The 63,437-nt window shown below is 46.9% G+C and overlaps 1 protein-coding gene across 1 annotated transcript; it reads left to right on the top strand.

Annotated features, from left to right (window-relative positions):
* The first annotated feature begins 5,322 nt into the window (after positions 1 to 5,322).
* Positions 5,323 to 47,179, top strand: PARP1 (poly (ADP-ribose) polymerase 1). Its single transcript, XM_011948961.1, has 22 exons — positions 5,323 to 5,513; positions 15,512 to 15,627; positions 17,162 to 17,376; positions 19,041 to 19,140; positions 21,363 to 21,479; positions 22,129 to 22,305; positions 24,613 to 24,760; positions 26,580 to 26,720; positions 27,645 to 27,887; positions 28,169 to 28,237; positions 28,530 to 28,662; positions 30,765 to 30,960; positions 33,714 to 33,842; positions 37,447 to 37,530; positions 39,634 to 39,756; positions 40,356 to 40,484; positions 41,875 to 41,973; positions 42,752 to 42,904; positions 43,835 to 43,962; positions 44,746 to 44,807; positions 45,794 to 45,908; positions 46,332 to 47,179. Exons 1-22 carry the CDS (start codon positions 5,354 to 5,356, stop codon positions 46,411 to 46,413), a joined length of 2,919 nt encoding a protein of 972 aa, XP_011804351.1. The 5' UTR covers positions 5,323 to 5,353; the 3' UTR covers positions 46,414 to 47,179.
* The last annotated feature ends 16,258 nt before the right edge of the window (positions 47,180 to 63,437 follow it).

Raw genomic sequence — 63,437 nt, 5'->3', positions numbered from 1 at the left:
CTGGGCCCTCGGAGCGGCGCTTGGGGCCTGTGGGGCCGTGGCCGCCCCTCCTCCCCCGAGCGGCCCGGCCGACCCTTCCGGAAGGTTTTGCTGATGTTGCAGGAAAAGCCCGGGAAATACAGTCTGCAGCTGGTGCTGCCTTTCGCTTTGTGTAAACGAGAAGCCGCTTCTCTCCTCCTTTCTTGGTGGTGGTGTTTTATTATTGCGGTTAGCCTCAGGGGTTGGGGGTGGGGGGAATTGTACATGGTCTCTTTAAGCTAATCTGATTTTGACCTATCTTGTTCTGGAAGATTTTTGTCCTACGTGGATGGTGGCGACTGGCATGTGGGGATTTTTTTTTTTTAACCTATTTTTGGCCGTCATTTCAGCACGTCATTTTAACGCTCACCCTCGTTTTTCATTTTAATTAGGCAAAACTATGCAGAGAGGTGTCATTTCTGTACAGTGCATTCACTTTGAGCCTAATCTGTGCTTTAAAATAACATTTTCCCCAAATTTTCCAGGTTCACAGACGCGTTCTTGGTGCATTTGCAGCTGTCTGGTTTGAGTAAGAGTGGCTCCAGGGGGGTTTCTCTTGTGGGCTTTTTGATAGATTGAGGATCGATCCCCTTCTGAGGTTTCCTGAGGCTTCTGTGAGGTGGTGGGCTTGAAGGCCCCTGTCATTTCCCAGGGGCTCCTGCCTCCAGCTTCCAGTTTGCTGATGTCAGCCTTTGTATTAATAATTCTGGTTCTCACCTGCCCTGTTCCTCCTCGCTTCCAACATATTACCCAAGCTTAGTGCTCATGGTCAAGATAGCTTGATTTTCCTCCCTACCATGAGCTGTAATGTGTTTTAGGAATGACCAGATAGCCCTCAGTGGATTTTCAGGACTTAAAGAGCACAAGGGAGGGCGACATTTACCGAGTGGATACCCAAGTGCCAGGTGTACTTCCGTTATCTTATTTCACAATATGCCTGTCATCTCCGTGTCCTCGGGGCATACATAAGTCAGTACGTGGCACACAGTGCTTATTTGGTAGGCATTTGTTAAGTTCTAAGCACTCTGTTAGGTTTTAAGGACACAGAATCCACCTTTGGGAATTTCCAGTTTGGTTAAACGGGAATTGACTGGTAAACATTGCCATACAGAGGGGATGGATGCCACCTGATGGAACTGTGCTCTAGGCATTGTGTGCCTAGGAGTCCGAGATGACCCAGCTTAGGGTGGAAGGTTGATTAGGAGTCGTTAATTCACAGAAGTGGAGCAGAAAGATGAGGATAGGGAAGTAGACAGGGCCTACAATTTGAAGAGCCGTGTTTCCCACTAAGGAACCTAGAACTTACCTTAAATACATAAGGCAGCCTGTTCTTACGAAGTTCTCACTCCTGGTGCAGGAGCTCTTAACCCCAGGGTCGGTGGGATGGTAGATAGAACGCAAGAGGTCCATGGGTTTAGATAAGAAAAAATTGATGTCTCCATCTCCACTAACCTATAGATAAAATTCATTATTTCCTCTAATCATAAATGTCAGCAGCAAAGCAAAGGCATATTAGCAGTCCCTATGATTTTTTTCACCCGTGGTAATTACAGATATTTTCACTTTACAGTTGGGAGTTTCTCAAAATATAATTTACTCTCATTGCTACAAAAATCACAGTTGTTAGAGGCAATACTAGATCTTGTTATTTAATACTTTAAAGCTCATGGGTTACTGTACGCAAATTACCTTTCAAATATTTTGATAATTATTTCAATATGTTTCCTTTTCGAACTTTTTGGTTTGTTTTGTTTTTTGAGATGGTGTCTGACTATGTTGCCCAAGCTGGTCTCAAACTCCTGAGCTCAGGTGATCCACCTACCTCAGCCCTGTAAAGTGGTAGGATTACAGGCATGAGCCACCACGACTGACCATTTGCGAGCCTTTTTATTATGCATTTTTAAATGTTATTCCAAGAAAGGGACATCCACGGGCCGTAACAGGTGGGCAGAGTACCATGTTCTAGAGGAAAGACAGAAAACCCAAGTTCAGACAGTGTGTTGAGGCTAGAACAGCACCGCTGTGGAGGAAGTTAGAGGAGGCTTAGCTGTGGGGGAGGCAGGATGGGGGAAGCTGAACCTGATCAAGTTTAATATTCTGGGGCCAGGCTTGGTGGCACACGCTTGTAATCTCAGCACTTTAGGAGGCTTGGGTGGGCAGATCACTTAAGCTCAGCAGTTCAAGACCAGCCTGGACAACATGGTGAAACCTCGTCTCTACAAAAAAATGCAATGATTAGCGGGGTGTGGTGGTTCATGCCTTTTAAGTCCCAGCTACTCTGGAGGCTGAAGCTGGAAGATTGCTTGAGCCTGGGAGGTGGAGGTTGCAGCGAGCCGAGATAGTGCCACTGCACTCTAGCCTGGGCGACAGACCCAGACCCTGTCTGAAAAAAAAAAATAGTAATAACAACATTCTGGGCTTTCCTTTGGCATACTTGATAGTGAAAGAAACTCTTTATTATTAAAAGTAACTGATTTTTCTGTAATTGTGATTGAGGGTAGATTCAGAGTTTTAATTCAGAATTTAAAGTTGGTCTGGTAGGCTGAGCTGGTGAAGACCGAAAGGAAAGAAGCCTTTTCACTTGCTTGAATTTAAATACCTTCTTTTGCATTTATATGGGAGTATTGTTCTCTGAGTATCTGATACCTGATACTTTAGCCCTCATGCCTGGGGCATCTTGGGAGGGATGAGCTGAGCCCTCCAGCTTTTTGGTGGGAGGAGGATGGCGATTGACCTTTGAGTTGCTCTGTCCTGGGAGGGTTTGAGCACTTGGAGGCATGCAGTGAGGTCAGTTCATTCTCTCTTTGGCATAGGTGGACAGGTAGCATGGCCTGTTCTGCACAGAAGGGAACCCAGTTCACCAGCTGCTGGTTGGGTGAGGACCCTAGTATGTTAGGTGCTCAGAAAGATTCTGCGCCTTTCCTGAGCTATGCAGCTAACAAATGGAGTCGATAGTCTCGTGACCTTGATCTGATGTCTTTCTGCCACATCATTCTCAGTCCTAAGTTTTAGGGCAAAGCGTTGCTTTGGTCAAGGATTCTTCTGCCCAGGCCCTTTGTCCTCTAAGCTTGTGCTGTGATTGCACCATTGGGCAGCACCTCTAGGGTATCCAGCACTGTGCTGGTGGTTGGGGGAGACAGCACCCAGACCAAAGGGCAGCAGGTCTGGGGCCCCTGGCACAGCCAGGAAGAAGTGCCATAGCCATTACCTGTGCCCTTTTATACAAGGGTAACCAGAACATTATACAGGAAGGGTAGACAAGGGGTAGACAAGCAGGCAGAGCCAGGACGAGGCCACTGCAAATGTTCCATGATAGCCAGATGCTTAGGATCTGTATCAGCAGCCTAGTTGAGATCTGGTGGAATGTTTGAGAGCTGGAACATGAGTCTGCTCTCAGAAATGCCATTTGTTGTCTCTTCTGCAGCAGGAATTACCCCATCCTTCCCTTTTGTTTTTTTTCTATCTGACTTGAAGCCCTAAGCAAACACTGCGTGCCTTCTGTGACAGATGTTGCTAGAGAATAGCAAGATAGGCATCTTGCCCCTTATGAAACAATCACCAAATGCATAGTTCTTAGTGAGGAAGGGGAGCTGTGGAAGGGGCCCTGGGGAACCTGAGGGAATGCTCTGAACAGGGCGGGGAGCATTCCAGACCCAGGGGAAAGCTGATGTTGAGGAGTCCTTGCGCTGCCATAGTCTTAGCTGTTCATTTTAATACATCACATCCAGAAAGAGGCCACTCGCAGTGGAGAGAGGGAGTGGGGCACCTTATCATTGCTTTTCCAGAGTATTTTCCCTGTCCCCACAACTCCATCCTAAAAATTCAGCACATTTACTTTTAATGCTGTTTTAATACTCTTATTGCATCTGTGTGACATTTAGCTTTATGTTCTGTAAAAGCAGATGTTTGGGACTTCCTTGCTTTAGTCAGATGACAGTTGGTGTATTTTTAAGTAGCTCTTCCTGCCGGGCAGTGGAGTGTGGTGGGAGGAACCATGGTGTCAAATCATTCATTTGCTGCCTCTGTGACTCCCAACCCCCCAGGCAAGGATTTCCAGCCCTGCTGTCTCCATCTGTGAATGAAAGGGCTGGTTCCCACCCAGAGGCAGATTGTGGGATTACACAGGATGGTTTATGAAAAGCTCAGGGACCCACACTACAGGCTGTGTCTTCCCCTTCTTCCCAGTCGCTGTCACCGTCCACTCTGTAAAGCCAGGACTGGGTGCAGTGGCTCATGCCTGTAATCCCAGCACTTCGGGAAGCCAAGGTGGGCGGGTCACGAGGTCAGAAGTTCGAGACCAGCCTGGCCAACATGGTGAAACCCCATTGCTACTAACAATACAAAAATTAGCCAGGCGTAGGTGGCATGTGCCTGTACTTCCCAGCTACTCAGGAGGCTGAGGCAGGAGAATGGCATGAACCCGGGAGGCGGAGCTTTCAGTGAGCCGAGATCCCACCACTACACTCCAGCCTGGGCGACAGAGCAAGACTCAGTCTCAAAAAAAAAGCCAGACAGTGCTGGAGGCCTGGGAGCAGAACCTGGCCTTGTCACAATGAAAGGCCTAGTGGGAAGCAAACCACCTGCAGAGGAGAACTGTGTTCCCTGTGGCCAGACTTCCCAGGTCCTGCACCTGGGAAACTGCCCCCGCGAAGGCCACTGAGCAGCTGACTCCAGCTCCAGGCATGCTGTCCCGAACCGAACCATCCACTGTCACGGTTGCCTCACAGACCTCCATTCATTCCACTCACATCTGTGTGGCTGCTGCGAACTTGACAGTTTTTTTCTGACACACTTTTTCTGCTTTACTCATTATCTGGGTCTTGTTCCTCGTTATTCTCAACTGCAGAGGCACTTAAAGAGCCCTTTTCTGGGGCACACAGGCCCTTTGAGTCCAGGCGTGCCTGGAGCAGTTGTCTGGCCATTCCCAGCAGATGCTACAGGATTGTGACTCTGCACAGGTGTCTTCTGTGCGTTTCAGTAGACCATGAGGCAGCTCACCACTAAATGTAGTGGTGTGTGGTCAAAAGGGACGTGGGGCAGAGCTCAGTGGTAAAAGGCTACCTTTCCCGTGGCTGTGTTTGGTGTCCTAAGAGAATGAGCTCAAGAACAGTGGGCTACAGTCCTCTGAGCCTTGGGGAAGATTGTGAGAAGGATGCTGCAGCTCTTCATGTGAGAGTGGAGGCTGTCCTCCTTTCACAGATAGAACGAAGGTTTCATGTGCTGTCCCACGGCTGGGACTGGGACTGGGGTTGAGGTCAAGTCAGCATCTAGTGGTTCTAAGCCAAAAGTTAACTGCTCACTTACCTCCCTCTGTTTGTCCTCCTTCTAGTCTCCCATGTTTGATGGAAAAGTCCCACACTGGTACCACTTTTCCTGCTTCTGGAAGGTGGGCCACTCCATCCGGCACCCTGACGTGGAGGTGGATGGGTTCTCTGAGCTTCGGTGGGATGACCAGCAGAAAGTCAAGAAGACAGCGGAAGCTGGAGGAGTGACGGGTGTGTACAAATGGGCAGCATGGGCATTCAGCCCCCACCCTGAAGCTCCCAGGGGTCCTCTTCTCAGAGAGCAAAGCAAACCTCCCCCAGCTTGCCTTCTCCCACATGTGCAGATCAAGCGTATGGTGCCCATGTTATTTCAGCAACACCTCCTGGACTCAGCATCATCTGTTGCATGATATTTGGTGTTTTATTTTTCCAGATGCTTGGAATGTAGCCTTTAAAGTTGTTTTGTTTTTAATAGACTTTATTTTTGTTCATGGCAAAAGTAAGCAAAGAACAAAAAGTTTCCAATACCCGCTCCCCCTCCTACCACACAGGCTCTTCCTTGTCAACATCTCCCACCAGAGTAGTACATTTGCTATAATTGAGGAACCTACATTGACACATCATTATTGCCCAGAGTCCAGAAACTCCTGATGCTGTACATTCTGTGGGTTTGGACAGTTATTGATGACATGCATCTGCCGTTACAGTATCATACAGAGTAATTTCAGACCTGCACCCTTCTGCAGCCCCTTAAGATTAAGGAAGAATAGCTCATCTCAGAGAGGGGAATGAGGTAGGAGGCGGGGCTCAGGCACCAAACCAAACCGAGGACTAACTAAAGCAGGGACAGAGACAAAGCAGCTTTCCATAAAACACCCACCAGTGTGCCATATCAGTTTACCATTGCCATGGCAATACCCAGAAGTTACCACCCCTTTCTGTGACAACAGTCTGATGACCTAAAAGTTACTACCCCATTTCTTAACATGTCTGCATAATCTGCCCCTTAATTTGCATATAATTAAAAGTGGGTGTAAATATGACCTCAGAACTGCCTTTGAGCTGCTGCCCTCAGCACACTGCCTGTGGGCTGGCCCTGCTCTGCAGGAGCAATCACAGAGCCATAACACTGCTGCTGCAATAAAGCTGCTTTCTTCTACCACCAGCTTGCTCTTAAATTCTGTCCAGAGCGAAGCCAAGGACCCTCCCAGGCTAAGCCCCAATTTAGGGCTGGCCTGCTCTGCATCAGTTTCACCACTCTAAAAATCCCCTATTTATCTCTCCTAATTCCTGGCAACCACTGCTCTTTTTACTGTCTCCACAGTTTTCTCCTTTTATGTCTTCTCCCATGTCTTGGTACAGGTCATGTCAGGTGACATAGAGAGCAGAGCATAAAGCAAAGCTATTAAAAGCTTTATTAGGAGATGTAATCCTAGGGCAGCAAGAGAGAGGAAGGAAGGGGAGGCAGGAGGGCAAGCACAGTGCCATATGTTGTCAAGCTGGCCACGGCTTCATGAGAAACAGCCAATGGCTTGGTCATGCAGGATGCCCTCACACAAGTCCTTTGCCACCAAGCTTCAGAAAAGCCCCTCGGAGCAGGAGGAAGGGAGCGGCATTATCCATTGGTTCTGTCTCTTGTTTCTTACTGGTTTTTGCTCGCCTGAGGTGCGTTCTCTGCACTTCCAGATTGTGCTACTGGCTTCTGCACAGTTACGCTCTGCAGCCAGAGCTGCCTCTAGATCTGGAAGTGGTGGGAGCACTCAGAGTCCCTGGTTTTGAAAGAGTTGGCCCGTTGGTGACAGTGCTGTGTTTGTTACTGTGGTGGTCACTACAGGGTAGGTATGCCAGGGTGTGGCCCTTAACCCTGAGGTAGTGACAGTGCTAGGGAAAACGCTATAGCACCAGCAGCCACTGTCAAGTAGCCCAGCCTGGGGATACAGATGAACTACGTCCAGTACGTGTAATTTTATAGTTCCTTGTTTCTTTTAACATCTAAGTGTTTACTCTATTTGGAAGTTATCCCAGTGTGTGCTGATGTGGTGTGAGGCATGACTCCAGTTTTATTTTTTTCCAAATGATGATCTAGTTTCCCTACTTTGTTTTTTTGTTGTTGTTGTTTGTTTTTGTTTGTTTTTGAGACGGAGTCTCTGTTGCCCAGGCTGGAGTGCTATGGCATGGTCTTGTCTCACTGCAACCTCCACCTCCCAGGTTCAAGCGATTCTCCTGCCTCAGCCTCCTGAGTAGCGTGGTGCCTGCCACCATGCCCAGCTAATTTTTTGTACTTTTTGTAGAGATGGGGGTTTCACCATGTTGGCCAGGCTGGTCTTGAACTCCTGACCTTGTGATCCGCCCGTCTTGGCCTCCCAAAGTGCTGGGATTACAGGCGTGAGCCACCACTCCCGACCCCTACTTTGTTTATTGACTTATTCATCTCCCCCATTGATTACAGAGGTGTCTTGTATCATGTACAAAATTTCTGTATTTTGGGGTCCTTTTAGAAATTTCTGTTCCATATCTGTTTAACCTTTTTTTATATAGAGACTTTTTTTTTTTTTTTTGAGACGGAGTCTTGCTCTGTCGCCCAGGCTGGGGTGCAGTGGTGCGATCTCAGCTCACTGCAAGCTCTGCCTCCCAAGTTCACACCATTCTCCTGTATATAGACTTTTTTCTTACAGCAGTTTTAGGTCCACAGCAAAATTGAGCAGAGTACAGAGTTTCCATATAGTCCTCCCCACCCCACACATACACAGACTTGTCCACAATCAACAACGCCACCAGAGTGGTCCATGGTTATAACTGACGAGCTACATTGACACATCGTTATCCCTCGAGGTCTGTACTTTACATGAGGCTCACTCTTGGTGTTATACATCCTTTCAGTTTTAACAAATGTACTTTGACATGCATGTACCTTTATGGTAGCCTTCAGAGTCCTTTCACTGCCTGGGAAATCCTCTGTGCTTTGCCTAGTCATTCCTCCCTCCCCTCTAACCTCTAGTAACCACTGATCTTTTTGCTTTCTCTGTCGTTTTTCCTTTTCCAGAATATAATATAGTTGGAATCATACAGAAGGTAGCCTTTTCAGATTGGCTTCTCTCACTAGTAATGTGCTCTTAAGATTCCTCCGTGTCGGGCCGGGCACGGTGGCTCATACTTGTAATCCCAGCACTTTGGGAGGCTGAGGCGGGTAGATTACCAGGTCAGGAGTTTGAGACCAGCCTGGCCAATATGGTGAAACCCTGTCTCTATTAAAAATACAAAAATTAGCCGGGCGTGGTAGTGTGCGCCTGTAGTCCCAGCTACTCGGGAGGCTGAGACAGGAGAATTGCTTGACCCGGGAGGCAGAGGTTGCAGTGAGCCAGGATGGCGCCACTGCACTCCAGCCTGGCAACAGAGCTAGACTCTATCTCGAAAAAAAGATTACTCCATGTCTTGTCGTTTTATTACCGAATAATATTCCATTGTCTGGATTACCAGTTTGTTTACAGAGCTAGACTCTATCTGGAAAAAAAGATTACTCCATGTCTTGTCGTTTTATTACCGAATAATATTCCATTGTCTGGATTACCAGTTTGTTTATTCATTGACCTGCTGAAGGACATCTTGGTTGCTTCCAAATTTTGGCAATTATGAACAAAACTGCTAGAAACATCCATGTGCAGGTTTTTCTGGCGACATAAGTTTCAACTCCTTTGGGTAACCAAGGAGTACAATTGCTGGATCATGTGGTGAGAGTATATTTAGTTTTGTAAGAAGCTGCCAAGCTGTCTTCCAAAAAGCTGAATCATTTTGCATTCCACCAGCAATGGATGAGAATTCGTATCATCGTACATCTTTGCCAGCATTTGGTGTTGTCAGTGTTTCGGATTTTGGCCGTTCTAATAAATGTATAGTATTTTATTATTGTTTTAATTTTTATTTCCCTAATACTGTGATTATCTTGAACATCTTCTCATATATTTACCATCTGTATATCTTTGGTGAAATGTCTTTTGCCTGCCCCCGCCCCCACTTTTTTTTCTTTAAGAGTGTCTTGCTTTGTCGCCCAGGCTAGAGTGCAGTGGTGTGATCACAGTTCACTGCAACCTTGACCTCTGTCTCCCACCTCAGTCTCTTGAATAGCTGGGGCTTCAGGTGCGCATCACCATGCCTGGCTAATTTTTAAAAACTTTTTTTGTAGAGACAGGGCCTCACCTTGTTTCCCAGACTGGTCTCAGACTCCTGGTTTTGCCCTTTTTAAAATCAGATTGTTTGTTTTCTTACTGTTGATTCCTAAGAGTTCTTGGTATATTTTGGATAACAGCTCTTTATCTTATGTCTTTTGAAAATATTTTTTCTCAGTATGTGGCTGGTCTTCCGCAGAGCAGAAGTTTTTAATTTTATGAAGTCTAGTTAATCAGTTACTTCTTTAGTGGATTGGGCTTTTGGTGTTGTTTGTAAAAAGTCATCACCAGACCCGAAGTCATCTAGATTTTCTTCTAGAAGTTTAACAGTTTTGTGTCTTACATTTAGGTCTGTGATCCATTTTGAGTTACATTTTGTGAAGGGTGTAAGGTCTGTGTCTAGATTCCTTTTTTTTTTTTTTTTTCCACATGTGGATGTCCAGTTGTTACAGCTCCGCTTGTTGAAAAGACTATTTCTCCCATTTTTGCCGTTACTTTTTTGTCACAGATCAGTGGACTGTGCTTGTGTGGCTCTGTTTCTGGGCTCCCTGTTCTGTCCCACTGATCTACTTAGCCTTTTGCCAGTACCACACTGTGTTGACTGCTGGGGCTTCATAGTAACTCTTTAGGTTAGGTAGTGTCAGCCCTCCAACCTTGTTACTGTCATTACTGTCATGGCAGGAGGCAAAGGAGAAGCCGGCAGTTCACATGGCCGGAGCAGGAGGAAGAGAGTGAGAGGGGAGGTGCTACACGTTTTTAAACAACCAGATCTCAGGAGAACTCACAAGTATCATGACACAGCACCAAGGCAGAAATCTGTCCCGTGATCCAGTCACCTCCCACCAGGCCCCACCTCCAACATTCGAGATTATAATTTGATAGGAGATTTGCGTGGGGACACAGATCCATACCGTATCGCTGTCTGTCCTTCTTGCAGCTGGTCCTTGTAGCTGTTGGTATGTCTGACCAGCTGCTTGCTGCAAATAGATTAGTAACGGCTCAGAATTGGGAGTTTTAAAAAGTAAATAAATTTGAAAGGAGGGGTTCAGAGGGTGAGTATCCCAGTTTTAGCAGAGGGTAGGTCTCATTCTGTTGCCTAGGCTGGAATGTACTGGCAGTCTCTAACTCCTGGGCTGAAGCAGTCCTCCCACTTCAGCCTCTGAAGAAGCTAGGACTACAGATGCCCAATTAATTTTTTAATTTTTTTTTTTTTTTTTAAATAGAGATAGAGTCTCACCATGTTGCCCAAGGAATCTTGCTATGTTCCCCAGGCTGGTCTCAAACTCCTGGCTTCAAACAATCCCACCTCTGCCTCCCAAAGCTCAGGGATTACAGGCATGAGCAAATACACCTGGCTGACATTTTTCTTGTTCTGTGGCTGTTTTCTCTTTTGTGTTCAGGATAGGGAAAGTTGTAGGTTTAGGGGCATAGATGTGTTATATCTAGTTATAATTTAAATATACCTAAGTACATAGATACATAGATAGATCATCTCTGTCACCCAGGCTGGAGTGCTGTGGTGCCATCTTGGCTCACTGCAACCTCTGCCTCCTGGGTTGCTGGGATTACAGGTGTGTGCCACCACACCTGGCTGGGTATTTTTAGTAGAGATGGAGTTTCGCTGTATTGGCCAGGCTGACCAAAGTATAATTTTATAATATGAGAAGGCATAATAATTTTACTGAAAATGTGTCTTTTTGTGAAACTATCATAACCATACAGTTAGGATACTACCTACTGATTGTCCAGGGACTTTTCATCCAGAGAGCCTAACTTACTATTTTTAAATATATGAAAAGTTTAATTTATCCTAAATCCTCTAATTCACAAATGACTTATTAACATGTGGGATATCTCTTTAGAAAATACTAATTTGCTTGTGAGTGTGTGTGATTTTCTTTCCTGCAGAATTGAGATCCTACCCTAAGTATCACTTTCCTTAGTTGATTTTTTTTTTTTTTTTTTTTTTTGGTGGCAAAATAGGCATAACATAAAATTTACCCTAACTTTTTTTTTTTTTTTTTAAGACAGGGTCTTGCTCTGTCGCCCAAGCTGGAGTACAGTGGTGCAATCATGGCTCACTACATCCCCTGTCTCCCGAGTTCAGGCAATTCTCCTGCCTCAGCCTCCCAAGTAACTGGGATTACCGGTGTGCGCCACCACGTCTGACTAATTTTTATATTTTTGGTAGAGACAGGGTTTCACTATGTTGGCCAGGCTGGTCTTGAACTCCTGACCTCAGGTGATCCGCCCGCCTCGGCCTCCCAAAGTGCTGGGATCATAAGCATGAGCCACTGTGCCTGACCTGTCTTAACCATTTTTAAGTGTAGAGTTCAGTGGCATGAAGTAGATTCACATTGTTAGGCAAATATTACCATCATCCAGCTCTAGAACTTTTTCATCTTCCCAAACTGAAACTCCCAATCCATTAAGCAGTAACTGCGTGTTCTCCCTGCCCCTGGGAACCACTGTTTCTTCTGTCTCTGTGAAGCTAAAACTCTAGCACCTCATGTGCATGGAGTTAGGCAGTTATTTGTCCTTTTGTGTCTGGCTTACTTCACTCAGCATAGTTCTTCTAGGTTCATCCATGTTGCAGCATGTGTCTAAATTTCCTGCTTTTTAAAGACATAATAAACATTAATTGCATGAATATACCATATTTCATTTACCCATTCGTATGTCTGTGGACATTTAGGCGGTTTCTGCGCTTTGTTTTTTGGTTGTTTTTTTTTGAGACAGAGTCTCACTCTATTGCCCAGGCTGGAGTGCAGTGGCCTGATCTCGGCTCACTGCAGCCTCCGCCTCCCAGGTTCAGGTAAATCTCCTGCTTCAGCCTCCCGAGTAGCTGGGATTGCAGGCATGCACCACCACATCCACCTAATTTTTTTATATTTTTTTGGTAGAGACAAGGTTTCACCACATGGGCCAGGCTGGGATTACAGGCGTGAGCCACTGCGCCCGGCCAGGTTTCTGCATTTTGGCTATTATGAATGGTATTCATAATATTCATAATGATAATGAATATTAGTGCTATAATGAACATCGGTATACAAATATATGTTAGAGACCTTGCTTTCACTTCTCTGCTGTATATACCCAGAAGTGAAATGACTGAATCATGGTAATTCCATGTGTCATTTTTTGAGGAGCCTCCATCCTGTTTTCTACAACAGCTCCTCCATTTCCACCAGCAAGACAAGGGGATTCCAATTTGTCCTCATTCTTATGAACACTTTTTTTTTCAGTATAGCCATGCTAATGTGTGTGAAGTGTAGTATCTCACTGTGGTTTTTTGATTTTCATTTCCCTGACGACTAGTGATGTTGACCTGTTAGTACTTTTACAACTTGATATTTACTCTTTTCATGTTAAAAGTTACAGATTAAAGTGCATAGTAGTCATTTAGTGAGGTCTTGCTAAATTTCATGCAGTATTCCAAGTACTTGACATATTAATTTAATTGTGTCCTTGCAATAGGTCTTTGTCAGTTTTACAGGTGAGGACGTTCAGTCACAGAGAAGTTAGGTAACTGACTCAAGGTTGTGCTGGTAGAAAACTCCTGAGCCAGGATTCAAATCCAGTCTGTCTTGCTTTTTTTCTTTTTTTTTTGAGACACGGTCTTGCTCTGTCACCCAGGCTGGAGTGCAGTGGAATGATCACAGCCACACTCCAGCCTTGGCCTCCTGGGCTTAAGCAATCCTCCAGCCTGCTGAGCAGCTGGGACTCCAGGTGTGAGCTACCGTACCCAGCCCTGTCTTGCTTTTGAGACTAGAATTTTAAGCTTTTAGTTATATTACACATAGAGCTGCTGCAAACTTCTTGTACATCCCAGGCACCTGTACAGTTATTTCTTTAATTCTAAGATGTGCAGTTACTGTTCAAAGGGATGAACAATTTTAAGGCTTTCTATGTATGTGCCAAATTGCCTTCCAGAAAGGTTGCTTCAGTTGCACATGCTATACCAGCAGTATATAATATACCCATTTCTCTACTAACATACCATTTCTAAGTGTTTCCTTTTTTTGGAGACAGGGTCTCACTCTGTCACCCAAGGCTAGAGTGGAGTTGCACGATCCTAGCTCACTGTAACCTTGAACTCCTAGGCTGAAGCAATCTTCTTACTTTAGCTTCCTAAGTAGCTAGGAGTACAGGCATGCGCCACCATGCTGGGATTTGCTTTGGGGGCTGTTTTGTTTGTTTGTTTGTTTCTTCCTTAAATGGAGGAAGTCTCTATGTTGCCCAGGCTGGTCTTGAACTCCTGGGCTCAAGTGATCCTCCTGCCTCATCCTCACAAAGTGCTGGGATTACAGGTGTGAGGCACCATGCCTGGCCTTGTCTTTTTCTTAAGGAAATGTAAAAGATACTGATTCTTTGTCATAACATTTTACAAATATTTTTCCAAGTTTGACATTTTCTTTTAGTTTTGTCTGTTGTATTTTTTTGCCTCATTAAAGTTTCATCTTTCACTGTTTGTATAGTCATGTCTGTCTTCTCATTTGTGATATGTCTTTGGTATTATATCTGGAATTTTTAAAATGATTTACAGTAGTTACATGCACAGATCTTACGTATACAGTTTAGTGAGTTTTGACAAATGCTTATACACATCTGGCATATACCCCATTGAGTTATAGACATTTCTGTTCCCCTGGGAAGTTCCCTTGTACTTTTGCTAGTCATTTTTCCCTGACTCAGGTAACCACTGTTCTGATTTCTATCCCCATATATTAATTTTGCCTGATTTAGAATTTCAGGAAGAAAAGGAATTGTATACCCTCTTACACGCTTTCTTCACTCAGTGCACTGCCTATGAGATTCATCCAGGTCATCTTGTGTGTCATTAGTTCTTTTTATTTCTGGGGAGTAGTCCTTTGTTTGGGTATATCCATTTGTTTATCCATTTTACTGTTGGTGACTTTGAGGTTGTTGCCAGTTTGGGGCTATTACAAATACAGCTGCTAGGAATTCAATAGGCATCTCACTGGATCCATGGATCAAATTGCAGATAATTGACATCTTAACAGTCCATGAACATGATGCATTTCTTCATTTGTTTAGGTCTTCTTTGACTTCAGCAGTCTTATAGCTTTTAGTGTAGAGATCTTGCACGTCTTTTGTTAAATTTATCTAAGTGTTTTATGTATTTTAACACTGTTTAAATAACAATGCACTTGCCTTTCCAGTATGTTTATTGCTAGCATTAGACATCTTTGTATGTTTGTATATTGACAGTGTGCCCTGCGTATTTGCTAAATTCACTTAATTTAGTAGATTTTAAAATAGATTTCTCAAGATATCTCTTAGGAATATCAAATAGAATCATTTACAAGGAGACATGGTTTTACTTACTCTTTTCCAAACTTACACCTTTTGTTTTTTTTTTTATTTCCTTAATGCGCTTACTACAACCTCCAATATAATATGGAATAGAAGTGATAGGAAGATAGCTTCATCTTATTCCTGGTCTTAGGCCTCTTACTACCTGATTCAGCTTGGGAATTTATTTTTATAATAAGAAAATAATCTAGTTTTTGTCCCAAATGTCTAGCCAGTGATCCCCACAACTCTTTATTGAATAATTCAACCTTTTCCCACTAATTTGAAATGATACCTTTACCACATATTTAATTCTTACATATACTTGTGTCTGGCTTGTATCAAAATATTTCCTTTAATTCCACACTTTGGTAAATAAAAGTATAATGGAAATTAGGAGGCTTAGTGAGACGTCAGTATGCTTCCAAGGCTTTTAAGGTAAACACCTAATAAGTGCTTTCTAAAGTGTGGGAGGGGCCTCCAGAGGAAGGGGAGGAGATGGAATGTCATACAGCTGATCACCCCCTAATGTGCTGCTCTTTCAAGGAGAAGGGTCATTTATCTCCAGAAAAGAAGCTCTATTAGCTGACCACGGTTGTTACAGACAGATGAGATGGACCAATCGTAGTCTCCCAAGGCATAAGGTATCCTAGTGGAAGGATCCTGGGGAGGTAGAAGAGGACAGGGGGCTCCTCTAAGCTGCATTTTGGAGCTGTTGAGATGAGCATTGCCCTCTGTTTGATTCTGCAGGCAAAGGCCAGGATGGAATTGGTAGCAAGGCAGAGAAGATGCTAGGTGACTTTGCAGCAGAGTACGCCAAGTCCAACAGAAGCACATGCAAGGGGTGTATGGAGAAGATAGAAAAGGTAAGGTCTTGGGGGCTCAGATCCCTGAACTTTATGAATTGCTTGCATTGATGTCATTGTCTATCTCAAGAGAAGAGAAGAAATGGGGGCTTTAGGGTGCTAGCTCAACACAAGTGATTAAAAATAAACTGAAGACGTTAGTGTTGACCAGATATGACAGTTACTTCCAGACAGATCTGGTCCAGTTCTCTTGTATGTATGCATCTGCTCTTGGAAAGCATTAACAAAAGGGGTGTCTTTTGGATCCAACAGTGGCTGGGGGAAAGACTGTCTGTGGTTTATGGTAGAATTAAGTGTAAGGAATGTGTTTACCCTGGTATGAGCCTCCATCCTTTTTCTGTTTAATCAGAGGATCTTCATTAACCAGGCTTTCCCACTAGTTCTAGTCCTTGAAGGCTGATAGCCAGTCAGACAAAATGGACGGAGACACAGGTAGAAGGGAAGGCTTGTGCCCCACAGCCTTCTCACCCTTCTCTAATGTAACATGCACGTATTAATTGATTCATTCGAGGTATTAATTGAAAGTTTCTGCCTCCTGGAGGTGTTGTACAGAAAATTGAGGTGAGCCAATGGGTATTTAGAAAATGAAAACATGGAATTTTTGTATCTTCTCCAGCTACCTTCAACCACCAAAAATTTAAGGCAAACATTAAGATCCTCTTTGCCTCAAGGGGAATGCCAGGTGGTGTGTGCTGCTGGGTTGCTGGCTTTATGTATTGTCAGGAGCCCCTCCTGCTGCATTCTCTGGGTTGAGCCTCCCAGGCCAGGAACTCTCCTGGGAATATCAGGCCTGGGGACTGGGGACCTGCGCAGGCTGGCAGGACTGAATTCTTGCCTGTGGGGTTATTACTCCTTAGAGGGTGTCATCTGTAAAGAGACTAAGGAGGCCATAGGAGGGTGGGAATGGACAGAAAATTCCTGCTAATACAAAAGTGCTGCATTGGGGGGCTGGGCGCAGCGGTGCGGTAGGCTGAGGCAGGAGTATTGCTTGAGTCCAGGAGTTCTGGACCAGCCCAGGCAACATAGTGAGATCTCATCTCTACAAAAAAATTAGCCAGGCAAGGCTGAGGTAGGAGGGTCACTTAAGCCTGGGAGGCAGAAGTTGCAGTGAGTTGAGATCAAGTCACTGCACTCCAGCCTGGGCAAAAAAAAAAAAAAAAAAATGCTGCATTGGAAGCCCACGCAGGTGTGCAAGGCTCTAGCTCTGCCCAGCACACCATACCATGTGTTTTTATGCCTGCCCCAGGTCAACAGAAACATCTTAAGGGGAATGTTAGCAATTCTTCACATGTCCAGACAGGTAGATAGGTCGCCAGCCATTTGAAATTTAAGGAACCCTGAGTTTTGAGGGTAACACACAATCCTTGATGACCTGAGAGAGCTAAACCTCTCAAAAGCCCATGAGTCCTCAAGTTGGCGGGCAGGCCTTGACTTGTTCCTGCAGCCCCTCACTGCTTGGAGCGCAGGCTGCCCGTATCATGTTCGCCGTCCTTCCTCGTCACTCCCTTGGTACCATATACGGTTTTTCCTGCAGGGCCAGGTGCGCCTGTCCAAGAAGATGCTGGACCCGGAGAAGCCACAGCTAGGCATGATTGACCGCTGGTACCACCCACACTGCTTTGTCAAGAACAGGGAGGAGCTGGGTTTCCGGCCCGAGTACAGTGCGAGTCAGCTCAAGGGCTTCAGCCTCCTTGCTGCAGAGGATAAAGAAGCCCTGAAGAAGCAGCTCCCAGGAGTCAAGAGCGAAGGGTGGGTGGAGCGCTGTGGGGTTGCCCTGGGGGTTCAGTGAGGGGCTTGACGGAGGCCCGAAGGCTCTACAGGTTCCATACCACTCCTCTGTTTCCCTTCACTGACTGTCGGTAAGCCACGGAGATGCAAACTGAGGAACAGTGACAGCAGAGATCTGGGGGCAAAGGACAGGGTAGGGAAGGACAGCCAGGGGTTCCCATGTCCTCTGCCGAGAGCCCTCTGCCCTGTGAGACCTGCTTCCTGGTGGTCTATTCCCCTTCCAACATATGATCTCCATGGGCAGGCTAACTACACTTTTCCGCGACAGCCCTTTAGATACTTAAAAGACCACCCTCCTTCCCTGGGTGAAGATTTGTTTTGCCTGGGTTGATCACTTAACAATGCTGGGAGAATTGTGACCATTTTTAGTTAGGGGATGGGCAGTGGATAATTTTCCTGGCTTAGAGTTCAGGATGATAAGGGTTTTGCATGTTGTTAAAATTTAGAATGGGAAGGACCATCAGTGACTATCTTGAATACATGGACACCTCTTGCTGTCCGCAGTTTACCCTCTGCTTGTCTCTCAGCCTCTGTCTGGAGAATTGCTTGTTAACAGGCAAACCAGGGGTGGTGTGGTAGAGCCTGGTATGCACCCTGTTCCTTGGACGGTGACTGGGCAACCATCAAGCAGCTATCACACATTATCTCAGTTCGTAATGCCTGTCCATTGCAGCAACACATGGGGCTCTAGAATGTGCAAGAAAATTGAAAAATCAGGCCGTGGGTCAAAAAGCCCACAGGGCATTGCAGCACGTGATATAGGTGTTGGAGTCCATCAGCTCCCAGTAAGCCATGATAACTGCCAGAATGTGTTGAGCACATTTCGTATGCCAGACACTGTATCGAGCCCTATATTTGGACTGTTTGATTTGCCCGTCACCAGAGTTCTGTGAGGCAGATGGTATTCTTTTCCCTATTTTATGGCTGAGGAAAGTGAAAGGGTTTGTGCTCAGGTCTGTGAGATAGCTGAGACTGAGACCACTGTGGCTGTCCTGCCCCTGTGTTTTAGGGGCAGGTGATAGCCTCAGAGCCATGTTTGCTGAGCAAGCTGGGGCAGGCTAGTTAGCACTGCTTTGACTGCCGCTTCTTGTCTGGGCTTTATGTGGCAGTACGGCCCCACCTCTGTGAGCAGCCTCTTTCCCTTGCTTTGTGTTTTAGCTCGAAAGGCCTAGCCCCCGGGCTTGTGCTTTGTCTTTCTGCAATCCCTGCCCCCTAGCCATGGGCTTACCTCTAGCCTAATCCCTGCTAGAACCTTCCAGGCCAGGAGATACATAGGTGTTTTTTTTGTTTGTTTTTGTTTTTGTTTTTACCTCAGATGGGGCCTGAGCCCTGGATTCTTGTAATGGGTTGTTCTAAGTCCCTGGAACAACCCTAGCGCCTCTCCCTGGCTGGGAGAGTATGTTCTGAAATGGATGGTGTCTTCTGCCATCTTGGTTGCAAATACTCCCTGAGTAGACAGTGATCGCCTAAGGGCACTGAGTGGGGCAGGGGTTAGGGAGTGACAAGTGTGAGTAGGCCCTACAGGGAGTTGATAGAATGACATTAAGATACTGTATCACCGCAAGTCACTAGGTGTCAGATTTTTAATGGCTCTGGCTCTCTCTCATATCCTGTGTCTCCTTCAGAAAGAGAAAAGGCGATGAGGTGGATGGAGTAGATGAAGTGACCAAGAAGAAACCTAAAAAAGAAAAAGACAAAGATAGTAAGCTTGAAAAAGCTCTAAAGGTGAGTTCTCAGCTCTGTGTCTCCTTTCAACATGCTGCTGTCTGGATTCTCTTTCTCTTTCTGGGAAGACAGTTCAAGGACTTGTGTCCCACTTACTAAGAACTTCAGCAAATTGATGGCTGTCATTAAATAGCATGACTTTTTCCCCAGATTATTTTCCCTCCTCCCAAGGAAACCATTTTTATTTGAAAGAGAACCCACATTAGGCTATAGGTGTCCAACCTGCAGCCAGGCTTGAGCGAAGGCTGAGTGCTCTGTTCCCACTCACCAGCCTCTTACTGGGATGCCAGAGATTCATGCTTTGGCCAAATTATGCACTACTGTACACCCTGCACCTTTGTGGTCACTTGCAAACATTGGAAACTGAATACTTAATTAAAGGATGCCAAAGATTCTTAGCATAGACAAATGGCTTGAAGAGATCAAGTGTCTCTACATTTTTTAAATGAAGATCTCTCATTTTTAAAAAGGAACAGATGACTGATAATGACAGGAGAAAACTATCCGTTAAATCAGTGGTCCTTGACCAGAAAGATTCATCCCTGTGTTGATTATGGATGTGTTGAAGCAAAGCAAAAATTATTAATCAGAAAATGCTGGGTGTTTGGGAAATTGGGGGAGAGCAGTTGGTCTCTCCTTGAGCACATGATTTCCATGAACCATCTGCTTGTGTATCTTGTATGAGTATTCAGTTTTTACTAGTAGTATTAAAACTAAAAGCAATTTCTGATATAGTTCTAGTTGCTAAGTAAGAGTCACACATTTTGTTCAATTGTCTTACGGTAAAAAAGCATCTGTCATGCACCAAAACTGGCTGCAGGAGAACCGTGGTGCCACTTCACATTGGCCATTCAGTGAGATTAGTGTCCTTCTCTCTTCCCCATTGATATCAGAGATGTATAGAGAGTCAGAAAATTAAAATGCCCCTCAGAGTTCCCACCGTGGCACATGTGTGTCTGCGGGCTCTCTACCCTTGGTCATCTAGGTGACATTGTTGTACTTCTTCCATTTAACCCTGTGCCACTAGACCTTTTCCTCATCCTCCCACATCTCCATTCCTGGTGTCCCGGTGTATGCTGTGTGCAACGGAGAGGAGATGTCGAGAGAGCCCTTAAAAATGAAGCTGGGAAACGGAGCAGACGTGTGTGCCTGCAGCTTCACCAGGGGAGTTAAAATCCTCCTTTGGTACTAATAGCAACCCTATAGGATATGATAGGGCTGGTGTTTTTGTCTCCATTTTACAGAGGTGGGATCTGAGCAGAGATGGTGAATAACTTGCCCATTTTCCTGGGGAAGGAGGAGACTCACCTCAGACTTTAAAATGGAGAGGCTGATAGCTTCCTCAGCAAGCTTGATTGTTGTGAGAATAAATGTGATGAGGCCGGACACAGTGGCTCGCGCCTGTAATCCCAGCAGTTCGGGAGGCTAAGGCAGGCGGATCACTTGAGGCCAGGAGTTTGAGACTAGCCTGGCCAACATGGTGAAACACCAGTTCTATTAAAAATGCAAAAATTAGCTGGGTGTGGTGTTGCACACCTGTAATCCCAGCTACTCAGGACGCTGAGGTAGGAGAATTGCTTGAACCCAGAAGGTGGAGGTTGCAGTCAGCTGAGATCTCACCACTGCACTCCAGCCTGGGTGACAGAGTGAGACTCCATCTCAAAGAAAAAGAGTAAGTGAGATGACACGTAAATGCGTCCAACCAAGAGTAGGCACTTTAATAAAGATTAAAACTTCCATTTTCAGAAGAGTTTAAATACATTCCTCCGTGATGCTGAATATAATATACCATCAAGGAAATTAGTTTTTGTGAATCATTCCTACTCTAAGATTGGTGGAGAACAGCCATACCCTGCCTCCTCTAGTTGCTGATAAACGTGGGCCCTGGGCTCAGCCTAGCACTTCCAGGCTCTTACCTTGTGTCTCTGGGGATTGGTTTCTGAGAGTTGGTTCCAGGAGCCTTGGTGCAATCTCTCCCAAACCCTTAGGGCTTCCTGCTCACCTTCCACAGTATTCTCTGAGAGACCACACAACAGGCGTAATTTGGTGTCCACAGGAGCATGACCAGGAGTCAAATCCTGTGCTGATCACCCAGGTTTGGAGTGGCAGCTCGCTGGTGCACCAGGGTATAACTGGAGGCTCAGCATGACCAGGGCTCCTCCTCCAGTTGAATTCTTCCTTTGAAAAGAGCTGGCCTCTCAGCCACTGGGTCTTGTCCATAGGCTCAGAACGACCTGATCTGGAACATCAAGGACGAGCTAAAGAAAGTGTGTTCGACTAATGACCTGAAGGAGCTACTCATCTTCAACAAGCAGCAAGTGCCTTCTGGGGAGTCGGCGGTGAGCTGCCTTTGTGTTAAGTGGGACACGTATGTGAGGCTGACCCCGTCGTTGTGGAGTGACTGTCCCAATGGAGTGTGGGAGGCCCTCCGTGTGAACACCTGCTGGTATTAATTGCACGGAGTATAAATTGTGGTTGTGTTGCACGGTCATCACCACCATCGTGGTCACCATTTTTCTGGGATGGACGAGGCCGGCATTCACACGCCCCACTAGACATCTTCCACATGTTAGTGCTTGTTCTAGAGTGCCAGGCCTGTGGAGTGGAGAGCCCCCTCCTGAGGGATGGCATGACGGCATCCCATCAGTGTCCCCAACTGGCCCTTCTCTGCTGTCATTCTTGGGAGTTGACTTGGCACTGTACTTTGTGCAATGCCAGTGGATGCTCTGGGCTCTCCCTTCGTTTCTCAATCACTGAGGGATGGGGGAGCTGCAGGAACACTTGGAAATAAGGTCTCCTACATTACAAGAATCCAAGCTCCTTTGTAAACAAAGGGCGGGGTGGGGTGTTAAGAGCCCCACAGCAAGCCCACAGCAAGAAGTCTCTTTGTAGAGAGTGAAATCTGCAAATTCCTCCATCCCACATTAGTAAGTGTCCTTTTCTGTAGTCCCGCATTTGCCCTCTGACGTGTTTCTCCCCTGGCTGCAGATCTTGGACCAAGTAGCCGATGGCATGGCATTCGGTGCCCTCCTTCCCTGCAAGGAATGCTCGGGTCAGCTGGTCTTCAAGAGTGATGCTTATTACTGCACTGGGGACGTCACTGCCTGGACCAAGTGTATGGTCAAGACACAGACACCCAACCGGAAGGAGTGGGTAACCCCAAAGGTAAGGGGTGGGGGAAGATCCTGGGATCTGTTGGGAGAAAAACCTGGCCCCACTTTCTGCGCTTGTTCATACTTCAGGTCCCTGAGATTGCAGGGCCCTGTTCCTCAGGCTTCTTTACAGATGTGTCATCCTGTTAACCAGAATATAAAATCATATGTTTGCAAACTACACAAATGTAGAACCAAAGCTCCTCTAAGTATGAAGTAGAGGTTTGTCCATTTGGTATAAAATGTTGCTTACAAAGACCATGAATAATTTTTATTTATTGAATGCCTCCTATGTGCCAGGCACAGTTCTAGGCTTGAGGGACATATGGTGAAGAAATGGATAGTAAGTCCTGCTTTCTGATACAAGTTTTTTTCAAGGACGTTTCCTTGCCTAGTGCCAGCAGAAGAATTGGATCCAGAGTTCACATATCTCCTAGTATTGCACATTCTTTTTTTAATGTAACTGCTTATGGAATTCTCAACGCAAAATACCTCCATGGGGAGCCCCCTTTGGAGCCATGCTGGTGGGGTTCTGGCAGTATCTTTGTGGGGCTGGCTGCTCCAGGGACCTCGCCTGTGCCTGCTCAGACTCAGCAGGATCCAGGCCCAGCAGCCTGTCTAGGTGCAGAGCTCTGCCACTCACCAATCTGCTTCCCTCGCTGTTGCCTGCTCCTGGGTGGAGTACTTGGAACAGCGGCACACAGTACACCCTCAGGAATCGTTAGCCGAGTAACGGTCGACATTACTCGCTCTACACCTACATCTGAACTCCATTTCCACCAGCCCCTGACTCACTTGTTCACTGCCATGGTTGCATGATCCCTCCTAATTTTCTCTCTATGCCTTTACTTGAATGCTTCCTGTAAAATAAATCTGAGCTTAGCACTTCCCCACCCTTAAAATCTTATACTGATATTCTGATTTTTCTGGGTATGCAAATCTTCCAGACCCTTATGTGGTATTTGTATTTCTTTTACTATCTTCGATGGGGAAATAGTAAGATGGCAGTAAGCAATGTGCCATCCCTTGTATTTTATATATCAATTTTTGAGCATCTATATACATTTTTAAAGGTTATGTGCATGTGCGAGACAAGTTTTCAGTCTGGCACTACTTGCTGCCCATGCAGTGACACTGTTGCCCCCAGGCACTTGTCCCACAGAATCAAGGCCAGCTCCATAGCTTGTCCTCAGAGCCCTCTGTGATGCGGCTCTGCTGGCCATCTGCAGCCTCTTTCTGCCACCCTTTTCCTCCTCCTCACATACCCCTCTCCCCACCCCACCGCCAGTCTTGCTCATTCTTTTTAGGAATACCTAGCAATAGGGCACCTGGCCAGGGCACCCCACATGCCACCATGTGCTACTCAGATGGCTGTGCTTAGGCAGTCCCCTGTGTTTTCAGCTCCCAGCGGGCTTAGCAGATCACTGTGTCCAGGTGCATGCTAGCGTTCCCTGTCTCACATCACCTTAGCACACCTCTGGCATAGCTTAGCTCCTGTGTTAAAGTTCACCTTCCTATAGCTGATGCTCAGTCACAAATGAGATACTTTCTCAAGGGCAGAAACTGTCTTTTTAACCAACTATGGTTGGTAGCACATATTAGGTGGTCAGTGTGTGTTGGAAGCAATCTGTGACCTCTTGTATCCAGCTGACACCCTGAACACAGGCATAGATGGAAAGAGCAGTTTCTTGATTGGGCGAAGACCTGGGAGCACAGGATCTTTCCCTGAGCTTCATGTATTTGATACTGACTGAGTGACCATTTAGAGCAAGGCCGCTTGTAAATCACTCAGAGTGAAGAGTGAATTGTGCTGATGGAAGAATTTATAGTCAATACCGTAGGGCTCTCTGCATTCGTTTTTCCTTTTTCTAAAAAGGAAAGTGAATACTGTGATTTCCTTTTGGGTAATAATCTCCCAGTGTGTATGGTATTGGGGTCTTGAAGTTCTGGAGTAGGCATGTGATCCCACAGAGGCCTGTTAACTCTCGAAGGGAACAACTCAAGAATGAGGCCAGGGAGGCTCTGGTCATACAGCAGTTCAGTGGTGGTTCCTGACCAAATTGGCCGCTGGTTTGTGTTTTTGTTTTTTCTGGGAAAGATTTTTCTCTTAAAGCAGCCACAATACCACCCCCAAGTACTGTAGCAGCAATAATACTGTCTTTCATTCTGGAAGCCTCACATTTCTCTATTTTCTGTTACTCTTTATTGTAAGAAGACAAAAAGAGATTCTTTAATTTGGACAAGCCAAATCCTTTTTGGTCTATGAGGTAGTTACTTCAAGGGAGAGCTAGCTTCTTAACTAAAACTTAATATTTTTTAGGAATTCCGAGAAATCTCTTACCTCAAGAAATTGAAGGTTAAAAAGCAGGACCGTATATTCCCCCCAGAAACCAGCGCCCCAGTGGTGGCCACGCCCCCACCCTCCACAGCCTCGGTGCCTGCTGCTGGGAACTCCTCTGCTTCAGCAGGTACAGCTCTTAGGGCCCCAGTCTTAGAACTGCTTTGCAGGAATTGTTTGCCCACTACTTGCTGGTGGTGTGGAGCTGGTGAAGAAAGTATCCATCAAGGGTCTCTCTTTGCTGACCCCACCATGGGGAAGCCTTGTCCTGCAGGGGATAGGCCTCTTCCCTTGGCTTGTTACACCCCCAACTACAGCAAGGTGGGAGGGTATTAGGAACATAGCATCGGCTGGGAACAGTGACTCACACCTGTAATCCCAGCACGTTGGGAGGCTGAGGCAAAAGAAGTGCTGAGGCCAGGAGTTCGAGACCAGCCTGGGCAATGTAGCGAGACCCCCATCTCTACAAAAATGTTTAAAATTATCCGGGTGTAGCAGCATGTGCCTTTAGCCCTAGATACTCAGGAGGCTGAGGTGGAGGATCCCTTGAGCCTGGGAGGTCAAGGCTGCACTGAGCTATGATCACACCATTGCACTCCAGCCTGGGCGACGGAGTGATACCCTCTCTCTAAAAATAAAATAAACATTGTAAAAGAACAAGTGACTCTTATTCTAGGAGGCTAGGAGAGGGGCTCCTAAGAAAGGCTAGGTTGACAGCCTTACCTGGAGTACCGTGCAGGGTCTCCTGCCTGACCTCACTGCAGAGCAGCATCCGAGGCCTTACTCTCCAGGCCGCCCTGCACCCACCAGTCATCACGACCCTGGTGTGATGCTCGAGTCTCTGTTGTATGCAGAGGGAGTTACTGATCAGCACTAGTGAGAAATGCCCCAAGCCAACCAAGACAGTGAGAGCAATGTATGTTTTGGCAGGAGAAGTGACCCGCTGCTTATTTACTCAGAGACATGTGGCATAGTCTGATGGCGAAGGTCACAGTTTGGTGGGTGGAGGATGAAGGTTCCATCCTTGAACATAAACCTGTTATTGACCTCCTTTTCATATCCTGAGAGGGGACCAGTGGTCACTGCAGTGTGTGTGGGTGGTCATCCCGAGTCCACTGTGCTGCTGGCAGCCTGGGTCCGAGTGCCCACATGAAGGGCCAGGTGGGGCCTGGCATTCTGACCCCTCCATGGAGGGTTCCCTCCTCTGCTTTCCCCTAACTTGCAATTCAGCATAAATCAATAATTTTGTTCTCTGGAGACCTCACCAGTTTCAGTTAAACTGTCAGTGTTTCCTAGTTGTTTGCCCTCACAGGGAAGGCAGTAAGGACTTTTCCTTGCAACATCTCCAGTTCTGGAAACGTGTCACCAGCACTGTGTTGTTTGCTGTGAACAGAAGGCACACCCCTGTCCAGGCCTTTCTGGCCTGGGTCAGTGCACACCAGGCAGCTGCTTTTCGCCTAGAATCGGTTAGCTCAGCTCAGTGTGATTGTGCTGGCCACTCCTTTGAGGGACTATCATGGACATGTCTCATTTTAAAATGGGGTTAATTAATAAGAATTGCAGTTTGGGAGAATAACAGAAGGAATTGGGGGTTCATGTGACCTTACCCCTCTTCCCATCCTGGTCCCTCATCCGCAGATGCAGCCTTCCTAGCCTGACCATGGAGCGGACCTGGGGTAACCCCCAGCTGCCCGGCTCATACCAGCAAGGCTGGCCTGGCCATGGAGTGGCATTTTGTGGCTTGCTCCCTGCCCAGTCCTTTCTGTGTTGAGGAACATCTGTAGGTGCTCAGATGGCAGCTTGCTGTCCCGTCCTGTTTTCTCGCAAGTGTATTTTCATAGGCTTTTCCCCAGGAGCTCACTGCTTGGCTCGCCTGCTCTTCCACCTCCCCTTACTGGGGAGCAGCACCGGAGTTGACCTTGCTGAATGATTCTCTCCTTTGATCCCAGATAAGCCATTATCCAACATGAAGATCCTGACTCTTGGGAAGCTCTCCCGGAACAAGGATGAAGTGAAGGCTATGATTGAGAAACTCGGGGGGAAGTTGACAGGGACAGCCAATAAGGCTTCCCTGTGCATCAGCACCAAAAGTGAGTTGAATCTGAATTTGTGCAACAGGGATAATGCTCTGTATCTTATGATTGTGATGACAAGTCAGTGAGGAAGAGTGGATCACAGCACTCAAAAACTGGATCTTAACATCATCATCGCTCTGGTTCTTTATGAAAGGAAACAAGTATTTGCCCTCAATGTCGCTGCTTTGTACTATAGATTCACGTGTGTTGCATGTTCCCAACTAAAGACGGTAAGCTACTACAGGTTGAGTCTCCCTAGTCCTGAAATCCAAACAAATTGCCTCAAAAGTCAACACTTTTTGAGTGGCAACATAATGCTCAAAGGAAATGCTCATTAGAGCATTTCAGATTTCAGAGTTTTGGATTAGGGATGCTCAGTCAGTAAATACGAAGCAAGTATTTTAAGGTCTGAAAAGTTTCTGGTCTCAAGCATCTCTGATAAGGGAAACTGCTCAACCTGTATTCTCATCACTTTGCACTGCTCTGTAAGATGTGCGTAGATCTCTGCCAAAACAGAAGTTCATGGTTCAAGTATGTTTGGAAAAGGTAGGGTGAAACAAAAGGTAAACAGGTTTCTGTGTGGGTTTATTATGCTACTACCACTGTAGGTCTTCAGGAACCAGAGAAATAGAACACAGGATTTCCCATACATATTTGACATCAGGGTGTTTTTTCCTTGGAGTGTCTGTTAACATCGTGCTGTAGAATGGCTTGGAGAAGGCTGCCCTGGCTCATCATACCTTAGAAAAGGGGGAATATTGCTGATCAAGATGATCGTTAGAATGAAAAACGCTCTTGGGAGCATTAGACTTGGAAGCAAAGGAGAGCTGTGGATGTTGAGGGTTTGGAATTACACAGTAAATATAACTATAGTAATTTGAGGTTTCAGTTTTGTTTTAAACTTATATTTCTTTTTTTTTTTTCTTTCAATTTGAACAGAGGAGGTGGAAAAGATGAATAAGAAGATGGAGGAAGTAAAGGAAGCCAACATCCGAGTTGTGTCTGAGGACTTCCTCCAGGATGTCTCCGCCTCCACCAAGAGCCTTCAGGAGTTGTTCTTAGCGCATATCTTGTCCCCTTGGGGGGCAGAGGTGAAGGCAGAGCCTGTCGAAGTTGTGGCCCCAAAAGGGAAGTCAGGGGCTGCACTCTCCAAAAAAAGCAAGGGCCAGGTCAAAGAGGAAGGTAAGGGCCCCAAGCTGCCCCCTCCAGGGCCAAAAGCCGGGGACATTGGTGGCCAAGTTGGCCTGCACAGAACCTGTCCCTTTGTGTCCCTGACATGGCCTGTAGAGTGCTGCAGAGCAGGAAACAGAATGGCAGGCACTTGGGGTGGTGGGAGGAGTGTGTATATATAGATGCCGAGTTGACAGACCATGCGAATGAGAACGACTCATTTGCCTTCTACCTTCCCCTTACTTTTCAGTTACGTTTAACTTCGTGTTGACATTTTTCTGTTCCCTTCCAAGGTATCAACAAATCTGAAAAGAGAATGAAATTAACTCTTAAAGGAGGAGCAGCTGTGGATCCTGATTCTGGTAAGCAAACAGGACTGCCAGCCGAGTGGGCCGCGTGCCCCACCTCCCGCCAGCTGACTAGGAGCACACATCCGAATGCCCACAGCACACCTGGGGCAGTGTGGTTGTGGCTTTACCCTCAGGCCTCTTTCACCAGCTCCCCCAGTCCTGAGAACACACATTTCAGGGGAACCTCCTGAAGGTGGTGTTAGTGTATCCAAGAGGCATGAACCTCAGGCCTGCAAACCCCTTCTCCCTGAGAGCGCTAGCCCCTCAAGGGGAGAGAAAACTAGATGCTTTGCCTCCGGGACAGGACTGGAACACTCTGCGCATGTCCTGGAGAAAGGTGGGAAGGTCTTCAGTGCCACCCTCGGCCTGGTGGACATCGTTAAAGGAACTAACTCCTATTACAAGCTGCAGCTTCTGGAGGACGACAAGGAAAGCAGGTGAGTTCTGCAGGTGTAGCCTGGTTGTGCAGAGACATGGGGCCATCCTGCATCAGTCAATGCTGCTGCCATCAGCCGTGTGAAACCCGTTAGGCCCAGTGCCTAGGGAATGAAATCTAATCACAGAGATCAAAAACGAACCATGAGGCCTTTGTTTAAAGGGGAGAAAGAAGCCACTTACTAACCAGTAGCATTGCTGTCCTTGTACAGTTATCCTGAGGTACGGTTTCACGTATTCTCCCACTGGCTTTTCTTTTTGTTTGGTGGGTTTTTTTGTTTGTTTGTTTGTTTTTCCAACTATTTGTTTTGTTTTTTGAAACAGTCTCACTCTGTTACCCAGGCTGGAGTGCAGTGGTGTAATCACAGCTCAGTGGAGCCTTGCCCTCCCAGGCTCAAACAATCCTCCCACCTCAGCCTCCCAAGTAACTGGGACCATAGGTGCACACCACCATGCCTTATTTTTTATGGAGACAGGGGCCTCACTATGTTGCCCAGGCTGGTCTCAAACTCCTGGACTCAAGTGATCCTCCCGCCTCAGCCTCCTAAACTGCTGGGATTATAGGCATGAGCCACTGCACCCAGCCCCAGCTGGCTTTTCTTTCAGCTGCTTGAATCAAGATTTTCTAATTTTACATATGTTTTAAAACTTTGAAGCAAATAAAGTTTGGCAAGCGTTGAACTTACTTTTTTTTTTTTTTTGAGACGGAGTCTCGCTCTGTCGCCCAGGCTGGAGTGCAGTGGCCGGATCTCAGCTCACGGCAAGCTCCACCTCCCGGGTTTACGCCATTCTCCTGCCTCAGCCTCCCAAGTAGCTGGGACTACAGGCGCCCGCCACCTCGCCCGGCTAGTTTTTTGTATTTTTTTTTAGTAGAGACGGGGTTTTACCGTGTTAGCCAGGATGGTCTCGATCTCCTGACCTCGTGATCCGCCCGGCCTGAACTTACTTTTTAATGTTCAAACTCCCTAGTAACTAAAGAGGTTTGGATTTGCCTTTTTTATTAACATGATGAGACAGGCAAGGGCGTATTCTGGATTGTGGTGTACAGCAGCTGGGAGGTGATGAGAGGGTGGGCTGGCTTTTGTCCTTATGTATCTAGGCAGAGTGGTCCTTAGCTAGTGAGTTCATTACCCTGCAGTACAGCCAACACAAAACAGGATTTATGTGTCAGTGGAAAGGCGTATGGAAGGAACTCTTATTAAATTCTAACGTTGATTGTGGATGTGGACATTTTTCTGGTGGCTAAGATTTGCCGGTGTTAAGTGAAAGGGTGGTGTGGGCTGTTAGGGTCAGAAAAAATTTTCAACATAGATCAAAGTAGTGCTTCCCAAAAATTTTCACAGGAAAAAAAGCAGAGAATGAATTGTTATACCCCTGTGCAGTAGCCCAGAGAATGGCCAGGGAGTCCCAAATTTTCTTTGAAATCTATAGTTCTGTCTTTAAAATGTACACAAATCTTGTATGTGGGTTTATGATATATCTGTGTTTCTTATGAAATGAAAATTAAGTTTTGCATTACCTCTGCTTTGAGTTAATGAAAAATTAGCTCATCCAAAGCTGAGCAGCACAGCAGCTGGATATGTGTGATGTGCACCCTCAATTGAGATGGAATTTGAACATGACAGCCTGCATCTCTGGGTCACCGGACCTGAGGAGCCATTGCCACTGCCCCCCTCATTTCATCGTGTCTTAGCCTCGGATCTGAGTTGAAAGTTAATTATTTTTAGGGTACAGCTTTAAGGGTTGTCTCCTTGAACACATGACTTCCAGATAGTACTTTGTATTTCTTTGGGGAGAGGAGTAGAATCGTTTTTATGCAAAAGTCTACAGACTCCAGGATTCACTCCTCAGGCTTGGCTGCCAGAACAAAGTTTAAACTCTTACGTGGCTTTTTTTTAGTCAATATGATTTGAAAGTTTAATGAGAGGTAAGATAAAGACCCTTTATTGTTATAGCAGTTCCTTTTGTTCTGTGTTAATCACTATCCTTTTGGGGTGTGTAAAATTCTTCCACACCTGAATGTAATGGCAAGAAAGGGGAACTCCTCCTGAAATGGGACAGCTGACCCACACTTGTGTATCTGACACCCTTCTTCCCACCACAGGTATTGGATATTCAGGTCCTGGGGCCGTGTGGGGACGGTGATCGGTAGCAACAAACTGGAACAGATGCCGTCCAAGGAGGATGCCATTGAGCACTTCGTGAAATTATATGAAGAAAAAACCGGGAACGCTTGGCACTCCAAAAATTTCACAAAGTATCCCAAAAAGTTCTACCCCCTGGAGATTGACTATGGCCAGGTAACCATGTGATGCCCTTACACTGTCTGCTTCTAGGAGTAGGAAGGGACACCTTACTCTAGAAAATCCACATTGTGGATCAGATGGCATCATAGTAAACATACTACCAAATGTTGAAAGGAGAATACTAGTCCTTCACAAATTCTCCCCCAAAAATAGAAGAAAATACCTCCCAACTCATTGCATGAAGGCCAGTACCACCCTGATACCAGAGCCAAAGCAGCACAGAACTACAGAGCAATTTCCTGTGAATAGACATGCAGAAACCCTATGAATAGAGATACAAAATCCTGACAGACCGAATCCAGCAGCATAGGAGGATCTATACACCACTCCCAAGTGGGATTTATCCCAGGAATGTAAGGTTGATTCAACATTTAAAAATCAATGTAATATATGAGTAGAGTGAAGGACAAAAACCACATGATCATCTCAATAGATGGCAGAAAAACCAGTCAACACCTTGAAGTATGAGATAGAGCTTAAATGAGAATTGTGGTGGCATCTTTGAGATATCGAGGAGGAACAGTCTTTTCAGTTACTCCTGAAACAATAGGGCATAATTCACAGATTCCAGATAAGGCTTTTCATCTGAACCCATGGTGACCCACCATCCTGTGACGTGGTCTGTAGACAGAATTATAGTAACTTGACCTGCTCTGCTAGGTCACACTTTATTAGTCCCAAATAATTTCCTAGTGCTGTCTCTATCTGTAGTTTTGGGCATCTCCTTGTATCTGTTAGCACACAGCATTCATTTGTCTGTTGGTTGACATTTTTAACTTTTCTGTTTTGTCTTTTTTCTTTGCAAAATGCTTGCCTTTTTGAAAATGAGAATTTACCACTTTTTTAATCAGGGAAAAGAAAACACATTTATTTACAAAAAGAGAGACCTGTAGGTGGGTAGAGATTTTAATTCGAAATCTTTGAGGCCTAGCATGTCTGAAAGGGGGAATTTTTTAGTTTACAGAGGACTTCATGAACTCTCTATATTAAAAATAGGATTTACATCTTGCTTATACAATGATGAGGCTCAGACAGCAGACTTTCAGGACAGATTTGGCCTGACTCGGTAGCGCCCCTTACTGAGTTAAATATTTGTTTTAAAATGTTTTGAGAATTTACTAAGGCACAAAAAATTAAGATTGCCAGGAATTAACCACAGTTAAAATAATGGTAGATATCTCTTTCAGTCAGCTTTCACTGCATATGTACCTTTTCCACCACCATATGTACCATGTTGCAACCATCTGCTTTTTGCCCTAATGTACCAGGAGCATTTCCTTATGTCTTCTAGAGCAGTGCTGTCCAATAGAATTATAATTCAAGCCATTTCAATACATTTAAAGTTTTTTATAGCCACATTTTAAAAAGCAAGAAGCCAATGAAATTAATCTTGGTATTATTTAACCCCATATATCCAAAATATTCTAATTTTAACACCTGATCAGTACCAACAATTATTAATGAGAAAATTTCCCTTTTGGTTTTTTCTCTACTAAGTGTTTGAAATCTGGTGTGTATTTTGCGCCTACAGCACACCTCAGTTTGGCCAGTGGCTACTGTAGTGGCCACTGGCTGCACCAATCCAGAGCATTATTTAAGGCTGCATTGAATCCCATCCTGTGTGTGGCTAGAATTCATCATTAATCAGAACAACTCCCTGCCTCCTGTTAGTCATTTAGATTGATTCTGGGCATTTGCTGTAATGATGCTGATATACATATAAATATTTGTGTGCCTCTGTGATTGTTGTCATTACAAGTAGTTAGTGGGTCATAAGGTATATGCACTTAAATAAGGGTTGTGCACACATAGATACTTTGCGCTCCAATGAAGTTATACCCAGAAGATAGCAGAGTACATTTAAGATGGTATTTCAACACTGAGAGTAGGTCTACTATGAAGGTGACAGTAGCAGCCATGAACACTAACAACACAAGTTAGCTCTCTGCTGCTTGGGTAAGCCAGTCTGATTCCAGGTTCAAAGCCCAATGTCAGTTTCTTTCACTCCAAATACCAAACTCCGTTTTAGTTGCTAGGGACACTGTGCTGGACAGAGCACAGTCTATGCCCTCATACAGTTCAAGTCTAAAGAGTTAAAGCAGTTTCAGTACAGTGTGATCTTGACATAACCTGGGTTCTTCAGACAGTGGGGGTGGAGCCTCAATAGTTTATTAGGCAGTGTAGGAGAGGACGTGACAGTTAATGCTATGATGTGCTTTAACACTGTAGGCTGGCTGGCAGCGCGTGGGACTGGCTGCTTGGTCCTTTGGGAATTTAAGAGAAGGCTATATAAACTTAGTCTTGCAGCTGGCCCTTGTGTGAGGAAGTGTAAGAAAAAAAGAGAAATAATTTGTCCTTCAGTTTCATATCCTATTGCTCCAAGGGTTGCCTCTACAGTTGCCCAGCACTTCCAGGTTGGGCATGAGTGGGCACTAGGCAGGTTCCCAGGCAGGGACCAGCAACCCCAGGGTGGGTCAGCCCATGCAGATGCTGCAGTGGCAACAAGAATAAGAATCTGGAGCAGCCAAGAAAACTTCAGGGGCGGGCACAGGAAGAGTCTGACCCGTGTACAGCATCAGGCACATTCATCCTGGCTGCTGTTTCCACACCTTTTTGATTAATACTCAGCTTTTTTTGCTGGTGGCACTCTAGCCTGTGTCCTTTGTCTGCAGCCCAGCCCCACAGACTCAGATACCTTGGTTGAGTTGTTGATTTGGGTCTCTTAGTAATGTGCTTTTTTCCTGAAGGATGAAGAAGCAGTGAAGAAGCTGACAGTAAATCCTGGCACCAAGTCCAAGCTCCCCAAGCCAGTTCAGGACCTCATCAAGCTGATCTTTGATGTGGAAAGTATGAAGAAAGCCATGGTGGAGTATGAGGTTATTGCACTTTATCATTTTATCTGTGAGCATTTGCTGTGGATGATGATTTGCTGAGCTAGTGAAGAGCTCTGCCTCTTCTTGTTTCTGTTTCAAAAACAGAATACCTTGGCTGTCAGCTTCTCGTACCTGTCCTTCAATCTTAAATTGTGTGAGTGCTGGGGCCTGGAGTGGTGGCACTTTTGCAGAGAGTTGTTTGATTTGCAGTGAAGCATGTGGTGTGTTGGAGAAAGCTGTTCCCTGGTCCCTAGTCCCCTTTGTACTCTTTTCTTTTTTTTTTTTTTTTTTGATGGAGTCTCACCATGTTGTTGCCCAAGCAGCTGGTCTCCAACTGCTGAGCTCAAGTGATCCACCCACCTCGGTCTCCCTAAATGCTAGGAATACAATGTGAGCCACTGTGACCAGCCCACCCTTTGTATTTTTCCCCTTCTTCATGCTGCAGCAGGGTGTATTAGTCATGCTTCCTTTATGGCCCAACCAAACCAACTGGAGTTACCATGGGAAGTGCAAGACAGCCCACTTAGAGTAAAAGAAAATTGCTGTGACACTTATTCATAAGATAAAATTCATACCAGTTTCTACAAGGTTGGCAGTGGGGTGAGGGCGATGGTTTTTGGATTAGTCATGCTTCTGTCCAGGGCAGAATGGCAGAGACTGCAGCCAAAGGCTCTGTGTTTCCTGTCTGTTCTCCTTCTCAGCTCCGCTCTCCCTCTGGGAGATGAGTGCAAAAGGGCGGACCCCTTGTTCTTGCTGCTCCTAGCATCAGAGGTCTTAAGTACTGACCCTGGGGGCCTTCAGAGCAGAGATGGTCCCACCTGGCCAACAAACACCCTCTCCTCTTCCCTAGCCGATAAACCCAGAAGCTTCAGGCTGCTCTGAAAAACAAGCAGCTGCGATGCATATGGTTATTCCCTTTGTCCTGGGCTCCTAGGAACCAGTGGAGGTTGAGAGTCTTAGATCAGCCTTAAAGCATTCCACCCTTCTCCATGGGGTTTCTCCCTTCACGCTCACATTCTGCTGTCTTCCCAAGTCCTTCCTCCTAGAGCCTCCTGGCCTGCCTTAGAGCTGGGAGGACAGGGGGTCAAAACTGGGCAGTATAAGCCCCATGGACATCAGGGCCAACCCAGTATCTCCCAGCCAAGAGCTCAGCCTGGCAGGAATGCTCACGCCTGTGCTGTTGTAGAGTGGAGTGTTGAGTTACATCCTCTAACGGGTTTAAAAAATGGCCAGGGCTTGTTCACTGTGCTCGTTCAAATCGCTGTGTCATCTGACTTGTTTATGAGGTCTACTAGTGTGAACAGCTTATGGATGGGCTCACTGAGAATGAGGGACGGGGAGGGAAAGGTTGAGAGGTGCTACGGTAAGGGAGAAGAGGGGCTCATTTCATTCACGTTTTGAAGTCCTGCACATCATTTCCAGTCTCCCACACCTTGGTCTATCTGTGATTCTTAGAAGTTCTCAGCTATTTTCAAACCCAAGTCCTTTCCTGTGAAATGTTGTTTTTGTTGTTGTTTTGTGTTTGGTTTGGTTTGATTTGAGATGGAGTTTCACTCTTTTTGCCCAGGCTGGAGTGCAATGGCACGATCTCAGCTCACTGTAACCTCCACCTCCTGGGTTCAAGCAATTCTCCAGCCTCAGCCTCTCGAGTAGCTGGGACTACAGGCATGCACCACTGTGCCCGGCTAATTTTTTTTTTATTTTTAGTAGAGATGGGGTTTCACCATTTTGGCCAGGTTGGTCTTGAACTCCTGACCTCAGGTGACCCACCTGCCTCAGCCTCCCAAAGTGCTGGGATTATAGGCATGAGCCATAGCACCCAGCCTGAAATGACATTTTAATGTTTTTCACTGGACAGGTAACTAGTTCAGCAGGAAGAAAAGGGACAGGGGTGCTGCTTGCTGAAACAAGCTAGAAGGCAGCTAGCTGGAAGTATGTGGAAAGCAGGATGCCTGCTCCTGACCTCAGTGGGGTCCACGTGGGATTGGAGTAACCATGTAGAGAAGGAGACACAGTGGCCCTCAGGGCTTCATCCTTAGCACCAGGGGAACCTGACTCTCCCTGTGAGGAGGGCACATCCTGAGTCCAGAAGGGAATGGGCTCCAGGTAGTCAGGATACACAGCGGGGGGCAGGGTTCCAGGCTGCAGCCCTAGGAGTCCCCTTCTGGCTGCAGCTGGGGCTCGTGGGTCCCCAGTGCCAAGTTGTTTCTCCCACTTTTCTCTTTCTCTCTCAACTGGGCAGCTGTGGAGCCACTGCTCCCAGCCCACCATCCAGCACTGTGCCTGAGTTTCTTTTCCAGTAGTGAGGGCAGCCTGTGTGGATGGAGCCCACCTCTTATTTTTAGTCTGTGCGTATGTTTTGAGGGGCGTACAATTAGGGAAACTAGGTATTTTCTTTTTTTTACATAAACACCAGAATTATACAGGTTGGAAAATGTCGTGCCCTTCAAAGTTCTGCCCCCACTCTGGCCATGCTGTGCCATCAGAACTTCTTTTGGGAATCCTTCTTGAGAATTGCTTTCAGAGCTGATTGACAGTCCATACCAAAGTCACTCTGTTCTTTTATTGTACCTTGTTCTTGGCTTGAAATAGATTATCCACCTTCTTCCCCAGATGTTGCTCTGGCTACTTAATTCTTGCCAGTAATCAGATCTTCCCTTAGGATGGAGTTTGCAGTATTGAGTGTACAGGGAAGCCCATGTCAGGGCTTGTGGATTTTATTAGAAGCTGTTGCTGCTGGCTTTTGGTCAGTGCCTGATGAGCTGTGAGCACTTTTCAAATCCTTTTATTTAATTTTATCACCATAGCAGTTCCATTTCTAAGATTCTTGTTCAGTTCTTTGTTCCAAGCACTGCAGGAAGTGCTGGACATGCAGAAATGGAAAGGCGCAGTCACAGACCCCGGGGATCTCGGAAGGGTCTATTGGCAAAGCCCCAGAAATGATGTCTCAGGATACAGTGTGGGGCCCATTGGTACACAGGTGTCTCCACGCAGGGGCTGAGCCAAATAGGCGGGGCTGCTCGCAAAAGGGAGTGAGTGCCTTTTAAGGAAATGGCCCCACTTAACAAATGGAAAACAAAGGCTGCAGATCTCATGCTTCTTCCACTGCAGCTTCTCTTGATGGCAGGCAGTTCCCAAGATATGAGCAGTAGCAATATTTGTTGGAGGTGACTGATCTGAAAGGAACAGCATTGATTTGAATGTAAGTCCATAAGTTCAGGAATGTGTCCTTTTTAAAAATAGTGTTCAACACTTGAAAACTCTTGGTTCTTTTCCAGCTGGGAACCCAGGGAGGGGTGCACTTAACTGCCTTGGCTCTGGGACCCCAGGGAAGGCCACTGAGTGGGGGGGGCCGGTCAGCATGACTTATGGCTTGGCTAAGCCCAGCCGTAAAGGAAGTGAGCAAGAATCTTCAGACACACTACCATCTCTCATTGGTGGAGTGGGGCTACAAACTCTGGATTTGGGTCACTGGTGTCCTCAGGAAATCCCAGCAGGCTCCTGACTGCTTCTGTTGGGGGCCTGAGGGTGGGCTGCTCGGTCCAGTTCTCCTGCTGTCACACTGCGTAGTCCCCAGCTTTCAGAGCAAAATCCCCTGTCTCCTCAGATCGACCTTCAGAAGATGCCCTTGGGGAAGCTGAGCAAAAGGCAGATCCAGGCCGCGTACTCCATCCTCAGTGAGGTACAGCAGGTAAGCACAGGGCCACCAGAGGCCTTCTGGAACCCTCCCCTGGCTGACTTAGGGGGCGAAACCTGGGGGTGGCAGGGAAAACATTTACTCAAGGTTAAGAAACTGGAAGTACTGAACTGCATTTCATGAGGGTTTAGATTTTTTTTAGTTCAATAAATGGCAAGTGCCTGCTACTTATAAAAGTTTATCATAAAACTAATGAATGGCAACATTTTCAGTTGTCAGATACATAGTAAACTGCCTATATACTTGAAGACGTTGGTTACCCTCTCTCTTAAAAGTAAAGGTATCCCTCTGTATCCTCGAGGATTGGTTCCAGGACTGCCTTGTGGTCACTAAAATTCACTCATGCTCAAGTCCAACAGTCCCCCCTGCAGAACCCATGGAGGAGAAAAGTTGGCCCTGCACATCTGTGGGTCTCGCATCCTGAGATTTTTTTGTGGGAGGGGGGATTTTTCTTTTCTTTTTCTTTTTTGAGACAGAGTCTCGCTGTGTCCCCCAGGCTGGAGTGCAGTAGCACAATCTCAGCTCACTGCAACCTCCGCCCCCAGGTTCAGGCGATTCTCGTGCCGGTAGCTGAGTTTACAAGCATGCGCCACCACGCCCAGCTAATGTTTTGTGTTTTTAGTAGAGGTGGGGTTTCACTATGTTGGCCAGACTGGTCTCGAACTCCTGGGTTCAAGTGATCCGCCCACCTCAGCCTCCCAAAGGGCTGGGATTACAGGCATGAGCCACCGCACCTGGCCTGAGAATAATATATTTTTGATCTGAGTTTGGTTGAATTCTCAACTGCAGAGCCCACAGGTGTAGAGCGCTAACTGTATTTATTGAAAACATCTGTGTATAAGTGGACCTGCACACTTCAAATCGATTGTTCAAGGGTCACCTGCGTTGTGGTTTTTATTTTATGTGTCCTTAAGAGTTAGGCAGAGTTTATTTTGCAGTTACTAGGAATTCGTCAGATGGAAACCTCTTTCTTTCATGTTATTTCAACATTCTTCGAGCATCTTTCAAGGTCTCCCAGTCCTGGAACCTTCCAGCTACATCCCAGAGAAGCTGGAGGGTTCCGCTTATGTTTGTGGGTGGGTGCAGGCTTGGCCTATAGAGAGAAGGAAAGCACACGGGAAACAGAAGTGGGCCAGGCAGCGGGCTTTCTGGCTGGTGCTGGAGAAAAGGCCCTGAACCGGATCTGTCAACTCCAGTTACAGCTGGCTCTGAGCAGTGAACGTCTCTCCTTATTCCTCACTGACTGAGAACTTGCAAGGCTTTCCTCAGCCCCTGCTTCTTCCCATGCCGTAGTCTTCAGGTAGAAGAGCTGGAATAGCATCCTTACCCATTTCCAGAGCCACCTGGGCAGCACAGATGGAAGCCGTACGACTTGGTGAAGTCCACGTTACAGCAAGAAGCAGGCGTGGGGCTTCAGACCTGCTGGGTGCCACTTGATATCCCCTTGACCTTCTTGTGGTCACCTAGGCTGTCTGCCAAATTCCTGGAATCCCAATGGCCCCACTCTTATCTCTGTGCGTTTTTTGCACACCCATTACATGTAGAGCACCAAGTGACACTGGCAGTAAGTGTAAGGGTTGCTTAGCCTTTCTGTGCCTGGCCACTTCAACCTCCAGGTACAGTAAAAACTAATTCCAATGAAGGTCAGTGGAGACAGGGAGCCTGACTGAATTTAATAGCGATGGGCAGCTTCCTCCCAACATTTTATTATGAAAATGTTTCAAACATACAAAAAGTTGAAGGAATTTTACAGCAGTAGTCATGAGCCCACCACCTAGATTTTACAGTTAACATTTTGCATAGTTGTGGCAGGGTTTCAGATGTCTGTAACTGCACAGTTCTTTGTACAAATGAAACTTCATGGGAGAAGCCCATCGTGTTGAGCAGTGCTTTTAGAGGATGGGGGTCCTGTGCTGCTCAGTGGTGTCACTTTAACAGGAAGGTGGTCTTCTGGTCGTTTCCCATGCATCCTGGCATGTGCATATACCACGCTACTTCTGGACCTGCAGCAGCACCCACCTGCTAGAAGAGAAAGCCTAGCCAGGGGCTCAGGGCTGCTTCCTCAGTCTTGTGTTCCTTCTGTCCCCTCGTCTCCAGGCAGTGTCTCAGGGCAGCAGCGACTCTCAGATCCTGGATCTCTCAAATCGCTTTTACACCCTGATCCCCCACGACTTTGGGATGAAGAAGCCTCCGCTCCTGAACAGTGCAGACAGTGTGCAGGTACGCAAGGGTTCAGACCCTGCAGACCAGGGACTGCAGGTCTGCTGGGTGAGGGTGTGACTCCCTTGCAACCGTCCCTCCCCGTCATGATCCCTGAGGGCAGTGCCGATGCTCGGAGGGCCACCTCCTTGCCCTTGTTTTGAAGTTGGGTTTCTACCCACATTGATGGAGGGAGAGCCATTTTTCCTGCCTCTGTTCTACCAAATCCATTGGGGAAAGAGCTGTTGGAAAGGGAGAGCCTCTCCCTCATAATAGCGTCTTCCTCCCCATTTTCCCTCCCTGCCTTTTAAGAGAGCTCCTGGCTCAGGAAACATTTGTCTGAAGTACCTTCATTATAGGTCCCAAATGTCAGCTTGTATGAGAGGAAAGACAGTTCTTCCACCTCTCAACTCCCCCAGGCCGCAAGGCCTTTTAGCATTCCAGGAAGTCCTTAGGAGAGCTCACTGTGTGCAGCAGGTAACAGGCTGGCCCTGACCAGCAGGAAGGTTTGCCCTTCACTGTGTTGAACGTTCTCTGCATGTAGGTTTTCTCTGCCACCTGGGTGAGTCTGTCTCACTCACCATGATACCTAAGTCAGGGGCTTTCTTTTGCTCCTCCAGGCCAAGGTGGAAATGCTTGACAACCTGCTGGACATCGAGGTGGCCTACAGTCTGCTCAGAGGAGGATCTGATGATAGCAGCAAGGACCCCATCGATGTCAACTATGAGAAGCTCAAAACTGACATTAAGGTAACAGGGTCAGGCCTTCCTCAAACATCTTAACCTCATCCTGAGAGCAGCGGTCCCATACTTGCATGTGTGTTAGGATCTCCTGGAAAGCTTGTTAAAACACAGATGGCTGATGCCCAGTAATTTACTTTTCTAACAAGTTCCCGGACGTTGCTGCTGGTGGTCCTTTGAGAACCTCTGGGCATTTCACATGTAGATAATGCACCTTGCTTGCAAGGCAGCGTTCCAAGCCAGTACCTCAGCTTGGCATACAAATTGATTTTTGAGGGTCTTACCAGAAGTTTTTTTTTCCCCTTCTTGAATCTAGAGAGGAGCTCTGTTTTTCTAAACCGTTGTGGTGTGAACTTTTAGAAGGCTTATTACCGATGTCCGTTTCAGAAGTGGAAATGCTTGATGGCAGCTCTAATAAAAACACAGTGCTTGGGTTCATTTTTCTCTGGAGCTAAAGTGGCCTGTGTTGGCACACACAGTCTCTGAACACCCTGCTTAGACCAACAGAGGAGGGATTTTTGCCTCAGCTTCTAGATGGCCCTGTCCTTGAGCCTATCTCCACGCTCGTGTGCCCCATTGTCCTCAGCCCATTCCCTGCAGTGTTGCAGGGGTTCAGGTAGGCTAGAGTATGTTGAGTCTGGTACCAGGTGTTTACATCACAAAAGAAAGAGCCTTTGCTCCTTTCCTAGGACAAAGTGTAGGTCTGTGAGTCCAAGCAGGTAAGACACCACATGTCACTTGTTTTGCCCCTGGAGCACCTTCCTGATGGGAAAACTGTGGGAGTGGTTCTTCGTGAAGGGATTCTTATTCTCTGTTTACAATTCTGAAGACTTTTAATTAAGAGACAATGAGGTAGACCAGCATTCCTAGGTTTTCTGAACTTTGAATATAAATATGAAAATAAAACGTAACTAGTCTCATCTATAATACTCAGGTTTACTTAGCATAGATTACATCAGCTATTTGACAGCTGCTTGTTAGGCTTGTGCACTGAGCCAGGGATAATTTTAATTGCACATCATAGCTGTGACTTCTCTGGCCCATTGTGTTTTAACTCATGCTGAGCTGGACTCTCTTCCAGGAGCCGGTTGCTTGTTCAGGAAATGCCCTATTCACTGACAGTGAGCCCCATGTTCTAGCTTCCCTGATATCCCAAAACATAGAATTTTAAGACAAAAAGGAACCCTGAGCCCAGGTAGATGAAGAGGTGGAGGCTCAGGAAGGTGGAGCCACTGGCCCAGGATCTGCCCAACCCACAGGCCTGGGACACAGGCTCTCAGTCATGCCTGGCTTCCTTTGAGGAGTGTGGTGTTGAGCTGTGCATCGACTGAACCTGAGCATTCCTCTGTAGCTCTCCTGGGGTCTCCTTTGTGCTAATCCCAAGATTCTGTTTACCCAGGTGGTTGGCAGAGATTCTGAAGAAGCCGAGATCATCAGGAAGTATGTTAAGAACACTCATGCAACCACACACAATGCGTATGACTTGGAAGTCATCGACGTAAGAATCCCTTCTTCCCCCACTTTCTTCTGTGTCCTGCCAGCTTTTCCCTGCCCACTCCTCCAAACTAGGCCTGGGTAGAAAAGAGCAGTTTACTTACTTTAAATAATCCAAAGAAGTGACTCATTTGTTCAGCAGAAAAATTAGTAGTCTTTTTTTTTTTTTTGGCATGGAGTCTCACTCTGTCACCCAGGCTGGAGTGCAGTGGTGCAATCCCAGCCCACTGCAACCTTCGCCTCTTGGGTTCAAGTGATTCTCCTGTCTCAGCCTCCAGAGTAGCCAGGATTACAGGCATGCGCCGCCACACCCAGCTAATTTTTGTATTTTTAGTAGAGGCAGGGATTCACCACGTTGGCCATGCTGGTCTTGAACTCCTGACCTCAGGTGATCTGCCTGCCTTGGCCTCCCAAAGTGCTGAGATTATAAAATTAGCATCTTATACAGTAGTTTGGGGATGGCTTTTTATTATGTTTTAAAGGACATTTCCCGTCCCCAAACCTGGTCTCAGAACATACAATTATCAGAGGTCCAAGATAAAGTTCCTCAAGTGCACATCTGCTGCACAGTAATACTAACTAGCAATGGCTGGGCTCTGCTGGGCCGGACCTTGACCTTCCATCCCAGCCTTGTGGAAAACATTTTCTGCATTGCAGCAGACCTTAAGTCTTCTAGCCTTAGGGACAGCCAGTCATTTCTCCTGTATCCAGTCCTATCTTTCAGTCAACCAGAGTAACAAATGGCTTCTTTTGTCCCTCCCTTTGTTTACTACTCCAACCAGATCTTTAAGATAGAGCGTGAAGGCGAATGCCAGCGCTACAAGCCCTTTAAGCAGCTTCATAACCGAAGATTGCTGTGGCATGGGTCCAGGACCACCAACTTTGCCGGGATCCTGTCCCAGGGTCTTCGGATAGCCCCGCCTGAAGCACCTGTGGTATGTGCCTGGCCTGGTGAGGGGTGGGCAATACCTGTCTCTGCAGGTGTCTCCATAAAGAACTTTGAGTAAGAGGCCTAGTTGGCTTAGGGGGATTCTGCCAGACATCCTTTCTTTAGGCCTTCACGCTTCTATCCTCCTGACCCTGATCGTGTCAGGAGTTTCAAACACAGTTTCTGGAACAAAGGAGATAGAGCATCCAGGCCAGGGCCTGCTGCAAATGCTGATCGGGTGTATTGACAAGCAAAGAACAGATACATGGCTACAGGCCAAGCTGAGTCCAGGCCTACCTCTATCACTTCCCAGCCAGGCCACCTCTTGAGTGTCAGTGTCTTCAGCAGGAAAACGTAGTGATAAATAAGTAAGGCTTTACCCAGACACGGGGGGTCATGATGCCACCTGCTGGATTCTAGATGGGTCCAGCTGGACAAGGCCTTCCAAGCCTCTAGTTTCACAGTTGTAGAATGAGGAGGAGAGTGGTTTAAATGATTCTCTCTGGTGCTGTGCAGTAGTGTATAACGGGCAAATGGCCTACCCTTTGTGAACCTCGTGTTTCACTTACAAAAGGGAATAAAAATACCAGCCTGCGTTCCTTGGATGTTGACAGGCACTAGTTTAAGTAACATTGATGAGCTCATTCCATCCTCACGGCAGCACCATGAGATTATGTTGCCCACTTAAAAGAGGCAAGTAGAGTCCAGAAAGGTTACGTAGCTTCTTGCAGCTCCTTGGCACCTGGCAGAGCTAGGATCTGAGCAGCCTGGCTTGTGAGCTGAAACTTTGGTGTTTCCTCAGCATGGGCATTGTGAGAACTAGAAGTGATGGATTGCAGCACTTAGCTGGGTGGCTTGCTCATGTTGGCACTCAGTGAACAGCTGCTCCTAATTTCCCATCAGAAGATTCTCAGCTGTCCCTTTTCCAACCTTCCAGACAGGCTACATGTTTGGTAAAGGGATCTATTTCGCTGACATGGTCTCCAAGAGTGCCAACTACTGCCATACATCTCAGGGAGACCCAATAGGCTTAATCGTGTTGGGAGAAGTTGCCCTTGGAAACATGTGAGTAAACCTGGCTCTGGGACCGATGGCATTTCATGGGGACAGATGGAATGGGCTACAGGCAGAACTCCCCTTGGCTGGGAGAGTAGAAATTCCCCACTACAGTTACTGGACCCGCCGATTGGGATTCTTTTCTTGTAAATAACAGAATCCAATTCAAGTTAAGGGAACAAGGGAGATACAAGGATACTTCAGGAAATGTAAGGGCAGGAGCGCAACCAGGCCTCCAGAGCTGGCAGTGTCTTCTCTCCATGTACTGGGAAGCAGAGAGATTGAGTTGCACAAAGGATGATCCCCCATGGCCTCCTCCTCCACTCAATAGTGTTTCAGTTTTCTTAGACCAACCTAAATGGAACTGGAATCTTAATCCCACTTCCAGATTCTCCACAGAGAAAGATCTGATTAGTCCAGCTTGATCTGGACATCCACCCTAGTCCTGTGAACTGTAACCAAAAGCACAGGGTCATGTAAACGGCCAGGGGTCTGGGGACTGTGGAATGTGGATGGAAATCCAGAGCTGCCGATCACCGCTCCACATAGGGCCTTTCCTTGAAAATGGCCCCATAGCAGTGATTGCTGGGCACAGACTATGTTCAGCCGCAACCGCAGCTTCAGGTTCTGGAGCAGTTCCAGAAACTCGGGAGGAAGCCTGAGCAGTTAAGATGGTCTGGGTTTTGTGGGCTTTTATCTCATCTCTATATCTGATCTTACTCTCCTAATCAAACTGTTGGTTTTGAGAGCACAGTGTTAAAGCCTCTTCTGAGCCCATCCTCTTTTGAATAGGTATGAGCTGAAGCACGCTTCACATATCAGCAAGTTACCCAAGGGCAAGCACAGTGTCAAAGGTAAAGTGTTTCCAAAGCTGCTGCTACAGCCCAAGGCACCCTGGACAGCACAGAACGGGGGGGCTTGCTGTCCTGAGAAGGCTGCCTTGTGGCTGGCTGTCAAACAGCTGGAGATTAATTTTATCCTTTTGGGATGTGTGTGTGGGGTTGTTGTTGTTTGGGGGTGGTAGTGATGGTTAATATGCTGCAGCTGACCGTGATTGGAGGTTCGTTTTATTTATTTTTGTAAAAAAAAAAAAGGCCAAGCTCTATAGCAGGAGGTTCATTTTTAAAAACAGTTCTCTCTCTCTGGCTGCGGCTGGTATCACAGATGCCCCAGGAGAATCTCGGTGCACGCATCAGTAACCAGGTGCATGTGTTTGGGCTTTAACCTAACTTGTAGCTACAGCATCTTGTAGCCTGGAGCGTCTTGCATTATTAGAATTTGCAGCATATGATTTAGAACTTCCCACTGCCTGGTTGAAGTGGCTGCTTTGGAATTCTGTTAAGCCAAAATGTGACCCTGTATGGAGGGTACTGCCACTGTTCTCATGAAACTCAGTGAAGGTTGATGCCCTGGAAACCTTGATTTATTGCCTTAGTTTTATATCTGAAGAAAGATAGAGCAGAGCATGTCTTTAAAATGAGCACGAGACTGGGTGCGGTGGATCACCTGAGGTTAGGAGTTTGAGACTATCCTGGCCAACATAGTGAAACCCTGTCTCTACTAAAATACAAAAAATTAGCTAGGTATGGTGGCAGGTGCCTGTAATCCCAGCTACTCAGGAGGCTGAGGCACGAGAATTGCTTGAATCCGGGAGGCGGAGGTTGCAGTGAGCTGAGATCATGCTGTTGCACTCCCAGCCTGGGCGACAGAGTGAGACTCCATCTCAAAAAGGGAAAAAAAAAAGGCCACATGGACTCAACATCAAAAAGAGCTCATCTCCCTGGAACCTTTGCCACATCTGCTCTCACAGTTCATGTCACTTGTGACTTCTGTTTTTCAGGTTTGGGCAAAACTACCCCTGACCCTTCAGCTAGTATTAGTCTGGATGGTGTAGAGGTTCCTCTTGGGACCGGGATTTCATCTGGTGTGAATGACACCTGTCTACTATATAACGAGTATCCTTTCTTGAGTATGCTGTGTGAGCACAAAGGGATGTTCTCGAGCTACAGAGTCACTTACATGCTGTCAGATTACCCGGGGCAGACAAGGATTAGAGGCTGTCCTGTAGTGTGTCGCATGGTGACTGTTTCCCTTCCGTGGTCCCTCCCTGTGCATAGCCTGGCTTACAAGGTATGAGCCTTCCCCCAGCTTCCAGAGGATGATCTCCTCTCCTCAGTCTGCCTGAAGAAGACTTAGAGTAACTTTCAGGCTGGCGTTGAGCGTCCTGCCAGCCTGGGGGAGATCAGGCAACCCAGCCCCTTGAAGAGGCCTTAGAGTGACTTTTAGGCTGGCAGTGAGCGTCCTGCCAGCCTGGGGGAGATGAGGCACATGTACCCTCTGTTGTTTGGCCGTTGGCTCCTTAACAAGCTTCCCCTCAGGTACATTGTCTATGATATTGCTCAGGTAAATCTGAAGTATCTGCTGAAACTGAAATTCAATTTTAAGACCTCCCTGTGGTAATTGGGAGAGGTGGCCGAGTCACACCCGGTGGCTCTGGTATGAATTCACCTGAAGTGCTTCTGCACCAACTCACCTGGCTGACTAAGTTGCGCATGGGTAGTGCCTGTACTAAACCACCTCAGAAAGGACTTTACAGAAACGTGTTAAAGGTTTTCTCCAACTTTTCAAGTCCCTTGTTTTGTGTTGTGTTTGTGGGGAGGGGTTGCTTTGGGGTTGTTTTTGTTTTTTCTTGCCAGGTAGATAAAACTGACATAGAGAAAAGGCTGGAAAGAGATTCTGTTTGCATAGACTAGTCCTGCAGAAAAAACCAAGCTTCGTTAGAACGTCTGCCTTACTGGTTTCCCCAGGGAAGGAAAAATATGTTTCCACCCTTTTTTCTAAGTGTTTGTCTTTAGTTTCGATCTTGGAAAGATGTTAAGCATTTTATTTTTAGTTAAAAATAAAAACTAATTTCATACTATTTAGATTTTCTTTTTTATCTTGCACTTATTGTCTGCTTTTTATTTTGTTTGCCTCTTTGTGAGGGGTGTGGGAAGACCAAAGGAAGGAACGCTAACAATTTCTCGTACTTAGAAACAAAAAGAACTTTCCTTCTCTAGGAAGACTTGAACATGGGAGCTCTTGAAATACGTAGTATTAAAAGTTGCATTTGAAATTCTTGACTTTCTTATGGGCACTTTTGTCTTCCAAATTAAAACTCTACTGCCAATATACTTATCCAAGGGCTAATAGTAATACTCGATTAAAAATGCAGATGCCTTCTCTATTTGTGTATTGCGTGTCTGGTCTCATTCTGACTACAGATGTGGTTAATCTTCACAGTGCAAGGTCCCAAGAGACTTTGGGGGGATTGTTTCTACCCATATCTGTGAAACCCCAGAACATGCCAGGCAGCAAACAGCATTGCTCAATGGTAATGCCCCACCTAAGGGGCAGAAAAACAAGCACCAGGCATAGGAAGACACTTTTTTTTTTTCCCCCAACTTACCAGATGCGTTGTGGTGATCAACTCATCCTGCTCTCCGGAGGACTGCCTTTCATACACCACATTGCCTCATACAACTACTCTACATTTGAGAATCATACTTAAAGGTTTACATTTCAGTTGCCTGAAAGCCAGGTCCAGTGTCTTATGTCACTTCTGACCTTTTACAGAAGGGGACAAGTGAGGTAGTAGCTCACACCTGTAATCCCAGTGCTTTGGGAGATCATTTGAGGCCAGGAGTTCAAGACCAGCACCTTTGACCTGGAGACCCTCTCTCCTGATTATCCAGCAGTCCAGGCTCTTGGGCTCCTGGGCTCCTGAGTATTCTTCACTCTACCTTTTTTTTTTTTTATCAGCACAGAGAAAGGCAATTACCCTCACAGTACCTGATTAAACAAAGTATTTTTAGGTTGGAGTGATTACTTAATGGGTTCCCTGTAATCAAAACTGGTTTCTTTTTTTAAGGAAGATTCACATTTCTCAATCTATTTTCCTTTCAAAAGGGAGAAATTAGCATTTTATGTTTTAGTTTACACATTCTGCTTTTCTCTGTTCACTTTAAAAAGATTCAAGTCCTGGCCAGGTGCAGTGGCTCATGCCTGTAATCCCAACACTTTGGGAGGCCAAGGTGGGCGGATCATGAGGTCAGGAGATGGAGACCATCTTGGCCAACATGATGAAATTCCATCTCCACTAAAAATACAAAAATTAGCTGGACATAGTGTCCACCTGTAATCCCAGCTACACAGGAGGCTGAGACAGGAGAATCGTTTGAACCCAGGAGTCAGAGGTTGCAGTGAGCTGAGATCACGTGTGGCGACAGAGCAAGACTCCGACTCAGAAAAAAAAGAAAAAATTCAAGTCCTATCACAGGGTAGCAGCTAAAATGTGAGAATTTAATTTAAAAATTAAAGCCAACCTTGCATAGAAACTCAGGGCGCTCCATGAGAGAAGAGAGAGGAACTGCCCTCTGCCCCTCCTGGTGAGCTGCCCTCCTGCCTTTGTGCCTGGAAGTGCCCTTGGCCAGCAGTAGTTGTCCAAGGCATTACTGGCCTGACATTTCAGAGCACACTGTTCCACAGCGGTGCATGCATAAAAGATGCACTATGTACACAGTAGTGTTTTAGCCAACGTGCTAGCCAATGAATTCTGCGTCGGTGGTTATCTCTTGCTACACAAGAGATGGAGAACCATTCCTTCAGCATCCCAGAGCACTAAGGCAAAGCTGCTATAGAATGATATGCCTGGAACTTTGCCTTAGGGCAAACCTCAAGTACTGCTTTTAGGAATGAAATCTAATGGTAGCCTTACCCCTGGTGCATGCATAGTATGTACTCAGCTTAACTGTTCACACCAAAAGCCTGGAAGTTCTGCATTGTCCTTTGGCCTTCAGAAACCTTGTATCTTAACTGTTAAGATCTGCACATTGGGAATCATTCACCTCTGACCTGTTGGGCTGATTTTATTCCACTCTATATAATACACCCAGGTGCCTTAGGAGTTCACATTTCTCAATAGTGTCATTACCTTTCCCTTAAATTCTGTTTTGACTCCTCAGAGATTGGTGGCTGCTTTTTTGAGGCATAGTGTTTCCACCATTTCATAAGGCAGGGCCTTCCAAATTGAGTCTAATTTGGGGCCACGGGGCTTTAGGGAGGTCTGGTACAGTGCTTAGCAGCATCCTACTGCCCCTCACATCTGCCATTCAGCCTCGGCATGGAAGGTTAGATGGCAACTTCCCTTTGGCATGTGCCAAATATGCCCATTTGTGTGGTTTAAGAGGTCAGTGTTGGTTTTCTCATTTCTCTTTACTGTTCCCTAGAGTAGGTCATCTAGGTTATAAGAAGATATATTTTGGAGACTTCAAAAGTAAAGAAAATGTGACCTGTAAACATCCTCCTCAGCGAAATTAACCCTATGTGAAAAATGTTGCCCGCTGGACTAGGGAACAGTGCTGGTGATAGGGACAGCTGGTGTGTGTCCTGTGGGTCATGTGGACTCAACAGCACTCAATGCCACCCACCACTGTGGCATTCTGTATAGCTTTGCTTCTGATCAGCAACCTCATTCTGCAGCAGAGTTCAGCGTCAGGCTTGTACTTAGGAATTAACTGGTTTTGCTACATGCCCCATCACCCAGAAATGGCCTAAATGAAGAGTAGAATGGCTCGTGGTGGTGCCAGTTGTGAGACAACTTCCTGAAAGGATAAGGTTTGATCTTACAGATGCAGTAGAGGGTTGAAATCAGAGACCAACCTGGTGTCTCCCCCCAGCCAAAGCACATGGGTCTGGGAACCAGTGGGTGAAGTGGGAGTAGTTCCTCTTGCTGTTACCACATCTGATACCCAACTCACAGGACTTGTGTTTGGAGGTCTTAGTCCATAAAGGAGAGATGCTTCTAGGGGACACAATTATGGTTTCATTGACTTAGAAGATGAGGTTACCACTTGGCTGTTTGGGGCTCCTCCTTGTACCACTGAAGCAATGTGTGGAGGAGGGGGGTGACCTTGCTGGCAGGAGTGACTGATCCTGATTACCAAGGGGAAAGTGGGATGCTGCACAGGGAGACAAGCAGGACTATGTCTAGAGTCCAGTAGATTGTCAGGAGGGCTTTAGTGCCACCATGTCCAGTGGTAAAGGCAAGGCAAAGTACAGCAACCAAAAACACTGCAACTCCAAAAAATGACAGCACTGTGGAAAATTCAGACTCTTCAGGGATGAAGGCTTGGGTCACTTTAGTCAACTGAGGTTCTGGCTGAGGGCAAAGGAAATAAGGAATGGGTACCAAAAGGAAAGTCACAGATGTCAACTATGGCTTCATGTCCAATTACAGAAAAAAAAAGACCAAAGCAGCCAGTTAGAGGGGCAGAAACATTGCAGGTTTTGGATTTTGCTTTTTTGTTTTGTTTTGTTTTTTGGGTTGAGACAGAGTCTCACTCTGTTGCCCAGGCCAAATTGGAGTACAGTGGTGCAATCTCGGCTCACTGCAACCTCCGTCTTCCGGGTTCAGGGGATGCTCCCGCCTCAGCCTCCCTGGTAGCTGGGATTACAGGTATGCTCCACCACGCCCGGCAAATTTTCATATTTTTAGTAGAAACGGGGTTTCACCATGTTGGCCAGGCTGGTCTCAGACTCCTGGCCTCAAGTAATCCGCCCACCTCGGCCTCTCAGACTGCTGGAATTATAGACATGAGCCACTCTGCCCAGCCAAGATGCTGCAGTTTTAAGCCACAGAACAAGTCTAGCCGGAGTGTAGGGTTTCTGATGATGAGTTACAATGGCTCTACGTACACTCAAATTGAGTTCTTTCTTATGGGGTACCTATAAATGTGTACGTCACATTTGTACCCCTAAATGTCTTGCCCTTTAGTTCAATGGATTCTGGATTCTGAGGATACTCTTGGTCCTTTCCAGAGATGAAGTAAGTCAGGGGTCAGGGCCTACAGGAGGGAATCCCTGTATTCTTGGGGTTGTCTGAGCCAGGGCTCATGCCTGTCTGGTACTTTCAACCAAACCTCCTTCTCATGGACTCTGTAAAAGGAACAGTCAGGCCATTCTGAATCCCCCAGATCTTGTACCTCCCTCTTAGAATTGTCTTGAGAGGAATTGTCTTGAGAGTGTGTGTGCTGATTCCCCAGAAGGACTTCGTGTTGTTCCTGACCTCTAATAAGCGCTCCATAAATCTTAGCCATTGTTGCTAAAATCCTGGAGTGGTTTTTGCTAGAGTCTGAATCCAAAAAGGAAGCTCCAGGTAAGAGGAAAAACTAGAGAACAGGACACAGACCATCCTGTGCTTTTTCTATCCTGTGAAACCATCACCGTGACACTGGGCTTCCCTCTCAGTGTGGCCTCCCCTCAGTGTGGCCTCATCCGCTATGTCCCTCCCTGTGGTCCCCTTAACTGTGAAGTGTCCAGCCTCTCCGGCACTTACTCCCAGGCCCAACTCCACTTCAGGCAGGCCTCCTGGGGCTCAGAATAGCCCAGCTGCTGTCTCAGCAGATGGCCAGGCTAATTTTAGCCATGTGATACCCAGGGACCAGGCTGGGCTTTTTAGATTTGAATAAGCCAGTGTACAACTTTGGTTTAGAGCCAATAACAAAGTTTGGAGTTGTGATCTCTGTGTCTGCCTAGCACTTTCTAAGATTCCAGAAATACAATTTTAAAGGATTTGTTTCTGTAAACCAACAAGAACCCCAGCTATGGAGCCAGCAGGGTGTTGATGGAGGGTGGTAAGAAGCAGATGGTGGCACCACCTCCTGCCTCTTCTCCCTGATGACAGGCGGGTGGCAGGGTCTCAGTATCCTGGGTGCACTGTGCTGTCACTGCTCCCCTGGCCAAAGTGAAAGAAGGCAGCAGCCAACTCAGCCTCCTGGAACATCCTCCGAACCACTCGTGGGTGGCAGGCTACATCTTCATGCTGTGGAACAACCGTGGTCAGGAAGAAATCAGCCAGATGCCAGCAAGAACCTGCTTTGGCACTTTCATGTGCAGTCCCTCATGAACCTAATGTGAGGCAGGCAGATGTGGAAACAGGCTAAGAGAGGTAAGAGGTCCCAACAGAGGCTGAGACAGCCAGGTTAAGAACGTGTCTTTTCCATTGCGAGGTTTCTTCCTCATTATTCTTCATATGTGAAGACTGCCTTTCATCCCAGTTCTCCCAAAGAGTTCAGGGACAACACAAAGTGGCTTGGAGAAGTGGCCAGAGAAGACAGTAGAATGAGGAGACCAGACTAGTCATGCTTCCTAAACTGGGTCCATGAACTCTTAAAAGATGGTTTGGGTGGTCTTCGGGGAATCTGTTTGTCAGTTGAGCTGCTTTCAGCTTAAAAAAAAATAAAAGGAAAGCCAAAGTAACTGTTTAAACAGTAAGGACACGTCATTCACTTTTCAAGAAGTGGGAGCCAGGCACTGTGGCTCACACTTGTAATCCCAACACTTTGGAAGGCCAAGGCAGGAGGATCGCCAGAGGCCAGGAGTTTAAGACCAGCCCAGCAACATAATGAAACCCTGTCTCTACAAAAATTTAAAAACTTAGGCATGGTGGCGTGTGCCTGTAGTCCCAGCTGCTAGGGAGGCTGTGGTGGGAGGATCACAATCACTTGAGCCCAGAAGTTCTGGCCTGCAGTGAGCTGTGATCACATCGCTGCACCAGTCTGGGTGACAGAGCGAGACCTGACTCTAAAAAACAAACAAGGCCGGGTGTGGTGGCTCACGCCTGTAATCTCAGCACTTCAGGAGGCTGAAGTGGGAGGATCACCTGAGGTCAGAAGTTCGAGACCAGCCTGGCCAACATAATGAAACCCCGCCTCTACTAAAAATATAAAAATTTAGTCAGGCATGGTGGTACGCACCTGTAGTCCCAGCTACTTAAGAGGCTGAGGTGGGAGAATCGCTTGAACCCAGGAGGCAGAGGTTCCAGTGAGCCACTGCGCTCCAGCCTGGGTGAGGCGGCAGAGTGAGCCTCTGTCTCAATTTTTTTTTTAATAAAAATTTTTTTAAAATTGACCTTCGCAGGGTTGGTTAATTCTGCTTCTCTGTTTCTCTTGGCTTTTCTTTTCATGGTTGCCAGATGGCAATTGGACACCTAGCACCACCATCCAGAGGCAGGAAAGGAGAGTTACCCCCTCATCCTTTTCCAGGGAGGAAAACTTTTCTCCATTGTTCCCAATAGTCCTCTCTTCTCATCTCATTGCCTAGGGGCTGGGGCACATGCCCGTGCCCCACAGCTGCCAGAAGGCTGGACACAGGCACAGTGCAGGCCATCAGCAAGGACAAAGGGAGTGAAGAATGTGGCCTGGGAGCATGTCATACCCTAGAAATTGTGCACAGAAGCTGAGACACAGGCACTCTTGTGGGTAGTGGGTCCATAAGCCCATCGGATTCTCAGCGGCCCATGAGCTCAAGGTCTTTAGAACTTCAGGTGCAGATCATCACTGAGGCTCCCTCAGCTGCTTAACATTCTTTGATTTTGTGAAAAAAAGATGTAAACCATCACAGAAATAGAAACAGTTGCCCAGAATAGTTTAAGTGGTGGTACTTAGTGCTAATCTCACAGGCTCAGCCAGGCGTTGATGACACTGCGGAGGTCATTGTCAACCAAATTCTTCTTTTCCTCCCTAGCTTGTCTTTTTGCTGTGAACTCGTGTTTTTGCCCAGGAGATGGTCCTGCTTTCCTTGACTGGGGCCACAATCTTTTGCCTGAGCAGTTACTGGATTCCAGTTATACTGGTGGCAATTCCATTCCCTCTTAGGATGGGCAGCCACAGTGGTGCCCAGGACACCAGGACCAGCCCCAAGGGCCTGTGATGACCTCAGATCTCCCGGGCAGGGTTAGCAACTCCCTAAGGGCAAGCCCAGTGAACTGCAGTGTGGTCTTCTTGGGCATCTCCCGCATTGGTCCCCGGGGCAGGGATCATCTCCAGGCAGGCCCTGGCTTGTGACAGCACTGATGAAATGCATGACACCTCTGATAAACTAATGGACACTCAACAAAACACATCTTAACTACCTTATGTTGAACAAACACAACGTGTGAACAAACCATTTATTTTTCTCCCACTGGTCCTTTAAAATTGTTCAGAGGAGACACCTTCCCCTGCCACTGGAAGAAAACTCTGCAGGCCTTCCCTTCTGTAAAAGACAGTTTCCCCTGGTGACTCTCAGATTCAGACAGTTCCAGCTCAGTAACTGGGATGTCTAGTCCATGGTAACAATCAAGTCTCAACTTGATTTAGCATTAACGTTTCTCTCTCCCTGGGCTGGAGGCCTGTGGTAGGAAAGGAAAGAAGTTGCTTTCTCCTCCATTTCTCAGCCTCTCCTCTTCTCGTCCTACTTTCTAGGCAGTTTCAGGGAAGGTGAAGGGAGGGAGCCGCTGGGGGATAGGAAAGGACTTACCTGCACTAGCACCCAGTTAATTTAGCTCTGGCAGGCATGTGTCACTGGCTCTTCTTAGGGTACGTTCATCAGCTTTTCAGGGGGTCCCTGCTGGGTCCCTCAGAGGGCACTCCCTTAAACCAGGCAGGAGTCTCTTACGGTAGCCCCCTGTGCAGTTCTTAGTGATTAGGCACTTACTCCAGCTCCCTGCTGCTGGGGTCTCCATTGGACAAGACCCTGGACTCCCACACCTAATCCACAGGACTCACTCACACATCTCTGGCCCTGACCATCTCCGGGAGCTTAGCCAATCCCCCACGCAGCTCTCCAGTTGCTCCCCGAAAAGCAGTTAGTCCTGTGTCTCCCAGAGGAGGGGACTGACCCCAGACCACCACACCTGCAGCTGAGGAGTTACCAATAAACTCCAAGGAGACAATCACTCCCTTCCGCTCTTGGCCTAGGATTTCTTAGGAAATGCTCTCTCCCTTTCCACACTCTGGACCCTTTTATATCCCCCACCCAGCTGAAGCTCCCAAAAATCATGGAGCTCTTCGCAGACTGTTTCCTTTTCACATATTTTATCTTGAAGTCCCCATTAAAACTTTGATTTTTTGTTGGTTTTTTTTTTTTTTTTTTTTTGAGACAGGGTCTTTCTCTGTTGTCCAGGCTGGAGTGCAGTGGTACAAAGTTGGTTCACTGCAGCCTTGATCTCCAGGACTTAAGTGATTCTGCTGCCTCAGCCTCCCCAGTAGCTGGGACTATAGGCACATGCCACCATACCTGGCTAATTTTTTTTTTTATTGTTTGTAGACATGGGGTCTGACTATGTTGACCAGCTGGTTGTGAACTCCTGGATTCAAGCACTCCTCCACCTCAGCCTCCCAAAGTTTTGGGATTACAGGCATAGCCACTGTGCCTGGCCACAACTTTGATTTTAACATTCTGTTGCACATTTTTAAATTTGATCCTCACACCAACCCCATGAGGGACATTATGATTGAGTCTACATATGGGAACCTGAGGCACAGTGGGACTAACCTGCCCAAGGTCACACAGATGACTGTTTAGATGGGCCTTTCCTTGCCTGGCCTCTACACAAATCCTGCTTATTGAGTGAACCAAGTGACAACTCCCTTCACATAACCCAAAGCCAGCAGTCAATACGCTCAGCAATTTGTACAAAGAAAAAATTGTTGCACCTCCAGGGACTCTTTTCGGGGGTGATGGAAATGTGCGTGTCGATTACGATGTCAAATCCATTAGTTGCACACTTTAGTTTACTGAAGATAAATTATACCTTAATAAATAAAAGTTGATTTTAAATGCCATTCAAAAAACAACATCAACTCCTGCCCCTCAGTGGTAAAAAATTAGAGCTAAGATGTCATAGGTGAACCAAGTTAGACTCTGCACAGTGAGTTGGTAGAAGTCATCAAAGGGAAGAGGAGAGCCCAGCAGCTCTCCAGAGGCCATGTCCCTCGCACCTCAGAGGAGAGAAGATAGGACTTCCTGCTTCCACTTCCTGTTTCCCACAGACCTGATCTTCTGCTTGTTTTGGATACCCAGAGCCTTCGTCACTTTCTCATAAAGTTTCCTCTTGAGTCAGTCCAGCTGGGGGCCTTCTCCATCCAAGAGTCTTGACAGTGTGTGCAGCATGCGGGGGACAGGAGGGGTCTCACTATTTTTCCCACACTGTTCTCTCCTGGACTCAAGGGATCCTCCCGCCTCAGCCTTCCAAAGTGCTATGAGCTGCCACCATGGCCAGCCCTCATTCTATTTTTTTCTTTTTTTTTTTGAGACAGAGTCTCACCCTGTTCCCCAGGCTGGAGTGCAGTGGCACGATCTTGGCTCACTGCAACCTCCACCTCCCAGGTTCAAGCGATCCTCCTGCCTCAGCCTCCTGAGTAGCTGGGATTACAGGTGCCTGCCACCACTCCCAGCTAATTTTTGTATTTTTGGTAGAGACAGGGTTTCACCATGTTGGCCAGGCTGATCCCGAATTCCTGACCTCAGGTGATCTGCCCTCCTCAGCCTCCCAAAGTGCTGGGATTACAGGCGTGAGCCACCACACCTGGCCCCTCGTTCTATTGTAAACCTTTCAACTACTGCACTTGCTTATCACACTATATGTACATATATTAATTTGATAAAATATGGAGAATAGGTCGGGCGCCGTGGCTCATGCCTGTAATCCCAGCAGGAGTTCAAGACCAGCCTGGCCAACATGGTGAAACCCCATCTCCACCAAAAAAATACAAAAATTGGCCAGGCACATCATCATTGCCTGATGCGTGATGTAATTTTGTGAGAAAAAAATTAAAACATGCATTTTAGAAAAAAGGATTGAGAAGAAAACCCCAAAATGGAAAAGTAGCAGTCTGTATGTGGTAAACATAAGAGTAATTTTTATCTTTGGGGTTTTTCACATTTTTTTCACAATAAGCCTGTACAATCAGATAATAAAAACTGTCAATCTTTAAATAGGATTGGGAAGTCTCTATTTTCCTGTCACACTCTCATTATCCCTACTGTTTACCACAGATAAGCACTGGGCCTGGGTTTCCCAAGTCCCTTCACTTTCCCCTTGTTAACTGTGGTGCCCTTAGCCCAGGACGGAAGGCACTGTGGCTGGGGACGTGGGCACCTGGGGGTGGCTTCTGCTGGTGCCTCCTCTCCACAGCAAGCATCTCCTGGTTCCTCCGGCTCTGTAGCACTGGCCAGATCGAGGTTGCCAAGCTCATTGCCATTGCTGGTTACCTCCAAGAAGCTCCTGGCCTTTACTCCCAGAACACACACCTGAAAGACTGCTGCTGGCCTCTGTTTCTAAGGAAACTTTCTTCCTCAGGCCTCATCCCCTGGCGGAGCATAATTACCCGCTGGAGAGAAACAAAGCGGCACTCATTTTTCTGCTTGAATCACTTCCAAAGGGCTTGTTGTGATTTCTGACTGGGACGTGGGTTTTGTGGAGAAGAAGTTCCCCTTGGCCAAAGGTAGGCTCTGAGGTGAGGAAACCAGGAAACCTGCCGGCTGATTGAAGATAAGGGAGCAGTGGCCTGTGGAGCAGGGCTCCCCATAAGAACGCTGTACAGTTCTGGCACCTCAGGAACTCGCCCACGTTTGCTGATTGCTAACAGCTGCCTGCTCCCCCTAACAACAGGCAGGAAAGCTCTAGAGTTGTAAAACGGTCTGTTTATTTGCCTTTAGTAGCCGCAAGAAGGGGAAGCAGGGGAGTCTGGGCCCCATGCTGCAGCCCTGGAGGGGAGGCCTGGGTCAGGGCCTCCCGCAGAGGAGAGAAGGAGGCAGGATGGGCCTGAGGAGTGCAAAGTTCAGGGTGGAGTTCCCAGCACAACCCCACACCCTCAGTGAACCCCGAGAAGGCTTCTTTAGAACCCAGGATCTCACCAAGTGCAGTGGCTCAGGCCTTAATCGCAACACTGGAAGGCCAAGGCGGGAAGATGACTCGAGGCCAAGAATTTGAGACCAGCCTGGGTAACACAGCGAGACCCTGTCTCTACAAAAAAAAAAATTGAAAAATTAGCGGGAGGCCGGGCACAGAGACTCACTTCTGTAATCCTAGCACTTTGGGAGGCCAAGGCAGGTGGATCACTTGAGATCAGGAGTTTAAGACCAGCCTGCACAACATAAGGAAACCCTGTCTACTAAAAATACCAAAAATTAGCTGGGCATAGTGGCGAGCACCTGTAATTCCAGCTACTTGGGAGGCTGAGGCACGAGAATCGCTTGAACCCAGGAGGCAGAGGTTGCAGTTAGCTGAGATCGCACCACTGCACTCCAGCCTGGGCCACAGAGCGAGACTCCATCTCAAAAAGTAAAAATATTAGCCGGGCATGATGGTATAGGCTTGGAAGTCCCAGCTACTTGGGAGGCTGAGGCGGGAGAATTGCGTGAGCCCAGGAGGTCAAGTCTGCAGTGAGCAGTGTTTGCACCACTGCCTGGGTGACAGAGCCAGACCCTAACTGATAAATAAACCTCAGGACCTCCCTGTTTCGGGTCCCATTTTGGGTCCCGTTTGTGCAATGAACCCACCTGGCTATGCTGTGCTCCGTCCTTTCTTTCACTCTCGGGTGATAAATGGGGCCGGCAGCGGGTGAGCTTAGGGTGCGAGGACACACAGAGGTTTCGTTGCCCATGTGTGAGAGACCCACAGGTCGTATCTGCTTCCTGAGAAGTAGGCTCGTTGTTCCTCTTCCACAGTGCCTTCACGCCACAAGCACTGTCCTCTCCCATCCTGAGAGGCCCCGGGAAGGGAGGGCCCCCCACCACCCCGACACACAGATGCCATTTGGTCAGCACCTCTCAGTAACACTCGGACTTCTAAGGCAAGGGACGGCGGTACCTGAGCCTTACTGTTCTCTTCACAGCCCCTGCTTGTTCCAAAGGTGATCAAAGGGGTGGCAGGAAGTAAAACTGGCAGCATTTCTAGGCCAGGAAAAACACCTGGGCCCTGTTTTTAAAAACCCTCTGCTCCATCGGTATTTTTCCCCAAGTGCTCAACTGAGATCCCCTGACGCTTCAAGGGCGGGTCACCAAATAGTCTGTTACTGTCTCCCTCCTTTGATCCATCAAAGCGCTGGATTGAGGAAGCCATTTTACACCCAGAAGCCTATAAGCATCTTCTTCTCCATTTTGAAAACAGAAAATCACTACCAAGAAAGGATTCTCTAGAAAATCTTGAGAACTAAGTTAAAAAATCAAATGGATTCTGCTTTCTTTTTCCAAGAACCCTCTTAGGACCACCATTCCAGGGGAATATTGCTCATGATTAATGGAAAGCAAATAAATGAATGGACTGAAATTAAATAAATCAGCCATGACATCCAAGAATCGGTGCATCGCTGAACCTGGCTGTACCTCATTTCCTCTGACCAGACAATAAGAACTACCTTTACTTGCAACATTGTCAGCCCTACTTATATTAAGTCTAACAGGTAGGGGGTAGGCGGTGTCTTGAATCCTTGAATCCTTAGCTAATCTTTCTCTTGAAGTGGAGTCTCAAGGTTCATGCGTAAATGTCAGCCCCTCAGTCCTGCTTTGGAATGAAATACCGTGACACAGTGAGTTGCAAGGACCTTGGAAGGAAAGCCCAGGAGGAGGAGGAAAGGAAGGGTATAATGTGAACACAGGGGCTGGGGATAGAATCCTGAGGGTTTTGCTGCTTGTTGGTTTTTACCTGTCCTTGAAGATGTCTTGATTGGAAGTTACTAGATTTTATCTGATAGAGCTGGAAGGAATCTTGGGGTATTTAATTTAGGGATTCCATGGGCAGGCTCTGGAATCTGTGACACTGAACTTAATGTGTAGAATTGTGTTGTGGATAGGCTTGCTGGTTTTCAAATGTCCACAGATTCTTTGATGATTCCCTCCTCAAATGGTGGAAGCCAAAGGGGAGGGGTTGAAAAACAAAACAAAAACAAAAAAACTGGTGGAAGCCAGGTCCTCTCCCTTCAGTGAAGACTGTACTCAGTAACTTGCTTCTAACAAACTCATCATGAAAGACTTCCTTGTTGCTCTCTTTCTTTTTATTAATATATACATATTCTTTTGGTAGAGACAGGTAGCTCACTATTTTCCCTGGGCTGGTCTTGAACTCCCGACCTCAGGCAATCTGCCCTCCTTAGCCTACCAAAGTGCTAGGATTATAGGCGTGAGCCACCACGCCCCCTGGCCCTTGCCCTCTTTCTTTCTTTTTTTTTCTTTTTGAGATGGAGTTTCGCTCTCGTCACCCAGGCTGAAGTGCAATGGCGCAATCTCAGCTCACTGCAACCTGTGTCTCTTGGGTTCAAGTGATTCTCCAACCTCAGCCTCTCCAGTAGCTGGGACTACAAGCATGCACCACCACACCCGGATAATGTTTGTATTTTTAGTAGAGACGGGGTTTCGCCATGTTGGCCAGGCTGGTCTCAAACTCCTGACCTCAGGTGATCTGCCCACTTCAGCCTCCCAAAGTGCTGGGATTACAGGCGTGAGCCACTGCACTCGGCCCCCTTGCCCTCTTTCTTAGCTGACTTGCTCAGGGGAAAGTCAGCTGCCATGTTGGGAGCACACCAGCAGCCCTTACCCACCGTGTGAGTGAGCCTTCTCAGAAGGGGACCCTGCAGCCCTATTTGAGCCTTTGGATCAGGGTGCCTCTATTGACATTTGGGGCTGGATAATTTTGGTTGTGGGGAGTTATGCTGTGTGCTGTAGGAGCTATCACAGCATTCCTGGCCCCCATCCACTACATGCCAATAGCATACTCCCCCAACTTAGTGACCGTAAAAAATGTTTCCAGATGTTGCCAAATGTCCCCTGAGGGGCAAAATCACCCCCCGACCCCAGCTGACAGCTGCTATGTTAGATAACTGCAACCCTGGTGGACATTCACTTCAACCTCATGAGCCAGGATAACCCACCTAAGCTGCGTCCAAATTCCTGACACACAGAAGCTGTGAGATAAGAAACTACTGTGTTCTTGGGGTGATTTATTATGCAGCAATAAATTATCAATTCAATGAGTATGTGAATTTTTCAGAGGAAAAGAAGGGTCCTCACCCTTCTTTTTCTTTTTTTTTTTTTTTTTTTTGAGACGGAGTCTCACTGTGTCACCCACACTGGAGTGCAGTGGTGCAATCTTGGCTCACTGCAACCTCAGCCTCCCGGATTCAAGCAATGCTCATACCTCAGCCTTCTGAGTAGCTGAGACTACAGTCGTGTGCCACCACACCCAGCTAATTTTTTGTATTTTCAGTAGAGACGGGGTTTCACTGTGTTGGCCAGGCTGGTCTTAACCTCCAGGCCTCAAGTGATCCACCCGCCTTGGCATCCCAAAGTGCTGGGATTACAGGCGTGAGCCACCACATCCAGCCGGGACTTCACCTTTCTTTGGGGTCTTAGGGGTAAGAACCCTGGATATAGGCCAGCCTTCTAGCCAATGTGCGACCCCTTTGCATGGCTTCCTTGAGTGTTGGTCAAACCAACACTGCTTGAATAATTCTAACAATCATACCTTATAAGGTCAGTTATAATTGAATAATTCTAATAATCATACCTTATAAGGCTCAGTGTATTGTTAAACAGAAAATTTTATTTTATTTTATTTTATTTTATTTTATTTTGTTTTATTTTATTTTTGAGACGAAGTCTCACACTTGTGCCCCAAGCTGGAGTGCAATGGCATGATCTCGGCTCACTGTAACCTCTGCCTCCCGGGTTCAAGTGATTCTCCTGCCTCAGCCTCCCAAGTAGCTGGGATTACAGGTGCCTGCCACCACACCCAGCTAATTTTTATATTTTTAGTGGAGACGGGGTTTCAGCATGTTGACCAGGCTGGTCTTGAACTGACCTCAGGTGATCTGCCCGCCTCAGCCTCCCAAAGTGCTGGGATTACAGAAGTGAGCCACCATGCCTGGCAAGAAAAATTTATTTTATGTGGAGACCAAATCTACTACCTCAGCTCCCATCTGCGTGGCAGGTGACCTGTGTGTTTTTCAAATTTCCTTCCCAGCTCCCCAGTCCCTATCAAGACTTAGCTTTTCTATGCCTCACTTTTTTTTTTTTTTTTTTTTTGGTGATGGAGTCTTGCTCTGTTGCCCAGGCTGGAGTGCAGTGGCATGGCCTCGGCTCACTGCAACCTCCTCCTCCCAGGTTCAAGCAATTCCCCTGCTTCAGCTTCCCAAGTAGATGGGACTACACATGTGCACAACCACGCCTGGCTAGTTTTTGTATTTTTAGTAGAGATAAGGTTTCACCATGTTGGCCAGGCTGATCTTGAACTCCAGGCCTCAGGTGATACCCCGGCCTCGGCTTCCCAAAGTGCTAGGATTACAGGCTTCAGCCACCATGCCAGCCCCTTGCTTTTTTTAAAAAAACCCATGATATGGGTGAACTAATTCTTGCTATTCTGAAAGTATTAGCTGGCAAAAGATAGAGCATATTCTGTTTAGCACTTCTGGAAATAGGAGCATTAGGCAAATCAGTTCTGAGTAGTCCCTGCTGGTGCAGGCCTCTGCTGGTGTTCTGGGCGTTAGTCACTGCCAATTGCTCGTCCTTTCTCTCCAAGTCTCCTGAGGTCATGGACATGCTTTGTATTAGTCTGTTTTCACACTGCTGATAAAGGAATACTCGAGACTGGGAAGAAAAAGAGGTTTAATTGGACTTACAGTTCCACATGGCTGGGGAGGCCTCAGAATCGTGACGGGAGGCGAAAGACACTTCTTACATGGCAGTGGCGAGAGAAAAAGAGGCAGATGCAAAGTGGAAACCCCTGATAAAACCATCAGATCTTGTGAGACGTATTCACCATCACAAGAACGGTACAGAGGAAATTCCCCCAAGATCCAAATTATCTCTCAGCAGGTACCTCCCACAACATGTGGGAATTATGGGAGTACAATTCAAGTTGAGATTTGGGTGAGGACACAGAGTCAAACCAGATCATACTTGAAGCCGTAATTCTTCCTGTCACTTCTCTTGAGGGGCGGTGACATCTCTATTTCCTTCATGCAGTCAGAGGACTCTCACAATCCTCACTGACCTGTCTATCTCTCTTCTTGGACTGTTTCCTTGCAAGCCCCTTCAATCTCTGTTAAAATCCAACATATTTTCCCTTAGTTTCTCTGAAATAGTTGCAGCCCTATTACTTCTACAGCCAGGCTTCGCGGGTCAGAACTACTTGCCAGAGACAAAATAAATGCAAAAAGAAGCTAGAGAGCCACAGAACTCACTCAACCAGGCAGAAAGCATAGGAGACTCATTGGCTGAGAGCTGTGCCTTCGCCGCACTTGCTTAGGCTCAGTGGCTCTGGGTGGGCAGCACCACCAGCTCTCCTTGGCTGAGACGCATCCATGCTCAGTACTCTCAGAACAGGGAAAAGAAAGACTTTTAACAAATACTGTGAACAGTTTTGGTTTTCGTTTTTTTTTTTTAACATTTGAATTTTTAAAAATTATTTTATTTTTTAAGACTGGAGCCGGGTGCAGTGGCTCACGCCTGCAATCCCAGCACTTTGGGAGGCTGAGGTGAGTGGATCACCTGAGGTCAGGAGTTCGAGACCAGCCTGACCAACATGGCGAAACCCCACCTGTACCAAAAATACAAAAGTTAGCCAGGCATGGTGATGCGCACCTGTAATCCCAGCTACTCAGGAGGCTAAGGCAGGAGAACTGCTT

The sequence above is a fragment of the Colobus angolensis genome, unplaced genomic scaffold, assembly GCF_000951035.1.
Source record: "Colobus angolensis palliatus isolate OR3802 unplaced genomic scaffold, Cang.pa_1.0 Scaffold288, whole genome shotgun sequence".
Classification (NCBI taxonomy): Eukaryota; Metazoa; Chordata; class Mammalia; order Primates; family Cercopithecidae; genus Colobus; species Colobus angolensis.
This window is presented reverse-complemented; position numbering and strand designations above follow the sequence as displayed.

Excerpts from the sequence above, each read along its gene's own strand:
- PARP1 (XM_011948961.1), top strand. The coding sequence starts at position 5,354 with ATGTTTGATGGAAAAGTCCCACACTGGTACCACTTTTCCTGCTTCTGG. Across the intron at positions 19,141-21,362 it reads AGCTTGAAAAAGCTCTAAAG|GCTCAGAACGACCTGATCTG; the intron begins GTGAGTTCTCAG and ends TCTTGTCCATAG. Across the intron at positions 26,721-27,644 it reads CCTGTGCATCAGCACCAAAA|AGGAGGTGGAAAAGATGAAT; the intron begins GTGAGTTGAATC and ends CAATTTGAACAG.